This window comes from Silene latifolia, chromosome Y (assembly GCF_048544455.1).
Source record: "Silene latifolia isolate original U9 population chromosome Y, ASM4854445v1, whole genome shotgun sequence".
NCBI lineage: Eukaryota > Viridiplantae > Streptophyta > Magnoliopsida > Caryophyllales > Caryophyllaceae > Silene > Silene latifolia.
The window spans coordinates 30857450-30929538 of NC_133538.1; the positions used below are offsets into that span (position 1 = coordinate 30857450).

General features: G+C 38.9%; 2 protein-coding genes and 1 non-coding gene across 3 annotated transcripts; 2 read left to right on the plus strand and 1 right to left on the minus strand.

Moving 5' to 3' along the window:
- The first annotated feature begins 9685 nt into the window (after positions 1-9685).
- On the plus strand, positions 9686-13441 carry LOC141627789 (uncharacterized). Its single transcript, XM_074441010.1, has 7 exons — positions 9686-9706; positions 11372-11756; positions 11865-12014; positions 12114-12305; positions 12477-12691; positions 12785-13232; positions 13353-13441. Exons 1-7 carry the CDS (start codon positions 9686-9688, stop codon positions 13439-13441), a joined length of 1500 nt encoding a protein of 499 aa, XP_074297111.1.
- Positions 13442-22607: 9166 nt separating this feature from the next.
- LOC141627791 (putative mitochondrial protein AtMg00860) lies at positions 22608-23397 on the plus strand. The gene is made up of 2 exons (XM_074441012.1): positions 22608-22798; positions 22992-23397. The coding sequence occupies exons 1-2, from the start codon at positions 22608-22610 to the stop codon at positions 23395-23397; spliced, it is 597 nt and encodes a 198-aa protein (XP_074297113.1).
- A 3026-nt stretch (positions 23398-26423) lies between these two features.
- On the minus strand, positions 26424-26530 carry LOC141635401 (small nucleolar RNA R71). The gene has a single exon (XR_012540094.1). It is a non-coding gene; the product is annotated as a small nucleolar RNA R71 (small nucleolar RNA).
- Positions 26531-72089: the final 45559 nt, after the last annotated feature.

Here is a 72089-nt window from a genome sequence, read left to right on the forward strand (position 1 = left end):
AGTTAGTTTCCCGAAGCCAAAATTATCATTTTATGTTATTTGTTTGTTTAATTATTTCAAGCATGAATTCAGTAGTTTATTTCATTAATCTTGTTGTTGTTTTCGTAATAGTCATGAGTAGCTAAACTATTCGTACTAGGATGTAGGGAATCTGTAGGTTAGGCGGCATTAAAATTAGCATGACCTGAAATCGCATGCCGGTCGATCGACTGGCCACGCTGGGATAGTCTTCATTTTAATTGATTTAAATTTTATATTTGACGAATCGAGTGCACGCGACTAGTTGAATGCTTAGGAAATGACTGACCCATTAGATCGAAAGATAGGGAAGGTTGTTAGACTACCAATTAAAATAACTAAACTATGCTAAGATCGAAAGATAGGTAAAGTTTAGGTTTTTAGTCACTTTTCAGGACGAGAGTCGGTACTAGTGATATTAGGGACCTGTAGTGAGATCGAAAGATGCTACTTGTTAAGACTGGACCGAGAGGACTTCTTATTTTCCCGTCTCACGTGATTTATTTCAGACCTACCTAGTATGCTGCCGCCGAAACTACAATAAACCGACCATCTTAGCACCCTTTTAATTCTTGATTTTATCCGTTTAATTAGTTTACTGTCTTTTACTGCCTTTAGCTATAGAGTAAATCAAATCAAAATCCCCACTCTTGTTACCTTGGACTTTAAATTAGACAACTAATAATTGCATCGCCTCCCTGTGGTTCGACCCTGTTACCACTAGCTTTTGTGCACACAATGACGGGCATCAGCTTCCCACCCCAATAGGAATGTCCACATTAATTACTTGAGTCTTGGAGGGACGCGTGTGGGTGAGGCACGACGTCTGGCAGGGGACCCGAGTCGATCTTGGGCCCGGTACCACCGACATGTTCGGAGTACCTTGTGTGAGTATGGTGTCGTGGACATGTTCCTGGCACAAGTGGTTGTGAGTATGTTTGGGCGTGTCCCCGTACCGGCGTGACGGTTAGATAATTGTGTGTCGTCATTCATATCATGGTCATATTTTTGACTCAAGCACTTGAGTCATGTCACACTTTCTTTTATCGTTGCTGACGTTTGTGTGTCTGTGTAATTGTCATCTATTTTTGGGTGGCCTGTGTCGATCCATATGATATTCTTTGGTCATATGGGGAGCAAGTTAAGTACAAGTTTGTTTGTTGACGTGATCGGGATTCGAGCCGCGCTACGGACTTTGAAGTCGAGTACATAGTCACTAGGTAGATGGCATAGCCATAGACGAGTTGTATTTCATTTATTAGTTTACGTTTGTAATAACTAAACTTGTTATTTATTTAATAAAGTTTCTTAATTGTAATTCCGATTTCCCTGCCTCGGGAAACCGAGATTGTAACGCTCCAATTATCTTGGCCGGATAGTTAGGGTGTTACAAAGTGGTATCAGAGCAACGATTTTGGAACCTAAACCAATGAATCAAAATGAACGAAGGAGCATCTAACAAAATGAACCCGACATGAGTACAATAGGAGGTCGGTTTTGGGTGAGAAGGATCCCTCATTTCAAAACTAGATCCTATTATTTCGGTTGGTCACTACGTGGGTGGTTATGAGTCGGGAAACCCGAAGTGACATGTTGCATGATTGTATGTGAGATGTGAATTCTACTTAGCATCTTGCATGATATATCTACTGGAATAAAATGTTGCTTGATTACATGTAGTTGTGATTATAATTTAGCTCCTTGCCTTATATATGGGTCTATTCGATGCATGATGATATGTGGCGTGATTACATGTTTGCTATAACAAGTCGATAAGTTTTGCATGATATCATTTTTTATGATGTGGTGCATCTATCTTGTGAAAATTGGATGTGAGTATTCTTATGTATAAAGGGCCTTAATAAATGATTATTACATGTTAGAATGTGATTAAAAATGATTGTTAATAGATTAGTCGTTAGTATAAATATAATGGTGGTGAGTCGGAAATTGCAAGCCAAAGAGAGACACCCAGCTGAGTGCGAGCTAGTACTCGACTGAGTACAGTCACTCGACCGAGTGAACCCTACCACTCGACGGAGTGGACCAATTTCAAGAAACTTGAAAATTTCTGGAAGTGATTCCCTCGACCGAGTGGAGAAGGCACCCGATCGAGTGGACTGTCACTCGACCGAGTGGACTCAGCACTCGACCGAGTTCTAGCTTGTGGGTTGTGAATTCCTCTAAAATTGTGTTATTGCCTTACTTTACCTATTTTATTCGTACATTTAAAATCATTTCCTTAAAAGACGTTATTGTTGGTTGTTCATTGCTCGAATTCAAATTCTTACGCTAATTTTTAGCCCCTTAAATTGGCTAAATCCATCTTACAAGTGACGCTTTGTTTTCTCTTAATTCTTCCAACTTGGTTTTGTGTAAATTCACGTTAACTCCTTCACATTTTTGTCAATTCATTACATGTTTTGGTTTGATTCATGATGTTAACCAGATCTTTTCCACCATTCGTGATGTCAAGTATAAAAATTTCATGTTAAATTTTACCTAAAATGTTCATATAAACTCGAAAATATATGTTATTGAGTTGATAATTCGATTTTATATTTGTTGCTTGGTTGATGGTTTAACAAGGATCAAAATTTGGTTGTTATTACTACCCTTTATCGTATGTTTGAAAGTTTGCCTTGAAAGTTTTGTTCCAAAATTTCCTGAAACCTTAATGTTCGCTCCAAAATTTCGATTTTTCGTGTTTGAAGCTTAGTTTAATTAACTAGTGAGGCACCATATTGGTTAGTAACGGTATGTATCATTTTGAATCGAAATTTCATTTTTAGGGTGTTATTCAAAATCCTTTGAAATTTCATCGAAAAGTGAATAATTTTGATTTGTGCTCTCGAATGTGACTTAATTGTTTGTTGGTACTTAGTCCTTGTTGATGTAGTAATGTGTTGATCCAAATGTTGTTTAACAATGTCGGGTATGTTCTTAGAATTCGAAAATTTTGCTCTAAAGTTTTCTTGATTTAATTGAGTGATATGACTTCAATTTTGTTAATAGTACTATGCATTGATTTAATTTGAGAATCCTATCTCAAAATTTTGGCAAAAAAATAAAAAAAAATAAAAATATAAAGAAAATAAATAAATAAATATATATATAGAGAGAGGAGTTCTAATGAGTCCACCTCTTCCATTGAGTCCCTAAGTCCCTCTAAGGGCCATTGGATGGACTCAATGGATGGAGAGGAAAATGATTAAGGACTATTAAAAAGAAAAGGAAAAAAATGTGGATGTTTGGATTGAAATGGATGGTTGAGATTGAAAATAATAAAAAAAAATTATCACTAATCAATTTTCCATACACTAATTAAATTTTCTTTCTCTCTCTATCCCCTAATTAAACAGTTTTGAGTTTCAGATTTTATTAATATAAATGTAATGTTGTATGAGTTTTATGAGTGTAACTTTGATTTTTTTTGTGATGGAATGGTGACAGATTTTGTGGCGATTTTGTATACAAAAAATTGAATTTATACATTTTCAACATTTTACGAGTGTAAATGTAATATTTTAAGCGTGTAATTTTAAATTTTTTGTGACGGAAATTTTGAATTTATATAATTTTAACATTTTACGAGTGTAACTTTGATGTTTTACGAGTGTAAATGTAATATTTTATGAGTGTAATTTTGATTTTTTTATGACAGAAATTTTGAATTTATATATTTTTAACATTTAACGAGTGTAACTTTGATGCTTTACGAGTGTAAATGTAATAGTTTAAGAGTGTAAATTTGATTTTTTAGGCAATTTTCTATATAAAAATTTGAATTTATATAGTCTTAAAATGTTTCGAGTGTAAATTAGATGCTTTACGAGTGTAAATTAGATGCTTTACGAGTGTAAATGTATTATTTTAAGTGTAAATTTGAAGGTCTACGAGTGTAAATGTGAAGGTTTAATAGTGTTAATTTAATGCATTATAAGTGTAACTTTGATCCTTTAAGTGTAACTTTGGTCCTTAAAGAGTGCAACTTTCGTCCTTTATGAGTGTAACTGTAGTCCGACCACCGACAAACACCACCACCGTCCTACACCACCAACCCACCCTCATAAAAAAGGTAGACCTGTTAAAAAAACATGAAAAATAAAGCAAAAAAACTAAATCTAAAACCAAAAAAATAGAATACAAGTGTAACTCTGAGGAAATACGAGTGTAACTTTGATGAAATACGAGTGTAAATCTTACAAAAATATATATAACAAGACGGATTTAAACAAGCCGAGATTAAAAAAAATATAAACACAAAAAGATATTTGAAAAAAATATAAAACTAGTGTAACTTTAAGGAAATACGGTGTAAATGTGAGAAAATACAAGTGTAAATTTAAAGAAATACGAGTGTAAATATGAGGAAATACAAGTGTAAATTTAAAAAAATATAAGTATAACTTTAAAAAACCAGATGTGAAAACACCACATTTACACTTCATAATACGAGTGTAACTTTGTTGGAGTACAAGTGTAAATTTAAAGAAACATGAGTGTAAATTTAAAGACATACGAGTGTAAATCTGGAAAAAAAAATGAAAAGGACTAAAAAAAGCCCAAAAAGAAAAATGGAAAATGGAAAAGGAACTAAAAAAAACCAGATCTGAAACGTAAATCTAAAAAAAATATATAACAAGACGACTTTTTATAAGACGAGATTTGAAAAATTATAAAACATGACGATATTTGAAAAAAAGACGAGATTTGTGAAAAATTGAAAACAATAAACTCCAATCTGAAAAAAAAAAAAAAAAAAAAAAAACCGAAAATCTGGGACAACAAAGGCAAAATCTGAAAATACAACCTGATTCAGAACTCAATAAAAAAAAAGACGAAAACTATAAAAAAAAAACAAAAAAATGGAAAAAGAGAAAGGCAGGGAGAAAAGCCGCGACCACCAACCACCACCGCCCCTTATTTTCTGTTGATATTGGCGGGTTGTCTGAGTGAGGAAGGGTGTTGTCGGTCGTTGGTTATCGGTGACGTGGTGCGGTGGCGTTGTCGGGTTGCAGATCTGGGGTTGTTGTTGTCGGGGGTGTCGGGGTTTCAGATCGGGTTGGAGGTCGTGGTGGTGGTTTCGGCAATGGTGGTGTCGAGTGGTGGCTTTGGTGTGGCAGCAGTGTGGCGAATCTGGCCTTGGTGCGTGAAGGTGTTGGTGGTGGGTGGTGAGACGAGGTGGTGCATGAGGATGGCGTGGTGCATATGATGTTTTGTTGTGTTGGGGTGGTGGCTGTGGTGGCCGTTCTTTTCAGATCTTTTTTTTTTTTGGCGATGGCGGGATGGTGGTGGTTGGTGGCTGTGGATGTGGATGTGGGGCCACGACGGACAGGAGGCAGAAGGGCATATGATGTTGTTGTGTTGGGGTGATGGCCGTGGTGAGGTGGATCTGTTTTGTGGTTGGCCGTGGTGGTGGGGTCGCGGATCTGGTAATGTTCGGTGGTGAAAGGTGAGAAAGAGAGGGGAGGGGTGGGATGTTGAAGAAGGTGGTGGTGGTGGAGTGTTGTGGTGGTGTGGTCGAGTGGAAGAAGGTGGCGGTGGTGGTGCCGTGGAGTGGTGTTGGTGATGTCGAGTAAAGGGAGGTGGCGGTGGGGCGTGGTGGGTTGTGACAGTGTGGATGAGGTGGTCAGTGAAGGTGGTTATGGTGAGAGTGGTGGTTGTCGGTCATGGTGAGAGAGGGTGAGAATTTTTATTTTTTTTGGGTTTTGAATTATTTCGGTTTTTTAGAGTGATGAGAGTAATGATATTTGTGAGATGAGAGAGAAGTTGATGGGGAAATAATTGATATATAGTGTATTAATTTTTAATTAGAGGGATTAGGGAGGTAGAGAGAGAGAGTGTCTTAAATTAGGATTAATCCATTCTTTTAGCATTAATCCCCTCCTTTTTCCCTTCAATCTCAGCCTTCCACCTCCTTCATCCAAGGGCTCTAAAGAGGACTTATAGACTCAAGGAATTTTGGTGGACTCATTAGATCTCATTTATATATATATATATATATATATATATATATATATATATATATATATATATATATATATATATATATATATACCATAGGGTATACGATTAAATTTTACATGTTCGTGTTTAAACATGGTTTCCTTGTCTCATAATGTTGCCATTTTACTAATAATGTGTTATTTTGCTTATATTGAGTCAACGCCTAGTCCGCCCTGGGGGGGGGGGTTATATAGTCGTGATGAGTGGAGACGTATTGGTATATATGGTTGTGTTGGAGAGGATGTGAAATGGGCAAGAGTCGATGAGCCATGAGGATAACGAGTGCTAATAATGTAGGATGAGTGAGTGTTGCATCTTGAGAATTTTAAATGAAAAACACGTGTTTTATTGGAATTTAGGTAAATTTGATAATTGACGTGGTTATTGACTTTGAGGAAGAGAGGTACATATATGGTGTCGTGAATGGTAGGTCATGTGATGAATGAGAATAGTATCGGTTGAAGCCTTGGATAATGTGTTGGAAATGATTTGGGTTCGGTTATATGGTGGTGTAACTATTAAGGGTAAGAGATTGTTGAACGGAAACTAGTCGTATATGAGTGTGCGTCTCATTGTCTAGAGGTATTGATGTATTTAAGGGATTCAGGTGAAGGGTTGAAGTGTGGAATTATGTATGAACATCAAGTTGGGAATTTGGAAACACTAGAAAGATGAGTTAGCCCATACAAAGTTGTGAGTGAGTGAGTTGATTACATGAGATGACCTTGTGGACAATAGAACAATGACTGATGTGTGCTCTAGGTCGAGCCTTTGTTGATTGATTGAACTTATGCATAGTGAGTGAGTTTGGGTTGTATATTGAGGGATATTGTGGTTGGACATGACTTGGAAATCTTGAGTTGATAAATAAATGAGATTGAATGGTGGAAAGAAAGAAATTGAGGTATCTAAGGGTAGAATAAAGTGATAATTTGGGTTGTTCATAATTGTGAGAATATGTAAATTGAATTCAAGGATTGACGAGAATTGATAGATGATAGCAAAGATATATGAAATAGGAATATAAGAAGATATTAAGTTGAATTTGAGGTGATCAAGGAGAATTGAGGGTGCAATATGTCTAGTAAAGGTCGTAGTGAGAAATATATGGCGAAACTATTTTAAAGTTCGTGTACATGTGTATGTGGTAAGTGATGAACATATTATTATGCCGACGTCGGCCTTTTTCGGGGAGTATAATTTTGTGAGACAAAGAGATGAGGTTGCTCTTTGAAAGTCGGCTTTTGGGAATATTATTTGTGAGATAAAGTCGTGGATTTAGTATTACCAAGCTTGGTTTTCACGGTCATGAGAGTAAGAGTGTGGCACATAATGTTTGAGGATTCAATCATATTGTGGGGGTGGCCACGGTGGCAGCAGCAGGTGGTGGTTGAGGTGGTGGCTGCCGGAGTTAGGGAGGGAGTGTGCGGTTGTAAGCGAGACGGGTTTTGGGCGGGAGTTTGAATCGGGATTCAGATTTAATTATATTAAATCATACATTATATTTAGTTATTTAATTATATAATTTAATTAGATTATATTAGTAATTATTTTATTTAATTGCTATATTTAGGTGACGGTTTTATGGAGCGGTATTATTATTGGATTTAGATTTACTTATGGAACTTACTTAAAGGTAGGTTTATCCTACTCAGTTTCGATAATGTGTCTATTTGGCAAATGAGTTGTTTATCATTAATTGCATTTAATGAGTCGATAATTGGCATGTTATACGGTACCTTGCATTTATTGTGTTTGTCATATATATAGGAGGATATTGCGGTGTTGGTTGGTTACTTGTTTTATGGAGACGGAAGGCGGTTTGGAGACCGTCTTCCGCTTGAGTCGCCTATTGGGGCTTCTCACCTCAATAGGAATGTGCACATTAATGACTTGAGTCTTGGAGGACGCGTGTGGGTGAGGCACGGCGTCTGGCAGGGGACCCGAGTCGCTCTTGGGCCCGGTACCACCGACATGTTCGGAGTACCTTGTGTGAGTATGGTTTCGTGGACATGTTCCTGGCACAAGTGGTTGTGAGTATGTCTTGGCGTGTCACCGTACCGGCATGACGGTTAGATAATTGTGTGTCGTCATTCATATCATGGTCATATTTTTGACTCAAGCACTTGAGTCATGTCACACTTTCTTTTATCGTTGCTGACGTTTGTGTGTCTGTGTAATTGTCACCTATCTTTGGGTGGCCTGTGTCGATCCATATGATATTCTTTGGTCATATGGGGAGCAGGTTAAGTACAAGTTTGTTTGTTGACGTGATCGGGATTCGGGCCGCGCTACGGACTTTGGAGTCGAGTACATGTCACTAGGTAGATGGCATAGACGAGTTATATTTCATTTATTAGTTTACGTTTGTAATAACTAAACATGTTATTTATTTAATAAAGTTTCTTAATTGTAATTCCGATTTCACTGCCTCGGAAAACCGAGATGGTAACGCTCCAATTATCTTGGCCGGATAGTAGGGGTGTTATAGGGTTGGTGTGCGTGTAGGAAGGTTCGAACAAGGGACCAAATGAGGTGGGAAATGGGTCGAAAATGTCATTGAAAATCGAACCCAAAATGAGCTTAAATTGAGCTAGAAATCTTGCTCAAATCACATTAAAAAACCGTCGTATAACTCGAGTTTTCATATCGAACTTTATAAAACGATTTATATTCAAAATGATTTTTCAAATCAAATTAAATAAATTTCAGCAAAACATTTACTCTATTTTCAATAAAATAACTTGGGAAAAATAAATTCAAATTTAAAACGATAAAATGAATTCATTTATGAATTAAACATTAATTTAAATTTCATTTAAATTAATAAAAATCCATCAACGACGCCCATTATACATCGTAAAACGAGCTACAAATAATGACAATGCCAACTGATGAATACATGTCGTCCTATCATCATCGGGGGTTTAAAGGGATTTATATAAATGCCAATATCGACAGATACGGGTATCTACATATTTGCTTGCTTGGATTATTTAAGCGGAAGTTGCTAAAAGGTAGGCTAGCTACTCAACATTTAACAGCGGGGTTTTCTTAAGTATAATTATGTGACTTAATTATTTGTTATTGGCATGATATTAATCTTTTATGACGGAATAAGAGTGGCGTGCGGCTGATGGGTGTGACTTGGGTGTTATTATAGTTTGTTAACTGGTTGTTTGTATCTTATTGGTATCTTACCGTATTGCACTGGCATTGGCTTTTTAATATAATTCATGAAAGAGAAGCTTGGCATTGTGGTTAATAAAATACATGGCAATTATTTATATTAGTGACTGAATTGTGTAAGCTAGGTTATTCTGTGTTGGCAATGATATTGTGAGAGGATTATGAATTGGATAGGTCAGGCACGGCTGCGGTTGTGGACCTGAAACTGATAGGCTAGGCACAGGGATGTGGAAGAGACGTGGACCTTGGTATGGATAGGACAGGAAGGGCGCGGTGTGGTTAAGCTTGGGCTGAGAGCCTCGACAACTGACTACTCGTGATTTATTATTGAGACAGTGACATTCTGACATCGAATACATATATTGCATCGTTTATTTTATATAGCAATCATATGTTGTCGCTTTATTTATTATAGAATAATGAGGTTGACTTATGTGTTTATGTGTTCTTTTAAATTACTGTTTCCGTCATGGAAGCAGATAATAAGCAGGTATAGCTGATGATTGTGGCATGGTTGGGACGTGAGAGCTAGCTGGGACCAGAATCATCACTTTTGTTACGTTTAGTTGTCAGACTATACCATTTAGTTATCACCTTAATTATCGGATTGTAAGTTGAGGATTATTTAGCAAGTCCGTTTTGCTTGCCGTGTGATTTGTAGTCCATTTTGGACAGTTCGCTGCATTGTTTAATCTTTCATTAAAGTACCTTGAATCGTTTGTTCCTCATACTATTACCTTAGGCAACTGAGATGGTGACACCGTCTTTTTATTTGAGATGCCTAGCTTAATGCTCTTTGATAAGTAGGGGTGTTACAAAGTGGTATCAGAGCAACGTTCCTAGGGCAAACCAATGAATTAAATGAACCTACGATGTGTCTAAATAAAATGAACACTGGGTAGAAACTATTAGGAACCCCCTTAGCTCGGGTAAGGGAGACGTCCTTAATTCGGGTTATGGCCATTTTAGTTTTAAACCGGGCACCTCGGTGAGAGTAAAGGAGTGAGGGTAGATAGAGTGGATGCTTTCTTATGTGCTTCACGAGGTTTGGATGTTTAAGTGTGATGAAGTGTGTGTCCAAAGATATGTAGGCCAATGGTGAGGCAAAGTAAGGTCGTATGGCCGAACGGTAAGTACACCGGAACAATGTTTGGTTATGAAGTGAAAGCAATCGGAATTTAAAAATGTCCAATGCCAAGTATCCACGATATATAATAATTAAACGAAACAATCATGTTGCATTGTGCAAGTATCACGTGTGCTAATGGTTATTACAAGTTTTACTGTTATTCACATGTTAGTGTGCAATATGAATTAGTGAACTTCTGTGTATAATTTGATATGAAAGCTCATATGTGGAATTCGTGCCCCTAAGGCAAGTAGAGAAATTAGATCATGATAATATGACTTATAAAAAATTTGTTGGTGAATTAGGGCCGAAAATTTCGCCCGCTTGAGGACTAATGCCGTGAAATATGGCCTCAGTTTGGGTGAAATAAATCTGACTGAGTAATTTGTTGTGGATGTAGGGATTAATTTAAATTATAATTAAGTTATTAAAATGTTTGAAATAGCTCCAATAAGCACATGCTTATTGTTAGGCCCAGATTTACCCTGCCTGATCAGACAAGAATCAGGCGATTGTCCAAGCTAAGCCTGAACATAAGACATTTAATATAAAACGTTCAAACACCTGAACAGGTGCGAGCCAGGAGGGAAAGTCGGGTCAGGCGCCTATTAAGCCAGGCCTGAAAGGATTACTCATCAAGCCACATGTTAAGCACAACCAGAACGCGTCAGGAAACAGCTAAAGTTCAGAAAAGGGGTTCCTATTTACACGGGAGACTTATTGAACAAAACCCACAACAACTATAAAACAGTCAACCCAGCAGAGACAAAGGCGGCCAACTTCAGGAGTCAACCAACCTCTCCCGGGTAAATAGGGCACGAGGCCTATTTACTGGGAAAACCTAAAACAACCTTGGAGGACCGTTACAAGGGGAAGAAGACCACTATAAATAGCATAGAAGAAGAAAGAAGAAAGATCACTTACACACTCGCATTCTACTCTCATATTTTTAATCATAAATTACCTTAGCATTATTATTAAACAAACATATTCTATTCCTAGCTTGACATACACATTCCCCGTTAGGATACTCAAAATCATAGTAATAATCCCTCCAACTTTGGTACTCCAACTCCAACGAAATCTAAAGCAGAAGAGCTTGATTCAGACTCAGGGGATACTCCAAATGAAGAGGCCATCCCAGATCAATCTAACGCAGCCATAATGATGGCCATGCTCCAGGAGATCCAGAAACTCCATAAGAAATTTGAGAAGATCCCTGGAGTATCTCCAACCATTGAAGAAGCCAACCTTGAAAGTTATGCTGACTCTCCCTTCATGGATGAGATAGCCAAGATAGATCAGCCTAAAAATTTTGTGGGACCATCAATGAGAATTTATGATGGAACTACAGATCCTCAAAGCCATGTAGCCTACTACAAACAAAGAATGGTGGCAGCCTCCATACCTAGTGAGTTGCGATAAGTATGCATGTGCAAGGGTTTTGGAACAACCCTGGCCGGACCTGCCCTTCAATGGTACATAAATCTGCCAAATGAAAGCATCATGTCCTTTCCAGATTTGATAAACTCGTTCAACCTTCAATTTGCCAGCAGCAGGGAACTCGAAAAGAGATCCAGTAACCAATACAGAATCAAGCAAAATCCTGGCGAAACAATTAGAGCATTCCTGACCAGATTCAACAAAGAGAAAGTATCAATCCCCATATGTAATGTTGGAACAGTCGTGGAAGCTTTCAGGTAGGGACTACCACTAGACATTGATTTCTATGACGAGCTGACTATGAAACCTTGCCTGACTTTTGAAGACGTTCAGGCAAAAGCCATTGGCTACATCAGGCTAGAAGAAGACAAAAGCTTCAAAGCTGAAACCACTGACAGTGTCTCAAGATATGAAAGATCTAACAGGAAAAGTTCTAATCCCAGAGGAAGTAGTTCCAGGCCATCCCCCTACACTAGGCCTGATAGATCAGAAGTCAACTATGATCATGAGCAAGGAGGTAACTCTTATACTTACCCGCCTATTCAAGAATATAACTTCTCTGTTGATACTGCAGGATTGATCAAAAGGCTTGACAACATGGGAGACATTGTCAAGTGGCCCAAAAAGACGGACAACCCAAACTCAAGAAAGGATACAACAAGATGGTGTGAATTTCACATGGACATAGGACATACCACAGAGGAATGCCTGGGTCTACGCAGACAAGTGGCCTACCTGTTAAAGAAAGGCTACCTGAAAGATTTGATGCCATCAAAGAGCAGGGAAAGCAGCAAATCAGGAAAGGATCGTGAAAGACCACAACGTGACCTGCCCCCAACATCACCCATCTATGAAGTCAAATTCATCAATGGAGGATCTGAAATCTGTAGCCTGACTAGCTCAGTTACAAAGAAAATAACCAGGGAGTCAAAAATGAAATCTCCTTTCAAACCTAGAAATTTACCTCAAATTACTTTTGATGATACTGATATGCAGGGAATCTCAGATGTCCATCATGATGGCCTAGTCATTACTATGCAAATTGGGACTGCACGTGTCCTGAGAATCCTAGTAGATGGTGGCAGCTCAGTCAACCTAATTATACTTGACGTATTAAATGCCATGAAGATTGATGAGAACCAGATCATAAAGAAATCAAATGACCTGGTAGGATTCAGTGGTGAAACTAAGAATACTCTGGGAGAAATCTACCTGCCAACCTACGTTGAAGGAGTCTCATCATATGAAAGATTTGGAGTCTTGGACTGCCTTTCATCCTACAATACAATCCTAGGCAGGCTTTGGATCCATAATGTCAGAGCTATCCCCTCAACCTATCACCAATGCGTCAAAATACCGACAGAATGGGGAATAGCAACCATCAAAGGTGAACAAAAGTTTGCCCAGGAATGTTATATTGAATCCTTAAAACCTTCCAAGACAGGTAAGTCTCTCGCCTAGCAATTTAAGTACCCTGTCAGGAGCACTTATGTGGTAGAAACCCAAATGGAAACAGATCAGGTAATATTAGACCCTGAGTATCCTGACATGCACGTACTGGTAGGATCTGATGTCACTGATAATATCAGCCAGAACAAGTATGTTTTTTTAAGAATAAATCTTCATGTTTTGCCAGATCCCATTTTGATTTGACTGGCATAGATGACAATGTTATTACCCATAAACTTAATATTGACACTTCATTTAAGCCTATACAGCATAAAAGGAGAAAATTTGCCCCTGAACGCAACACTATCATTAACGAAGAGGTGGACAAACTCCTAGACATGGGGATGATCACGGAAGTGATGTACCCTGAATGGCTGGCCAACGTGGTTGTGGTACAAAAGAGGAATGGCAAGTGGAGAGTTTGTGTAGACTACACTGATCTTAACAAAGCTTGCCCAAAAGATCCATTTCCACTCCCTCATATTGATGCAATGGTAGATGCTATAGCTGGGCACGAACTACTAACATTTATGGATGCCTCAAGTAGATTCAACCAGATCAAGATGCACCCAGCTGACCAGGAAAACACTGCATTCATCACAGAATGGGGCATATATTGCTACACAGTAATGCCCTTTGGCCTGAAAAATGCAGAGGCAACCTACCAACGCCTGGTCAAAATGATGTTCAAAGACCAAATCGGTGACATAATGGAGGTCTACATTAATGACATGGTGGTCAAATCAAAGAAGGCAAAAGATCATGTAAAGGACCTGGAAATAGCCTTCAAAATCCTGGAAGAATTCAACATGAAACTGAACCCCTCCAAATGCCACTTTGGAGTGTCTTCATGCAAATTCCTAGGATACATGGTGACAATAAGAGGGATTGAAGCCAGCCCAGAACAGATAAAAGCCATCCTGTAGTTGGAATCTGCCAAATCAGTCAAAGATATCCAGAGACTAACAGGAAGAGTTGCAGCCCTGAACAGATTCATATCTAGATCATGTGAAAGATGCAGATCCTTCTATGACCTCCTCGGAAAGAACAAATCATTCAAATGGATGCCTGAACACGAGACAACCTTCCAAGAATTAAAAACCTACCTGGCTACACCTCCACTACTGGCCAAACCTAACAAAGGAGAACCCCTGACGGTTTACTTATCAGTTACTGAGACTGAAGTAAGTGGAGTCCGGACCAAGGAAGTTGAAGGCCAACAAAACCCTATCTATTATGTAAGTAAAAATCTGCTGGATGCAGAAATAAGGTATGGACTACTTGAAAAATATTTACTTACTTTGATTGTATCCTGCACAAAACTTAGACCTTACTTTGAGAGTCACCCAATAATTGTCAGGACCAATCTGCCTATCAAATCTGTCCTGAGAAAACCTGAACTCTCAGGCATAATGGCAAAATGGTCAGTACAACTAAGTACTTATGACATAACCTTTGAATCCAAGACAACAATTAAATCCCAGGCCTTAGCAGACTTTGTGGCTGAATTTAGTCCCAGCCTAGAACCGGACCTCATAAAAGAGGTCAATCATCTAGACACCCAAAAACTAGGCCATGAATGAACCGTACACGTAGATGGAGCAAAAAATATGAGAGGAACTGGCCTAGAATTAGTACTAAAATCACCACAGGGAGACTTAATAGCCCAGGCTATTAGTTTTGAATTTAAAGCAACAAACAATAAAGCTGAATATGAAGCCCTGCTAGCTGGACTTAAGGTATGTATAGATCATGGTGTGAAAAATCTCAAGGTAAAAACTGATTCACTTTTAATTTCTAATCAAGTCAAAGGAACTTTTGCTGCAAAGGATTCCAAAATGATTCTCTATTTAGACTATGTTAAAAACCTTGGCAAAAAATTTAGTTCAATTGACATTGATCAAATACCAAGAGACATAAACACCCATGCTGATGCCCTAGCCAGCCTGGGATCAAATTTCAGCCCAGCTGTATTTGATAAGACACCTATCGTTCATCTGCTAGAACCAACCATTACAAAGCCTGACCAAATCTATCCTATCAATGAGGACACAAACTCCTGGACCAAACCATACTATGACTAGTTCATAAAGGGGATATTACCCAAAGACAGGCATGAAGCGAGGGCCCTTAGAATTAAAGCTTCCACCTATACTATTATAAATAACATTTTGTTCAAAAAGTCTCAGTCTGGACCTTATCTGCGATGTCTGGAACCTCATGAAGCCGAACAAGTTATTCAGGACATACATGATGGATACTGTATAAATCACAAAGGTGGCAGAAGCCTGGCAAGCAAGGTTCTAAGGACAGGCTACTTCTTGCCAACCCTAAGGGTTGATTGCCTAGCTTACAGTTCCAAGTGTGAAGCCTGCCAACTTCATTCTCCATTCTCCATTCATCCATCAACCATCAGAGCTACTACACTCCATCTCAGCTCCCTGGCCATTTATGAAGTGTGGAATGGATATTGTAGGCAAACTACCCCAAGCTCCTGGACAAAAAGTCTACATGTTAGCCATGACTGACTACTTCTCAAAATGGATAGAGGCTGACTGATACAGACAAGTCAAGGAGAATGATGTCATATCATTCATCAAACGTAATATCATATGTAGATATGGCATCCCCTCAGAAATAGTTTGTGACAATGGTAATCAGTTCGTGGGAAAAAGGACAATGGCTTTCTGTGCACAATGGAATATCAACCTAGTAACCTCTACACCAGGCTATCCAAAAGCCAACGGCCAGGCTGAATCCAGCAACAGGGTGGTAACCAGCTGCCTAAAGAAAAAACTAAAAAGAAGAAAAGACAGAAGGGCTGAAGAACTTCCTTTAGTCCTCTGGGCTGACAGAACTACACCTAAAACATCCACATGCCAGACCCCTTACCCCCTTGTCTATAGCTGTGAAGCAGTAATCCCAACGGAAATCCATGTACCAACTACCAGAAGCAGCCTGAACACCGTAGACGAGAACAAGCCATTACTGCAGGATAGCCTAACCCTGGCAGAAGAATTAAGGGATGCAGCCAGAATCAGAATCGCCTCCTACCAGCAAACAGTAGCCAGAAGCTACAACAGAAATGTAAACATCAGGGTATTCAAGGAAGGAGACCTAGTCCTACGAAAAATATTCCCAAATACAAAGGACAAGAATACTAGCAAACTAGCTCCTGCATGGGAAGGACCTTACCTGATTGATTCAATAGTAGGACAGGGAGCTTACAGGCTACAAACCTTGGACGGAGAAATGATCCCCAGATCCTGGAACATCTCCCACCTAAAACTATTTCATGTATAAACTTATTATTCTATACTTCAAACCAGGTAAGGCCATTTAACTTTATCTCTTACCTGGCAATGTTTTATATGACCCCTGAATGAAATAACAACATGACTTTTCTATGACTCAATACATGCTTTCCTGCTAATTGTCATTTTTCCTGAATGCTTAGTTGCTATGTTCTTATTTACTCCTTATTCAATATAAGTACAAGTTTACCATATTATCATATTAAATCCTGAAACCTTGTTTTACGCCTTTTTCTATAAATTATCTAGATCATTGTAATCACAGGCTTAAACAAATATTCAGGATTGAGGGCTACTCCACCCAACCTGAACAACATCTAATAAATGCTTCACAAACCCTGGAATTTTTGCCACACCAAAAAAACACATAAAAACTGAGCTCTGTATGAAAAGAGAAGTATGATGGTGAAAAACGACCAGACCACTTGTCTTAATGCCCTCCTGACAGGCTAAGGGCCATAAGCCCCCCTGACTGGCAACCACCCCTCTTACCCAGAAAAGCCCTCTAGACAGGCAAAAAGCAATGATTTCCTAAAAAGGGACTGAGGGCCATAAGCCCTCCTGACAGGCATTATCTTAACAAAATGGCTCAAATCGCATTATTGCAGGTACTACTTAATTTAACCAAGGCATACAAAGGAACAGGAAAACATCTTCAAATTTTGTCAAATGAAAAGCAGAAAATTTAAAGTATGCCCGGGAAACATCCCTTCCTGGGTAGGACAAATACCAGCTAGCAACAAAAATTAAAGATAGTTTCTCGAGGGAACATCCCTCCTTGGATGGGCCAAAAAGTATTACCCTAAAGCTAAGTTATCAGCCTTCCTTGGAAGCAGTAGCAGAACTAATGCCCTCATCAGCTTCCTCCTCCACATCATCATCCTCTTCCTCGTCAGCCTCACCACTTTTTTCTTTGGACGGAGGAGAATCAACCTCGTCATCACCATGTAGCTTGCAAAGAATAGGATAGGTGGCATTAAGATCAGCCATATCTTGCTCTGGGTTCCAGTATGTCCTGACTTCATGGCATCTACACGACCCTTCCCAAAGAAATACATGGCAGCATCCTTGTATCTACCCTGCACCACATCCCTTTCAGCAGCCAGCTCCTTATTTACCTTCAACTGGTCCTGCATAGCCCGCTTCTCAGCCTTCAATTCTTCCTGGACTGTAACAAGCTTAGCCTGAATGGATTTCACAGCATTTTGAACAGACCCCAACTTGGACGTTTCCACAACCAGCCTTGCTTTGCCTGCCTCATTCCCCTTCTTCAGGCATTGTACCTCCCAGTCCAGGGTCTCTTGTTTAACATTGGAGGATTCCACCTCACAAGCACCTCTCAACATGTCATTTAGATTCTAAAAGCAAATCATAAATCGGGCAAACTAGAAATACATAACTAAAGAAAAACCAAAGAGAAAAGAGTTATACTTCCGGCAGCATGGTGACCAGGTTAGCAGCATGGTCCCTGGAACGATACATAGCAGCCACTGCCTAGGCAGACAATTCTTCAGCTTGGTACTTGTAGTAGGGATTATCAACTAAGAAAGAGTGAGGCCAGATCTGTTTCTTAGCAAATTGAACATCAGAAAGCCTAGCCCTAACCTCCGTGACCTCACTCACACCACCAACTCCCTCAGAAGACTCATCCGACCTTTTCCTCTTTCCAGCATGACTAGGACATCAACCATAACCCGAGTAGAAGACACCAATTGAGCCTCATGAGCATGCGCCTGGACTTGCAAAGTGCTATCACTCCATGTAGCTTCACTGCTCCGGGATTTTTCTCCCGTGATTTGAGAAACGCCTGCCTTTACTAAAGACAAGCCAAAACTAGCAATCCTTGCAGAAGCCCTGGTAGCTACACGACGAAACCCTATATCAGTAATACTAACTTGTGTTCAGGCAATAAAATTTACAAAGAAAAGACAAAAACTTACTGCCTGAGGAAGAGGCCCCTGAAGCCTTGGCACCTCTAACAGCCTTATAAGTGCTCAATTTAGCCTTCTTGAAGCGAGACATAGACTCCTATCCAAGGCAAGCAGGCCACGCCCTCTCATCATCCGACATGGCCATGAAAGCTGCAATCCGGTCAGCCGACCCCTCAGCATCATAATTATTAGGCCAATCAGCCAGTACAAACACAATACAAGTAAGTCTATCTTTAAAATCTAAATCTACATACTGTTACAACCTGAATTGAATGTAGGGAAAAGAACTTACCTCGTTCCACAGCCGGATAATTAAGATAATCCAGATCAGGGGCAACAAAATCTGCCTTGATGAACATATAGGTTGTGGCATAACCCTTGTCGTCACCTGAATCAAAATTGGTAATCAGATGAGTCATCTTTGCCCTGACTCGAAGATTGAAGCATCCAGTGGTATTACTTTTCAAATGGTAGACATTATTGAAATCTTCAACGGTAATCACAAAGTTATGCTTTGCATAGGGGTTTAACAAAATGTATAATCTTATAAACCATCGGTATAAGTTGGAAAGGGGCAACCTTGATGGCCCTGATGACTTCAATCATAAATGGAGAAAAGGGAAGCCTGCAACCTCCTTTGAAAGCCCATTCAAAAATACAGAACCAGCCAGGACTACACCAATTAGCCCTGACTTTACCATTATCAGGGACCCAGACTTCAGCACCAGAAGGGAAAAGACCCCTACCTTTCATGTAATGCTCAAAAGAGGGCTTCAATTGATTGGCCTCAGGAAAAGAAGCAGACAAAGATTTTACAGGGCAAAAGTGACACCCTTATACGTCATAGACAGAATTTCTGTAGGGGCAGAAATCTCCATAACTTCATCTTCAGGAATAATTTCTGGAACATCTATCGGAGCCTGCTCAGCCTCAGCAACAGCCTTTGATGCAGCAGTCTTTCTCCTTCCACCGGCCATTTTCTGAATGATTGAAATATGAAGATTTTCAAAGAAGGCTTTATTTCACAAAGGAATTAGAGAGAAGAAAAACAAAATTTAGAAAGTTGAAGAATGGAAATATGAAAGCAAGCAAACGGTTCAAGCATTTTTATAGCCGCAAACATCCAACGGATAACACAAGTGGACAAATCCAATCATGACTTTCCTAGGGTTTGATGAACCTACCTCATTTATGAACACTAGCCATTATAGAAGTTGAAATGAACTCAAACTCTTTTTCCGGGAAAATATTCTTATACACTTTGCATGGTCCAAATTTTTTATCTCCTTATCCCTGGCCAGATCCACTGGGAATAAGAAGATAAGGGGCAATTGTTGGGCGCAGATTTACCTGCCTGATCAGACAAGAATCGGGCGATTATCCAAGCTAAGCCTGAAAAGAAGACATTCAATATAAGACGTCCAAACACCAGAACAGGTGCCAACCAGGAGGGAAAGTCAGGTGAGGCGGCTATTAGGCCAGGCCTGAAAGGATATCTCATCAAGCCACATGTTAAGCACAACCAGAACACGTCAGGCAACAGCTAAAGTTCAGGAATGTGGTTCCTATTTACACGGGAGACTTATTCAACAAAACCCACAACAACTATGAAACAGTCAACCCAGCAGAATCAAAGGCAGCCAACTTCAGGAGTCAACCAATCTCTCCCAGATAAATAGGACACGAGGCATATTTACTGGGAAAACCTAAAACAACCTTGAAAGACCGTTACAAGGGGAAGAAGACCACTATAAATAGCATAGAAGAAGAAAGAAGAAAGATCACTTACACACTCGTGTTCTACTCTTATATTTGTAATCATAAACTACCTTAGCATTATTATTAAACAACCATACTCTATTCCTAGCCTGACATACACATTGCCTGTCAAGATACTCAAAATCATAGTAATAATCCCTCCTGGCCTGGTGCCCGTGGTTTTTTCCCTTATTCCCAGGGTTGTTCCACGTATAAATCTTTGTGTCTTACTTTAGTAATTGTTTTTTACTTAATCTATCGTACTAGTCAGGCATAATTATTTTGAGTTAGATTGCCCTGCAATTACATCCCTGGCAAAACATTACCTAGTGGGAAATCCAGCAAAAACACTTATTCTTTTATCTTTTAATTTTTATACAAATTTTACAAAATGCCTCCAAAGAAACAACTCCAACAACTATGACCCAAGAGGAGATTGACAAGCTGATAAAGACAAATGCTAACCTGTCATTTTCATTGAAGGATGCACACAAGGGCAAGGAGACCGTAGTTGATCCGGCAAAGATGAGTGCTATTATCGCTCGTCACAATACGGCCAAATATGATGGATTGGGAGAACCATCGGTACTGGGAGATTGGGGCAGAGAGCTTAGCAATCTATTTAAGCTGATTAACTATCCGAAAGAGCTACGTGTGGACCTAGCTACATATTATCTGAGAGGGAAGGTCGGACTATGGTGGGAAAATAGTGTTGAATATTTGAAGGAAGTCTATAGACTAAGTGATGAGTCGTATATTCCATGTAATAGCTTCAAGGACACGCTTAGGAATATCTTCGTACCTGAGCACGTCTGGAGCAAGATGAGGTCGGAATTTGATACTTTTAGGATGACGGAAGGCATTACTGTAGATGAATACCACAACAAGTTTATGGAACTATCTGAGTATATGTCTGATTTAAATTGAGGAGACGGGATAATGGCGCGGAGATTTGAAAACGGGTTGTCTATAGAGATCAAGCATAAGCTTACAGCTGGAATACCAACTAATGTGAAAGATATTTACCAAAGAGAAGGATACGTAGAGAGGCTAGTGGAGATGTTAATGGAAGATGGGAAGGAAAAGGGTGAGAAGAGGAAGAATGAAGATGTTGAGAATGCCAGAAACAAGAGGTCTAATAATAGTCAATTCAGGTTGTTTCAGCAAGGGGGATACATTGGTAGTGGTAGAGGGAGCTTCGGTTATGGGGTCGGTGGGGGCCGCGGCCAAGGCTTTATTCGGAAGCGGCGATGCTTTGATTGTTGGAAGTTCGGGCACGTGAAAGCCGAGTGCAGATCTGAACAACGGTATGGCTACAATAGCAATAACAACGTAGCTGGTGGTTTATGAACTCCTCAATCCAGCTATAGGAGTAATTCTGGACAATGGAATAATTAGAGAAGTAACTACAGCAGTAACAACAACTTCAACCGATTTGCCAATTAGGGAAGCAATAACTTTGGGAACGGTATGAACCAGAGGCAGAATGCAGGAAATGGCAACCAGGCACGTGGTGTTAGGACCATAAACAGCTCGGCCTCAACTGTCTTTGGTATGGGTCAAAAGACGGCAGAAAAGCTGTTCATGGTCGAGAAGGGAAAGAGGCTGAGAACGACACTCACATTGTTTCGGGTATTTTTCTTGTAAACTTTAAGCCTTCATTCACATTGTTTGATTCTGGGGCAACTCATTCTTCGTAGCAAGTGAGCATGCTAAGTTTTTAGAGCTTAAAGACCCAATTCTTATAAATGATAAAGTACGGATACCTTCGAGAGAGTCCATAAGATATATTATAATGATGTTTAAAGACGTTCAAATTAAGATTGGGGAGGTGGTGTTCATAGTAGATTTAATCGAGTTTCCGGTAGGAGGTTTTGAAATTATTTTGGGAATGGATTGGTTGATTAAACAAAGAGCTTTTATAGATTGATAACAAAGAAAGATCTCATTTAGGGGACCTAAAGGGGTGAGAGTGTCCTAAAGGGGTTTTATGATTAAGCCTAAGGTGAAATTTATAACAGCTACAACATTAATGTCTTACCTGTTGAAGGGATGTCAAATGTATCTATGTCATGTGCAAGACATGAGTGCGGCCGAATCTAAGAGAGAGGAAATTCCAGTTATTTGCGAGTTTTCCGATGTTTTCCCTGAAGAAATTCTTGGGTTACCAATTAAGAGGGAGATGGACTTTGGCATTGAATTGAAACCTCGGACGGGACCAATTTTGAAAGCACCTTATAGAATGGCACCTAAGAAGATGGAGGACCGAAAGAAGCAGTTGGAAGAATTGCTGGAGAAGGCTATGTGAGACCAAGTGTGTCACCTTGGGGAGCACCAGTCTTATTTATTAAGAAGAAAGATGGAAGTATGAGGTTGTCCATTGACTATCGGGAGCTAAATAAGGTGACCATCAAGAAAAGATATCCTTTACCTCATATAGATAACCTGTTTGACCAACTGGGTGGAGCTGGTGTGTTTTCCAAGATAGACTTGAGATCGGGATACCATCAGTTGAGAGTGAAAGAAGGAGATATTCCCAAGACAGCTTTCAAAACTAGGTATGGCCATTATGAATTTGTGGTAATGCCTTTGGGTTACTGATGCACCCGCTGTGTTTATGGATTTAATTATCAGAGTGTTTAGTGCCTACCTAGATCAATTTGTGGTTGTTTTCATTGACGACATCTTGGTGTACTCGAAAACAAGAGAATAGCATACCCAACATTTGAGACTAGTTTTACAAACCTTAAGGGAGAATGACTTGTATGCGAAATTGAGTAAGTGTGAGTTCCGGCTGGAGAAAGTGGCCTTCTTTGGTCACGTCATTTCGAAGGAAGGGGTGTCAATGGACCCGAGTAAACTTGAAGCAGTTTCTAATTGGGTGAGGCCAAAGAACATGGCTGATATTAGAAGTTTCTTAGGGTTAGCAGGGTATTATAGAAGGTTTGTGAATTATTTCTCGAAAATAGCTAAGCCCTTAACAACTTTGATGAGGAAGAGGAACCAGTTTAGATGGAATGAGAGTTGTAAGAAAGCTTTCCAAACTCTTAAGGAGCGCTTAACCACGGCTCCTATCTTAGCCTTACCAGATGGAAGTGACAATTTTGAAGTATACACTGATGCCTCAAAGAATGGGATGGGTTGCGTTTTTAAGTAGAATGGGAAGGTCATAGCTTAGGCCTCTCGTCAGTTGACGCCTTATAAGGAGAATTACCCTATCCATGATCTTGAACTAGGAGCCTTAGTATTTGCACTAAAAATATATGGAGAAACTACTTATACGGTGCGACATTTAAGGTATTTTCAAACCATAAAAGCTTGAAATATATTTACACTCAGAGCTAGTTAAATATGAGGCAAAGGAGGTGGATATAACTGATCATTGATTATAACAAGGGGATTGTGTATCATGAGGGAAAGGCAAATGTGGTGGCAAATGCACTGAGTAGGAAATCCATTCATCACCTATGCAGTGCTTTGTCTCGCATGAGTTTGAGAAAGGAGATTGAGAAGATGGGAGTTCATGTGATAAGAAAAGGGGAGAGCATTGGTGATTTGACAGTAGAGTCTGAATTGTTTTCTAAAATTTTGGAGAAACAATAGTATGATTCGAGGATGGCAAAATGGTGGGCTGAGGGAAATAGCAGAGTTTGTAGCCAAGTGTTTTGATAAACTATACAGAAACCTAAAGAAAACTTTTTGGTGGCCTGAATGATGAGGGAAATAGCAGAGTTTGTAGCCAAGTGTTTTGATATGGCTCATATTTGAGCATATTTAGTCCCGAATTAGCCTCGTTCCTATGCTTTTTAGTGCATAATTGGGTCATTTACTATCTTTAGTCTTTTGTTTTGCATATTCTTTGAGGTTTTGATCTCTTGGTAGGAAAAAAGTGCAAACCTTGCATTTTTATGGCAAAATGGAGCTAAATTGATCGAATTCAATAACCAAGCATCAAAGGGAAGACAATGCTAGAAGGCCTATGTTGATAATTGGGAAATGGTGAAAGGATCCTTGCATCTCCAACAAGATCCTTAAGGATTGTTGAAGAAAGAAAAGAAGAGAAGTGACTGCCCAGCAATCCGAGCGGCGCAGTGCCCAGGACAAGCGTCGCCCTGTTACAGTCCGAGCGTCCCGTGCCCAACACGCTCGTCTTAAGGCCCAATGATCTGAGTGTCCCAACCTACAATCCGCTCGGATTCTGCTCCAGTGCCAACCGTCTCTACTGCCTAGCCGCTCGGGATGAGCGTACTCCATGAAGACTACCAAAACGGATATGCGCATCTCCTTCGAGAGGAGCACTTCCTCAACTTTTCTTAAGGGTCTTAATCGTCATTTAAGCCCTTAGTAACCCTAATTTATGTACCTAATCCTTAGTATAAATACCCCATTGTAATAATTAGATTATCATGTTCTTCTTATGCATTCTTAATCTTATCTTAATCTTGTAATCAACTCTTAATTTAGCATTAATACAAATCTCATTTCTTAATATTTACTTAATTTCTCTATTGTTCATCATTTATTTGGGGTAATTAAAAGATTATTTGGGTTTATTTGGAGGATTGACAACCTTCCATCAATCATCAAGTACTTCTATTATTCTTTGCTTTATTATTTGGAATCATCTTTATAGATATAATTCTCTCTTAATCCCTTTTTAATTATTGTTAATCATCTTCATTTATTCATCATGTTTTGCCTTGCTAGTATGATTGACAACCTTGTTAGCATGTTAAACTTGATAATGAGTGAGTAGTTTCCTTAACTAGGGTTAATGGGTAATTAGGGGAAATCAACATGCATGGGGATTGTTTCATGCTTAATCTAATATGCTTTCATAATTAATTTGCTTGCTTGTTGTAATTCCAACTTATGCACATGTTATGTATGATGAAATGCGAGACTATGAATCCTTGCATTTTTTACCCATCACTTACCTTTTCAATGAGACTTGTAACACATAAACCAACTCGAGTCTCATTAGACCATGCATATAGTTGGATAGGGAGGATTAAGTCGACTTGTAGGTGTTGTACAATCTAATCGATTCGGCTCCAGGACCTAAACCTTCCTAGGGATTGTAAGATATACACTAACTCGATCCCATCACAATAATAATTGCTTGTATCTAGTAGAAAACATGTTTGTATGATCAAATCCCATGAATCCCCTATGAACCCATGACACCCTAGTGCTTTTAATCATTTGTTTACATCTCATTTTCATCATCTTGCTTGTTTTACTTACATTGTTATTTAGCTTAGTTGATCTCCTACCTCAACCCAGATTGTGACACCCTTAGACACGACCATTTACAATCGAAAATCCTACATCAATACCCGTCCCTTGGGATCCGACATTTACTTACCTCTTTACTAAAATTAGAGTAGTTTGTGAAGTTATAAATATTGTTTTGGTCTAGGTACCTCTTAACGACAAGTAACCGAAAACGATAAGTCCGACCAAAAATGGCGCCGTTGCCGGGGACGGTGTTAACTTGATTTGATTTTCTTTTATTGTTTTTAGTTGTGTCTTTCTTTACCTTGGGGAAGTCAAAATCCTCCAGGTTTGTTCTAATTGTTTTCAAGTTGTTTGATATTTTGCATGTCTAGGAGATCACAAGGTAACTTGTTAACCATTGATCTTGAAATTGAAAGAACTTTTACCAACAATAGAAGACTTGTTAGAAATACTTTGAGAGGTATTTGTGAGATAGTGGACATTCAACCAAATAACATTGAGTTCATCAACCCTTTTGCAAGAGAAGGAGAGGATAACCCAACACAAAATCAACCACAAAATCAACCCACAATGCCTTAATTTTCATCACATTCCGTACCAACCGAGGAGAACCTACCAAATGGTACTCCCACACCACAACATTTGACCGGTAATTTCATTGAAAAATCCGCATTTATTCAATTAGTCAAAAGAAGCTAATTTGGGGGGATGCCTAGTGAAGTCCCTCATTCGCACATGGAGACTTTTTATGACTATTGTGATGCGATTTCTCAAACCGGAGTTACTCAAGACCAAATTCGATGGGTCTTATTTCCTTTTTCTTTGATTAGTTCCGCGAAACAATGGTTAAAGAGCCTTGATAAGGCTACTCTTAGTATTGACTCTTGGAAGAAATTTGCACTTGCTTTCTACAAAAAGTTCTATCCTCCGGAAAAGACTAACATATTGAGAGCCCAAATCACCAGGTTCAAACAAAGGGATGATGAATATTTGTATGAATCATGGGAGATATTCAAGGATACTTGCCGATCTTGTCCACATCATGGACTTAGCGAGTGGTTTCTTGTACATCAATTTTGGAATGGTCTTTATGAAGACTCCCGAAAGATTCTCAATATGGGATCAAATGGTATGTTTACCGAAGTTGATGATAATCAAACATGGAACAAGATTGAGGAAATGGCGGTCCATAACTCACAATATAGTAGACCTCGGAAGACTACTAGAGGAGGAAAGCATGAAGTGGACTTTATTACTCAATTGGGTGCTCAACTTAGTGCTTATATTGATACCATTAACTTGAAGTTTGAGAAGGCTATGGCTAAGCTTGAAGAAGCCTCCAAATCACCTAAGAAACATGTTAATGCCATGGTGGCATCTTTATCAATTCCAAGTGGAGTATGTGAGAGTTGTGGAACTTTGGGACATGACCAAAGTGAATGTAGGAGAACAAGTGAATGCTTTCCAAGCATACAAGAGTGGTAGCCCTTATTCCAACTATTACAGTGAAAACACCAAATTCCATCCCAACCTCTCATACAAAAGCCAAAATGTTAAAAACCCTCAAACAACATACACCCTACCTCCAATGAGAAACCAAGCTCAAAGACCCTTTTACAATTAAAACCAAAGTTATCAAAACCAAACTCCATACAATCAAACAAATGACCAAGGTTTTGATGTTCAAAAAGCGGTCCTCCAAATGCAAAAGAACCAACAAGAGTTTTTCACTCAAATGCAAAAGGATAGCCAAGCAAAAGACATCACCATTAACAACATACTAGCTCACAAAAAGATGTTGGAGACCCAAATGTCTCAACTGGCATCTTCAAGTTCACAAAGATAAAAGGGGCAATTACCACCTCAAGGTAATCCCCCAAGACAAGAATCGGTGAGTGCCATCCATTTGAGGAGTGTTACAAGGTATGAAGGGCCGAAGAGGCCCGTTGATGAAGATGTTGTGAATGCTAGTGACAAGGAAAGAGTTGTTGAAAACTCTAGGGAAGAAGAACCCACCATTCAAGAAGCTTCAAAGAAGAATGAACAAAAGGCCAAAGAGAAGGAGCCTATTGTGATTAGACTTCCTTTTCCAAGTCGTCAAGCTAAGCCTAAGTTTGATGACCAACATGGAAAATTCATGGAGATTGTGAAAAACATGGAACTCTCAATTCCATTTACGGAATTAATCAATCATGTTCTGGCCTATGCTAAGTATATGAAAGATATTCTTACAAAGAAGAAATCCATCCGGAAGCTTAAGACTATTGCTTTCACTAAAATGAGTAGTGTCATCCTACAAGAAAGTTCACCTCCAAAACTAAAGGATCCGGGAAGCTTCTCTATTCCATGTACCATTGGCGACCCCACAATCAACAAAGCTCTATGTGACCTTGGGGCAAGCGTGAGTGTCATGCCATATTCGGTAAACAAGAGCCTAGGAATGGGAGAACTCAAGTGCACTAATATCACACTTCAAATGACGGATCGATCTACGAAGACACCTTTAGGGGTATGGGAAGATGTGCCGGTAAGAATTGGCAAGTTCTTCATCCCGGTGGACTTTGTTATTGTTGATATGGAGGAAGACTCCAACATTCCTATCATTTTAGGAATACCTTTCTTACACACCGCGAGAGCGGTGATTGATGTGAAACATGGAGAACTCACCCTTGAGGTGGGAGATGAAACAATCACTTTTAATCTTGACAAGACAATGAGAGCTCCCCGATTGCATGAGCCATGTTTCATGGTTGATCACTATAGCTGAGAAAGTGATAGGAAGAAGTTGGCATCTTAATGCAAAGAACAAGCTATGGGTAAAGAATCACCACCTATATGGGAGAAGAAAATGGGTAACCTCCAAGATGCTCCGTCCAAGGAACAAGAATGTTTCAACAAGAATGAGAGGTTGAATAGCTCACCGCCACTCATGACAAGTAAAGAAGAAGGCCTGATTGGCCATAATGACAAGAATGAAGAAGAGTTGCTCGTGACAACTCGTGATATTATTGGGGAACAAGTAGATGAAGTGTGTGGTCTTTGGGATGAGTTTGAGGGGATATTCAATCCCTAATCAGTAATGCTATGACCCAAGACCACCATGAAGAACAAAAAGTGCAAAGGTCTATTGAAGATCTTTATCATGACAATAAAGAAGCTTTCGACTACTTCTTCAAGGTGTTGAGCAGCATCAGCAACACCTTGAACATGCCTCCTTGACATCTCATTATTGGATGAGAGTTTGGTGGAGTCCACCCTAAACCACCACTTGTAAATATTCTAACTCCCTAACTTGCATTTTACTTATTGTATTGCATTTTTGTCAGTTTTGGATTTACATTTCTATGCCTTGATCAAGATTTTCATCATTTTGAGAGAATGTGAGGGAGGGACTTATGTGATTATTGATGTGTAGTGTATTGACATAGTGTGGGGATAGCAAATTGCCTAGGCTATCCAAGCCTTCATAATGCCCCTACAATGAAGACCACAAGAAATGAAGAGTAAATGACACGGGTTACAAAATGCCCACGGATGGACCTGAATTCGTGTGGCAGAGGGACAATCCGAGCGACCCGACGAGGATCCGCTAGTCCTGGAAAGAATCTGAGCGTCTTGGGCAGGATATGCTCATCCTGAGATAGCTGGAAAAAGAAGTTTTTGCTCTGACTGAGAATCCGAGCGTCCCACTTGGGAATCCGCTCGTCTCAATCAGGACGCTCGTCCTACTGGGAATCCGCTCGTCTTATAACTAAAAAAATTTGGGATTTCTCCCTGACAAGGAATCTGAGCGTCTCCAATCCAGTCCGCTCGTCCTGCTACAAAAAAACGCTCGTCCCAGTGCATCTTTTTCTTGAAGCCAACTGCAGCAGAATCCGCTCGTCCAGACCCCAGTCCGCTCGTCTCCCCCTCTGATTTTCAAATATAACGGGATTAAAAACCCCTCTTTCCCAATTCATTTCCTTATTCACAATATAAACACAACTCCAAACCCTCCAAACCCCCATTCTCTCCATCAACCAACATCAAATTTCTCAACCAAAATCACCCAAATTAACCCCAAACTTGCTAAAAACACAATTAAATCACTCCTTTACCAACAACAAGTGATTAAAACACCAACATCTTCAAAGTTTGAGTCGATTTTTGGGATACAAAGCAACATTCAACTATCCTAAATCGATTTGGGTCTTATTGGAATTTGAAGAAATCAAGCTTATCTTTGGTGTTACTACATAAAGGAGCATGGCAAGAACAAAAGGTGGAAGTAAGGCACCCCCAAAGAAGAACCTTTCAAAAAGACAACAAGATCTTCAAGCTCTTGAAGCATCTAAGGCATTGGTGGTTCAAAATGCAAGGTTGGAAATTCAAGAGTCTATTCCTCCTATGGAAGCTACTACTTCTACTCCGGTTGTTGAACAACTAGATGATTATCCGGAGGTAATTTTCACTTCCGACTCTCATAGGGAGAAATTTTTTTCCTTTGCTAAGAAATCTATTTTACCCACCAAATTCATATGCCAAGAGACTTTGTCAAAATTGGGTGTCCTAGAACAAACCACGACCTTTTTCGAGTCCATGGGATTGAACATTGTTTAACATGCAAGAGTTGACTTACTCATCCCTCACCTTAGAGTTCTTAAGCTCTTTGAAAGTTACCAAGGTGGAAGCTCTAAGGAACATTGAATTATGGCTCGAAAATGTTGATAAGAAATTGTCTTTTGAAGAGTTTGGTAATGTTTTTGGCCTTAGCAATGACCCGACTTACACGAAGAAACCTACCAAGTATGATCCCGCTCCCTTATGGAAGGCTATTACCGGTAGAGAGTTTACATCTTCTCATGATTGTCGTGCTCTTTTTGTCCATCATCCGGGCATAAGGGTATGGCACAAGGTTGTTGGGCATACTTTGATTGCTAGGAAGGGTACTAGCCATTTCACTGAACTTGACTTTATTTATCTCGAGTCGACCTTGAACATTGGAAGAGAGTTCACTAAAAAGTACAACATTCTTCAACTTTTGATTGAGAGGTGGCTCAAAGTCGATCATGGCAAAGAAGGCACGGCCTTTATTGTTAATGGAGGTTTGGTAACTTATTTGGCAAAACACTTCAACCAGAACTTCAATAAGGATAGCACTTATAAACCGGTTAAGGGAGGCCATATCATTGATCTAGCCACCATGGTTCAAAAATTCAAATGGGTCACGAATGATACTCTTGATGACAAATTTGGGTGGTTAACAAAAGATGCTAAATCATTCACATTGCCAAGCAAGATTTGCCGATTGAATGTTCATAGGCCAAATTACCTTCTCCCACTCTCCGAGGAAGCCGAGTTTATTATACAACACCAAGGGGAAGACATTGTCGAGCCCTCCTCCTCCATTATCACCCCACCTTACCCATTCACCTACCATGAATTTCAACCCGAAAATGTTAAGGCAGGGAATGACTAGTTGAATCTCATGATGAAATAAATGCACAAGCAAGCTTATCAGGATAGAGTCAATGCTTATAAAGCACAATATCCGCCTCTCCTACATCTTGCTAGGCAAGGACTTCTTGACCCATCTTATCCTTTTCCTAGTTGGGCGGATAAGGAAACCTTCTTTCCTAGTGCTTCTAGAGGTGGTAGCTTGGGTGAAGAGGAGATGGTTGTTGTTGAGAGTGGTGCACAAGAAGACGAAGAAAATGAAGAGAATGAAGAAGAAGAAGAAGAAGAAGAAGAAGAAGAAGAAGAAGAAGAAGAAGAAGAAGAAGAAGAAGAAGAAGAAGAAGAAGAAGAAGAAGAAGAAGAAGAAGAAGAAGAAGAAGAAGAAGAAGAAGAAGAAGAAGAGGGTAGTGAGGAAGAAGAAGGAATTTCAAGTGCAAGTGATGATAAGTCCTGATCTATGGAGGTTGATGATGATGATTCAAGTGAAGTTGGTGATGATGATGGAGATGATAGTGATGATGCCATGGGCGAAGATTGAGGTTTGTCTATTTCTCTTGCTTTTCATATAATTTGCATCTTGATCATAGTTTGGAGTCCTAGCATCATCTAGAGGACTCACACCTCAGACACATTGAGGTGTTTCTTTTATTGTTCCCACATTCAAAATCCAAAATGACAAATGTAGTTTCATGCATAGCATCTTTATGCAAGAACTCCCCCAATTTTTGACATTAGAAATAGTGTCTATTTTGGTTTGGGGAAGTTTATGCATATGCATTGGGAGCTAATATAAATTATGCTCTCCAACATAATAAAAACCCATGCATCATGTAGCATAGCTTAGTTTGCATTCATTCTTGTTTATATGTCATATAGTTTGCATTTAGCTTAATAATCATGCATTTTCATATAAATTGCATAATGCCCATAATAGTGTAGGGATGGAAAATTCTAACATGACTTTTTAAACAAAAATGATAAAATCGAAAAATTTTGAAAAATACAAAACCATGTCTTTTAATTTCATTAAAACAAAATCCATAAAAATTTGAAAAATTCTAAAATCCAAAATCATGTTCATTTCCTTTGTAGTGTAGTCTTGTATATATTGTGTTTGTTTATCCTTTTTCACTTTGATCGACTACGCCACATCCGAGACATGAGAATATTGAAGACCGCATGGTATGATCTTTCCAATTTCCTTTTTCCTCTTTATGTTAATGACTATGCGGCTTTATTTTGATTGATGCGTTATAAACAATGTGAATTTAGGATTTCATCTAGATTATTTGGCATACTAGTTGGTAGAAGCATATGCATTAGGTTGTATAAATGTTAGTTGCATCATGGCATATAGTTGCATTTAGGAAATATTTTGTGAAACCGTCTATTTGGGAAGTTTGACAAGTGTATATAAGACCCTTGTAGATACTTTTTCTTCTTAAGACTTTGCTTGTTAGAATACTTGTAAAACACCCTAGGATGTGTCATGCTAGTATCCTTTGACCCATGGATTAAGACCTAGTCAAGAGTAGCTTGTGGTGTGATAACTCCTTGTCTACCGTTTATTTCAAAGTGACCCTTGAAACCATGCAACCATTCATCATCCATATTCTACCACATTTAACCATCAAAGGGAATGGGCACAAAACTTGTTTTCAAGAATTGAAATGGAAAGTCAAAAAAAAAAAAATTGCAATTGCATCAAATGAAAAGAGGAGCAAAAATAGACTCCTAAAGCTTCAAATATAAGCACCCTCACTACAAATGGGGTGATTTTGAAAATTTTCAAAAAGAAATGCAAAAAGTTGAAAAATTGTCAAGTATTGAAATGCCAAACATCAAAGAAATGGCAAAGAAATTGTTCTCAAAGTGTTTATGCCACAAGAAATTGGGCACTACTACAGATACAGGCTATAACAACGGTTAAAAACTGTTGTTATATAAAAAAGCGGACGTTTTTAAAGCGTCCGTTGTAAAAGGTTTTAACAACGGTTGGTTTTCTTAAGGAACCAGTTGTTAAAACTATTAACAACGGTTTTAAGTATAAAACCCGTTGTGGAAAGTGTGACTCAATTTTGGTGGGAAAGTTATAACAACGGTTGTAATATACAAACCGTTGTTATAACTAAAGACAACGGGTTGTTTAGGAATAACCGTTGTTGTTTGTTTTTAAAAAATATAAAAAAATTAAATTAAATATTACTAGATGCATGCATAATTACGGCCCGTTATAATTCCGATGCATGCATTATTACTGCCATCCCTGTGCATATAAATGGACAATATGGAATGAGAAGGGTTATAATAAGATTTGAAGCAGCAGAGAGAGATATGATGATGATTATGGTACAACTTCCTAAACATATATTAATTAAAAAACAACACAAACCACACATTACTTAGTATAAATACATGCATTATCTCAACCACTATTCCATTATCTCACTATCTCCAAACCCTAACTGCTAAATTAAAACAAACTCCAAACCCTAATTAATCTTTCAAACAAACTCCAAATTTCATTAACAAAATGAATGATATCATCCTTAAGACTCTTACTATGATCAAGAACAACAACAGTTTCATCCGCCGGTTGCTCCACATTGAGGATAGTTTCAGGAGCTACCTTGTGGATGCTCGGTCCGCACTCAAGGACGCCAAAAAAGAGGGCTTGACAGAGCAACAGTTGTTGCAGCTACATGCTGATATAGCAACTGCTGAACGGAACCTCCAAATAGATAAGGCGGAGAGGACGGATATCATAAAAGAGAATAAGACTCTCAATGAAAATATAAGAATTGCATTTTATTAATGTAATTCTTTTTTTAATTTATGTATTTATATATATATATATATATATATATATATATATATATATATATTAATTAAATAATTAAGTTTATCATGCATTCCTCTCTATCATCTTGCTTCTTCTTTGTTTTATTTTATTTAATTTGTTTTACTAGCTAATTAAGCGAATAATACTTAAGAGAAATAACATAATGATCGATAAAAACACATACATGCAAATGAAATAATTAGAAAAAGAAAATAATGACGATGAAAGACGATGAAACCAACAGTGACGGCGAGATTTACCTGATAATTAGAGAAAGTAAGAGACGATGAAACCAACAATGACGGCGAGATGATAAAGCGACGATGAGAAAGAGAGAAAGAGACGATCAGAAAGTGTGTGTTTAATTGTGTTTGTGTTTGTCTGTGTTTGTGTTTGTGTTTGTATTAATGCTTGTGTTTTGTGGCTGTAACTGATCTGTGTTTGTGTGGTTTATAGTATAGAAAGTATTGACAACGGTTGTCAAACAAAAACCGTTGATAAAACGTTTTAACAACGGTTGTAAAACAAAAACCGTTGTTAAAAAGGTTTTAACAACGGGTTTAAAAAATAACCGTTGTGATTACTTTTCACTAACTTTGCGCCAATTTTGCGCCAAATTATTAATAACGGTTATGCAAGTTTGACCCGTTGTTAAAACTTATTGTGACACCCCTTGATAGGGCATCAAAAGAACTATTAAATCTAAGCGGAAAATACGATATTTTTAAAACCTTTAAAAATTTAAAGTGCGAAATCCACCATAAGTGATCAAACGAAAATGCAAAGAAAGATAATTAAGTTTTGATATGTTCATTTTATATATACTTTTACCCCTCATTTTAGCTCGGTTTCTATTGATTATCATACTTTAATTAGTATATTTTTGAGCTAATTTTGTGTTCTAGGTGTATTGTTGTGTTTGTTACGATTTTGTAGGAATCTAAGCATTTAGAGGCTTTTTCCTATGATTTTGTTCACCAAGTTCACTAAGCTAAAGAAGGCCAAATATTGGACTAAGTATGTGAAGATTACTTGGGTTTTGCATGAAGATTAGTGGATTGAAGTAAGGAATTACAAATGAAGCCAAATGCAAAGTCAAGCCCAAAATAAAGGTCCATATCAAGGTGCAAGCATTGGATGCCAAGAGAGCTTAGGATGCTAGGAATTTAGAGCATTAACCGGGTGATTAATCGCACAATTAATCACCAACATTGGATACCCTTAGCAATTAAGAGGAGAATTAAGACTATTGACCGAGGATCACACGACCCCGATTGGGGCCGCCTAACCCCGATCGGGGTTGCATGACTATTGGTGGTTACGTTTTTCTCCTCCTCTCCTATAAATAGGAGAGGTATTCCTAGGTTTTGGGCATCCCATTTTACGTCTAAGTTTACTACATTAAGCCTCAAGCATTATAAGTTTTCTCTCATTAGTTTTCATTTCAAGTTTAAGTTGTTTAAGCATTCCTTTTTTAATCTTTCAACAATTTGTATTTCAAGAGATTCTCAAGCATTTGTTATTCAATCCTTTGGTTTTAGTTATTTGTTCTTCCATACAAGTCTTCTTTATTAAGGTATTTCTTATTACAAGTTTAAAATTTACATCATTGCTTTAGTTATCACATTGTTATTATAATCAAGTATTTCATATTTACTTAGCTTTATTCTTTTCGTATGTTATATCACCTAATTAGCATAATTCATATAACCATGTTCAACATTACTTACAATTTAGTTTACATTTTACATCTTAGTATGAGCAGCTAAATTCTCTAGTCTAAAGGCTAGGGGAGCCATGCAAAATCAAACATATAATATGATTAAATAAAGTTCATAATAATATTGATCAATTGCTTCCATCACATGTTTGCTTTGTCACGCTTAATCTTTTATTATCGGCCGTAGTCGTAGATTAAAACTTGTTTATTCGTTCTAAAGTCGAGAGGCACGGAATTGAATTAGACTAAGCATGTGTGGTAGGACGACCTAGTCATGGACGAGAGTTTTTCTAGGACCCGGTCTATGGTTGATACTAATACCGTAAGGTGGGTATCTTTAAGCCTAAGTAATTGACAAGATTATTAGTATCAAGTTTATCATGTTCATATGTTTACCTTTGCATGAGTGACCCGAACCCTTTAGACTATCTTTTATCATATTATTTACATTTCAATTTTCATTAATCATCAAACCAAACAAATCAAACCCAAAACGTAATCGACCTTGATAAAAATCCACCCATAGCAATTAACGACGTAATTCCCGTTTCCTTGTGTTCGACCCCTATTACTACATTAACTTGTGTCTAGGGAAATTATTTTTGCATAGGTACGCGATAAGCCTATCAAGTTTTACAATTAAAAACAAAGTGCGTTGGGGAAAAGATATCCCACGAATAAGCGCAAGTCTAAAGATACGTGAGTCTAAGAAAACGATAACTAAGGTCCAAGGGTAAACGTTCTCGCTAGCTCACACGTCTTCCCCACATAGTCTGCATCATGAACCTGTCATTCATGTAAACATGAACGCCACAGTCAGTGGGGAGTAACTCAGGGTTCTCCCAGCCACAATATGTCAAAATACAAGTAAGTAAGAACTTAATTAAACATATTGATCATACATCATACTTGAATAATAATGAACAAGGGGATATAAACGATAATCATAATGAGATAGGCATATTACATTCATGATGAGATAAGCATGGTACATTATATTAAATATGCATTCAAGGGAGTAGAATAACTAAGTCAACCAATTTCATATTAACTCGACTCAACTATTCATGTGAGATAATTAAAATAATATGGAAGACACGAATACGGTCGTTTGGACAAAAACACGCATTTCAAGGAAATATAACATAGATATGAGATTAGTTATCGAATCATATGAAGAAGGTAAATAATGGATCAATTAAATAGAAAATACATGGATGGACACCATAGCCATTACTATGAAAACTTATTAATAACCATAGCACGGGACGTGGCTACCAATCTCGCATTCATACTTATGGCTTGCATCTCACCATAAGAACGGATGGGAACATCGATCCCGGCGATCATATCGCAACTAGGGGCTTGCATCTCACCACTAGTATCCGATAGGACCAAGACTTTCCCAAACAATAATACAAGACGTGAACTCTCGTATATAAGGACACGTCAATGACCATAACAAGCAAGACATTTACGTAGTATGGACCCACAAGACAAACCCCTAGTTTCCAACCTCCTGGTAGGACGACAATCATAATACGGTCCTAGTCTAAACCTGGCCAGAATCTCAGGATGGGCAACACCCTATTCGACATGCGGTGACCTATCCGCATCCAAGACTCGATCCATGACACCTAGCCGTGCCCCAAGGTCGAGTAACCCCAAATCGGAACCATGGTATCTATCCGTAACCCAAGGTCCGAAGAGGCGGAAGGATAAACCAACTCGGAAACAATGGCACCTAACCGTGACCCAAGGTCCGACGGCAAAATAAGGAATGTCAAGTCATCACACAATGTAAACCGTCACACTCGGGTCACAAATACGAGTAACAATGATTGCACAAACATAACGTAAACAATTCATGTGAAGCATGTATAAGTATAAGAGTATAACAAATTTCAGGTTGTCCCATGATAAAGGAGTGTCAATACACTATACACAAGCATTAGAAACAAGTTTAAGATGCATACCCAAGAAGAAACATAAAACCCAATCTATAACAACAAGTTTAGTACTCGACTACAACAAGGGTCAACTTCAAACGGTTATAACTTGAGTTCTAAACATGATAATGAGGTGAAACCAGTTGGAGATGATATCTTATCCTCTTACGGTTCTAACGGTAGGTCATAAGCCTCAAACAAATGAGTAACGAAGAAGTTATGACCATTTTACAAAAATTGGTCCAGGCTGTGGCACAGCCTGCGTAAATCACTGATTTGCACGACCCAACAAATTCATCTTCATCCCCAAATCATTTTTTTATCATGCCATTACCATCCCAATTGCACCATATATTACCCAAGCAACTTTATACAAGTATTAAGGGTGAAATTAAAGCATAAAAGAGGGATTGAAACACAAGATTCGATTCAAATTCAAACAATTCCAAACTAACAAATTCATGACATAATTAAACACAATTATTAAGCATGAATAAGACAGTTTCTTTACTAATTCATCCATGTATACAAAAGACTAGAAACTTCTTCAAACCACCAAGAGAGAATCCACACAAAACTCATTCAACAACAAACAAGTAAAAACATGTAAAGAATCTAACTTTAACACACATGTGAACAAACTATAACATATATAAACACCCAAATTGACATAATGTCGAGTAACCCATCACCGTTATCTTTCTATCCCTTTAATCCACAATAGAATCGTCTACCCTTAAAGAATCCACTTCCGGGTCAACTAATCTTTCTCCTAAACATAAGAAAACACAAATTAAGACTAAGAATCGAAACTAGAAAAAGGTTACCAATAAAATGGGTCGACAACCCCATTAATGGAGGAAAGTGAGTACCTTTCTTACCTAGAAAGATGGAGGGCGATGAGAGGAAGAGATAAACGCGAAAATCACTTGATTCGGATAAGAATTAAGCAAGTTATGGTGTTTTGAAGATTTGTAAGAGAGAGGTGTAAAAATGGTGTTTGTTGTTGAGAATGAATGCTGAAAAATTGAGGGGGAAGATGTAGTTAGGGTTTCCCTCATCATTTTTATGAGGAGGAAGGAGTAGTATGTGAGCCCAATGGTCATACTAGGCCCAACATGCAAGATTGAGTCAATATACACTAGAAATTACGTCTCAAGTCCACTACAACTCAAGACGGGAAATATTATTATTATTATTATCATTTTTATCCGACCAAAATATTTATTTTGTATTACTTAAGTTTTAAAAATATAATATTTATAAAAATCGTGTTTAACAATGAAATTAATTAAATTAAATAATTTAAAATATAAATAAGACAATAGAATGGTTAATTAAATTATAAATGTCAAAATGGAAAATTCGCGGGTGTTACAATCACCCCACCTTTTAAAAAGTTTCGTCCTCGAAACTTGAAAATAGAAATGAAATGTCATATAAAAATAAAACCGGAATTTTTGAAATCGGTAACCAAAACATTAAAAGCTTACTTATCGTAAGAATCAAAATCCCTTCAAAAATTTCAATAAAAATTTTCCGAAAGGACCAAATTCTCATCAAAGGAACGGAAGTGCTCTCGTTGCGCATTCGAGAACATCACATTCCAAATCGAAGATATGGTCAAAAGCAAATCATTTGTATAAATCGAAAATAAAAGTACTTTCAAAAACATTAATGAAGAGTTTTCAAAAACATAAGTCTCATTCATGGAACGGAGTTGCTCTTGTCGTGCACACAAGAACGCTAACTTTCCAAGTCAGACAAATTTAAAACACAAATCATTCGCCGACAAGCGTAGAACAAGTTATTAAACGTCTCTAATAACGAATTCTAACATCCGATCAACGTCAAAATCAAAAGAAAAAGGTAATTCACTCAAATTTTCTTTTGCAAAAGCCAAAATAGAGATAGAGGTTTCACTTTTATACTCGAAAGGGAGTCAAATTTCTGAAAATGTAATATTAAACTTTGACAAAAGGTTATAAATAGATCAAAGTTAATAGAAATTGGATAAAATTTAAAAAATCACAGGTTTAGCAACTAGAAATCACGATAAGGAAGTCTATACTCAAAGAACAAATAGGGAACTGAACCAAATTTCCTTTTCAAATTTTTAAAGTAGGTAAGATTTGTAAGAGTGACATCAACTTTTAACAACGAATCAAAACTGGTAGCTTGAAGGTTTAGAAATAGAACAAAAGAAAAGTAAGTAGACATCATAGATACCGGTATGCAAAAAAGATTCAACTTAACTAATCAAAAGGGCTATGATGAACTTCCTAGGGTAAGAATTGAAGTAAGGTCAACAAGGAGGTTAAAGATAGAGTTTCACAAGTTACGAATGTCAAACCTAAAGGAGGAGCATTATGAAGCGAGAAAGAGAGGTATGAACGGTAACACTTATAGCCAAAGAAGGAAGGGAATTGAGAAAACAAGGAAACGCCAGGTACTCAAACTTCAAACAACAACAAAATCCTAAACAGTTCTAAAAACTTCCTAGCAACAAAACTTACAATCACAACACTTCCAAGGATTTCGTCAAGACACTCATGTTACTTCATCCTATGCAATTCCATGAAACAAGGTACTCCACAATAAGTGTGATCTCACTACTGCAAAACCTCAAACATCTACAAACGACTTCCACAAGATCAAGGTCAAAGTTCCAAAAAAGCTATAGTCATATCCAACTAGTGTCAACCACGGGTTTCTCAAAATGGTAAAATTCCCAGTCAAACATCCGAATACCAAGCTCTAAATTCCCAGAAAGGATTCCTTAAATATTCCACAAGGTTCTCCTATAAGGCAAGGTAGCAACATGTCAACCCAAAGTCTGGAAAATCAATGAGATCTAGAGTCTCTCTATCCTTTTACTTATTACGGATTCCCAAAAGCGGAACTACACTCAACTACAACATCATCCCATCATCTCAAGTACTCAACCTCAAAGTTTATAAAACCATAGCGTTAACCATCATATCTCAATACTAAGTCTCTCTAGACTCAAGAACTCTCAAGAGCCAACTAATACCAAATCACATCACCAATCCATTATAGTCATCTACATCCCAAGGTATATTCTTTCAAATACGATATCATAGAGCTTTACTTACCATCAAGTCATCAAGAAATGGGGTCTTAGTTGTAACAACGTTTTATGACCTCATAATCCTCATCCTAATACCAAAATTGAAACTATGTCCTTTAACTTAACAATTGGCATCAACCATATAATTGTCCTTTCTAGCTACTAAAACAAGCGCTAAGACTTACCAATAAGGTGGCTTAGTCTCACTCTCATATCATACCTCAAGTAGTAATCAAGACCACTAATCTAGACCAGCTAATAATCCCACAATTAGCATTTCTCATATGGTAACATCTACATTAAACCCTCATATCCAAATCAACTACGAAAGCTAATCACAAACTCGACTTACTTAGTCAATCCTACATCCTCAAGTCCACCATTCAGTTTCATCCATTTTTAGGTCAAGCACTAAGCACTAGTATCCTAAGACACGTTTCACTACACTTCCCAAGGCTTTCAAGTCCCAATCATAAACAACAAAGTCAAGTTCTCTAACCTTAGTAACAAATGCAACTCACACTTGACACACATAATCCACCAATCAAATATACTCACTTTATCAAGGATCTAGGTATAAGAATCACCAAGTATGTCTCATCATACTACCTAAGTCTTTCCAACATCACAACCTCTCAAAACTAGGGTTAAGGGTCAGACACAAACAATCTCCTAAAAAGCCAACTTATTCGACCACGATTAACATTCCATAAGGTAAAGATGAAGGCGCACATGAGGGGTCTCATACGAAGAAAAGGTAGAAAGACAACTCCCAAGATATGGGATAAGAGTTGCGAAAAGCATAGAAGCACAAAGATAAGGGAATATGACAAGGTGCTCGAAGAGGGGGAGGTATCTTCAAGACGGTAAAGACATTCTTCAAGGGAAGGGGTCCATAAGCAAGATGTTATGGAAGGAGAAACAAAACGAAGGATAGGTCGGGTGAGTACTAAACTAGTTCCCAAGGTTAAGCAAACGAGAGTTTAGAAAGGGAGGGTGAGCATCACGGGATAAAAGTGAGGAAAGAAAGAATGGAAAACACACCCATGGCGGTGTCGGGGGAAACGGCGGTTCCGACTTGATTCTCGACAAGAATGACTCCATGAGGGGGAGGAGGAGGGGTAGTCTTCTTCTCGGGGAAATCCTTGACGAGATGTCTGGGCTTCTTGCAATGGTAACACTTCAAGGGCATATCATAGCATCCAATCCCGGGGTGATAAGCTTGCCTACACTTGAAGCACTTGCGGTTCTTCTTAAGCCCATTAGTAGATGTAGGGACTTGTCCTTTCGGCTCTTGCACTATTGGCTCTAGTCCTCCATGGTCTTGTACTCTTTGTCCTTGGACTCTCGACACCAACCTCTCCTTCCTAGAAGATGACGAGGATGAGGGTACAGATGGCCTCTTGCCACGACGGTTAGAACGATGATTAACTTGAGCATTGGCATTCCGTTGATTCCGAAGATTTAGAGTAAGGGCTTCCATGATAGTATTCTCCACCTTGGTTGGTCGCACCATCTTCTCAAGACATCAATTAAATCGATCATGTTAGCACCTAACAAATAGCATGCACAAAGAGACAACCAACTTAGGTCCTTAATTCTACCCATCTCTCATTCATTATTCAAGGTCAAGTTCAAGTTTAAATTCGGGGTACACGTGTGTGCGTCGGGAGCAACATATGCTCTGATACCAACTGTGACACCCCTTGATAGGGCATCAAAGAACTATTAAATCTAAGCGGAAAATACGATATTTTTAAAACCTTTAAAAATTTAAAGTGCGAAATCCACCATAAGTGATCAAACGAAAATGCAAAGAAAGATAATTAAGTTTTACAATTAAAAACAAAGTGCGTTGAGGAAAAGATATCCCACGAATAAGCGCAAGTCTGAAGATAGGTGGGTCTAAGAAAACGATAACTAAGGTCCAAGGGTCAACGTTCTCGCTAGCTCACACGTCTTCCCCACATAATCTGCATCACGAACCTGTCATTCATGTAAACATGAACGCCACAGTCAGTGGGGAGTAACTCAGGGTTCTCCCAGCCACAATATGTCAAAATACAAGTAAACAAGAACTTAATTAAATATATTGATCATACATCATACTTGAATAATAATGACCAAGGGGATATAAACGATAATCATAATGAGATAGGCATATTATATTCATGATGAGATAAGCATGGTACATTATATTAAATATGCATTCAAGGGAGTAGAATAACTAAGTCAACCAATTTCATATTAACTCGACTCAACTATTCATGTGAGATAATTAAAATAATATGGAAGACACGAATACGGTCGTTTGGATAAAAATACGCATTTCAAGTAAATATAACATAGATATGAGATTAGTTATCGAATCATATGAAGAAGGTAATAATGTATCAATTAAATAGAAAATACATGGATGGACACCATAGCCAATACTTTGAAAACTTATTAACAACCATAGCACGGGACGTGGCTACCAATGTCGCATTCATACTTATGGCTTGCATCTCACCATAAGAACGAATGGGAACATCGATCCCGGCGATCATGTCACAACTAGGGACTTACATCTCACCACTAGTATCCGATAGGACCAAGACTCTCCCAAACAATCATAAAAGACGTGAACTCTTGTATATAAGGACACGTCAATGACCATAACAAGCAAGACATTTACGTAGTATGGACCCACAAGACAAACCCCTAGACTCCAACCTCCTTGTAGGACGACGATCATAATACGGTCCTAGTCTAAACCTGGCCAGACTGTCGGGATGGGCGACACCCAATTCGACATGCGGTGACCTATCCGCATCAAAGACTCCATCCATGACACCTAGCCGTGCCCCAAGGTCGAGTAACCCCAAATCGGAACCATGGTACCTATCCGTACCCCAAGGTCCGAAGAGGCGGAAGGATAACCCAACTCGGAAATAATGGCACCTAACCATGACCCAAGCTCCGAGGGCAAAATAAGGAATGTCAAGTCGTCACACAATGTAAACCGTCACACTCGGGTCACAAATACGAGTAATAATGATTGCACAAACATAACGTAAACAATTCATGTGAAGCATGTATAAGTATAAGAGTATAATAAATTTCAGGTGCTCCGATGATAAAGGAGTGTCAATACACTATACACAAGCATTAGAAACAAGTTTAAGATGCATACCCAAGAAGAAACATAAAACCCAATCTATAACAACAAGTTTAGTACTCGACTACAACAAGGGTCAACTTCAAACGGTTATAGCTTGAGTTCTAGATATGATAATGAGGTTAAACCAGTTGGAGATGATAGCTTATCCTCTTACGGTTCTAACAGTCGGTCATAAGCCTCAAACAAATGAGTAACGAAGAAGTTATGGCCATTTTACGAAAATTGGTCCAGGCTGTGGCACAGCCTGCCCAAATCACTGATTTGCACGACCCAACAAATACATCTTCATCCCCAAATCATTTTTTTATCATGCCATTACCATCCCAATTGCACCATATATTACCCAAGCAACTTTATACAAGTATTAAGGGTGAAATCAAAGCATAAAGGAGGGATTAAAACACAAGATTCGATTCAAATTCAAACAATTCCAAACTAACAAATTCATGACATAATTAACACAATTTTTAAGCATGAATAAGACAGTTTCTTTACTAATTCATCCATGTATACAAAAGACTAGAAAATTCTTCAAACCACCAAGAGAGATTCCACACAAAACTCTTTCAACAACAAACAAGTTAAAACATGTAAAGAATCTAACTTTAACACACATGTGAACAAACTATAACATATATAAACACCCAAATTGAACTAATGTTGAGTAACCCATCATCGTTACCTTTCTATCCGTTTAATCCACAATAGAATCGTCTACCCTTAAAGAATCCACTTCCGGGTCAACTAATCTTTCTCCTAAACATAATAAAACACAAATTAAGACTAAGAATCGAAACTAGAAAAAGGTTACCAAGTTTAAAATGGATCGACAGCCCCATTAATGGAGGAAAGTGGGTACCTTTCTTACCTAGAAAGATGGAGGGCGATGAGAGGAAGAGATAAACGCGAAAATCACTTGATTCGCATAAGAATTGAGCAAGTTATGGTGTTTTGAAGATTTGTATGAGAGAGGTGTAAAAATGGTGTTTGTTGTTGAGGATGAATGCTGAAAAATTGAGGGGGAAGATGTAGTTAGGGTTTCCCTCATTATTTTTATGAGGAGGAAGGAGTAGTATGTGAGCCCAATGGTCATACTAGGCCCAACATGCAAGATTGAGTCAATATACACTAGAAATTACGTCTCAAGCCCACTACAACTCAAGACGGGAAATATTATTATTATTATCATTATTATTCGACCAAAATATTTATTTTGTATTACTTAAGTTTTAAAAATATAATATTTATAAAAATCGTGTTTAACAATGAAATTAATTAAATTAAATAATTTAAAATATAAATAAGACAATATAATGGTTAATTAAATTATAAATGTCAAAATGGAAAATTCGCGGGTGTTACACTTATAACAACGGTTATATAACTATAACCGTTGTAATTAATTTTAGTAAAATTCGCGCCATACGTTCTACAACGTCTATGGTGATTTTCGTGAATAAGCGTTGTTAAAGGGCGTTGTAGTTGCCTGGATTTGTAGTAGTGGGGGCAAAAAACAACAAAAAGCAAACTCCCAAATGAAACTCAAATACTTTTGATCCCTTTTCCATCGTATCCACTTTTGTGCATGGTAGAGAAGGGACGACCCTTCTTCTTGTCTAGGCAAGAAGGGGAATTCCTCGATCCTCCAGTGTTTTAACACCATAGGGAGTCTACTCTTGACGAAAGCATTTAACGATTGAGGACAAAGGTACCCTAGCTTGACACAACTTGGAGGTGATTTATTGGTATCCTTCTGGGCTTAGTAGTTTGAATAAACCGTATCTATGATGGAATGTGTACCCTTGAATTGCTTCCCCTTTAGATAATTTCCGCCACTTAGATGAGGAAAGTGGCTATTAATTTTTGTAGATGCTTCAATTACTTGTTTGGTGTGCTTAATGTTTGGATGTATCGCCATTTTGGCAAGCCCCACCTTGCCTTACAAGAAGGCATCCTACCTTATGGTTGTCTTGTTGTGAGTTGAAGGGGCGGAGTGAGACCCGCTAATTGTCTCAAATCGGCTATATTAGTAGGTTAGTTTGAATAAGGGTCCTATTTTCTGTCACCTCTTTACTCGGGACGAGCAAAGGTTCGGTTTGGGGATATTTGATGTGACTCATATTTGAGCATATTTAGTCCCCGAATTAGCCTCGTTCCTATGCTTTTTAGTGCATAGTTGGGTCATTTACTATATTTAGTCATTCGTTTTGCATATTCTTTGAGGTTTTGATCCCTTGGTAGGAAAGTAGTGCAAACCTTGCATTTTCATGGCAAAATGGAGCTAAATTGATCGAATTCAATGACCAAGCATCAAAGGGAAGACAATGCTAGAAGGCCTATGTAAATAATTGGGCAATGGTAAAAGCATCCTTGCATCTCCACCAAGATCCTTGAGGATTGTTGAAGAAATAAAAGAATAGAAGTGACTGCCCAGCAATCCGAGCGGCGCAGTGCCCAGGACGAGCATCGCCCTGCTACAGTCCGAGCGTCCCGTGCCCAAGACGCTCGTCTTGAGGCCCAATGATCCTAGCGTCCTGACCTACAATCCACTCAGATTCTACTCCAGTGCCAACCGTCTTTACTGCCTAGCCGCTCGGGACGAGCGTACTCTATGAAGACTACCAAAACGGATATGCGCATCTCCTTCGAGAGGAGAACTTCCTCAACTTTTTCTTAAGGGTCTTAATCGTCATTTAAGCCTTTAGTAACCCTAATTTATGTGCCTAATCCTTAGTATAAATACCCCATTGTACTAATTAGATTATCATGTTCTTCTTATGCATTTTTAATCTCATCTTAATATTGTAATCAACTCTTAATTTAGCATTAATACAAATCACATTTCTTAATCTTTACTTAATTTCTCTATTGTTCATCATTTATTTTGGGTAATTAGAAGATTATTTGGGTTTATTTGGAGGATTGACAACCTTCCATCAATCATCAAGTACTTCTATTATTCTTTGCTTTATTATTTGGAATCATCTTTATAGGTATAATTCTCTCTTAATTCCTTTTTAATTATTATTAATCATCTTCATTTATTCATCATGTTTTGCCTTGCTAGTATGATTGACAACCTTGTTAGCATGTTAAACTTGATAATGAGTGAGTAGTTTCCTTAACTAAGGTTAATGGGTAATTAGGGGAAACCAACGTGGGGATTGATTCATGCTTAATCTAATATGCTTATAATTAATTTGCTTGCTTGTTGTAATTCCAACTTATGCACATTTTATGTTTGATGAAATGCGAGCCTATGAATCGTTGCATTTTTTACCCATCACTTACCTTTTCAATGAGACTTGTAAGACATAAACCAACTCCAGTCTCATTAGACCATGCATATAGTTGGATAGGGAGGATTAAGTCGATTTGTAGGTGTTGTACAATCTAATCGATTCGGCTCCGGGTCCCAAACCTTCCTAGGGATTGTAAGATATACACTAACTCGATTCCATCACAACAATAATTGCTTGCATCTAGTAGAAAACATGTTTGTATGATCAAATCCCATGAATCCCCTATGACCCCATGACACCCTAGTGCTTTTAATCATTTGTTTACATCTCATTTTAATCATCTTGATTGTTTTACTTACGTTGTTATTTAGCGTAGTTGATCTCCTACATCAACCCAAATTGTGACACCCTTAGACACGACCATTTGCAATCGAAAATCCTACATCAATACACGTCCCTTGGGATACGACCTTTACTTACCTCTTTACTAAAAGCAGAGTAGTTTGTGAAGTTATAAATATTGTTTTGGTCTAGGTAACTCTTAACGACAAGTAACCTAAAACGATAAGTCCGACCATGTTTACATTCCAGAGAGTTAAAGGAGAGTATAAGAAGCCTCAAGGGAAGGTGCGGACCTTGGAAGTGCCGGAATGGAAATGGGAAAGTATCTCTATGGATTTTAATTGTAGGGATACCTCGAAGTAAAAAAGGAAATAAGGAGTCGTTTGGTTACATACGGGAACTTACAATGCCTAGGAAGTGTCATATCACATGATTTTAGAATTCATGTGAATTAGAAAATGTTGTTTGGTTACATGTAGGCATTGTAATTCATGTAGGCATTGCCACTTACCTAGGGGGATCTAGGTAAGCAACTTCCTCCATTATGGAGGAATTGGAATTCATGGGAAGTTTCAATTCATGTGAATTGGGGTAACCAAACAACCTACCCATTTTGCAATTCACATGAATTAAACTTCCTGTGTAATTTAGTGGGCAACCAAACGACCCCTAACATGATATGGGTAATAGTGGACCGATTAACTAAGTTTGCTCACTTGATTCCTTTGAAGGATACTTGGAGTAAAGCTGAGATGGCTAACGCTTATAGAAAGAATGTGTTGAAACTACATGAAATTCCTAAAGATACAGTGTCAAATAGGGATTCAAGATTTATATCGAAGTTTTGGCAAGAGTTGCAAGAGTCCTGGGGAACAAAACTGAAGATGAGTACAGCATTTTATCCTGCGATAGACGGTCAGACTGAGCAAACTATACAAACGCTAGAGGACATGCTTAGGGCGTGTATTTGGAATTTGGAGGGTCTTGGGAGGAGAGAATGGACCTGGTTGAATTCTCTTACAATCATAGTTATCATGCCAGTATTGGCATGGCTCCTTTTGAAGCCCTTTATGGGAAGAAGTGCAGAAGCCCAATTTCCTAGGATGATAGTGCAGAAAGGAGGATCGTAAGACCCGACATGGTATAAGAGATTATTGAGCAAGTGCAAGTGATAAGACAGAATTTGAAAGCTGCACAGGATCATCAAAAAAGTTATGCGGATTTGAGAAGATCTGAAATTGAGTTCTATGTTGGTGATAACGTGATGCTGAAAGTGTCACCGATGAAGGGAGTCATGAGTTATGGGAAGCATGGAAAATTGAGTCAGAAGTATGTGGGACCATATGAGATTCTGGATAGAGTTGGAGAAGTGGCATACCGTCTAGCGCTACTGTAACACCCCCATACTCCAAGTGCCTTACCAGGACCACTCAGGTATAAAGATGCTACCATCTCGGTTACCCGAGGCATGATAATCATAAGACAATGAAGAAACATACTTTATTAAACAAGTTAAGTGATTACATAACAAAACCAACTGTAAGCAAAATACAACTGCTCTCAAACTATAAACCAACAGAAAGGAACTGTCCTAACAAACACAGCGGAAGACTAAAGACTCTGATATGTGATGACTTCATCCCCAGCTAGATCCCACGCGTATCCAAGATATACATGCCAAGCAACTGCTCACCACCCCCGAATGGATCACCACAGTTTTTAAAACATTTAAACGGGGTCAGTACTAATCACACAATTTATATACATATCAACAATCCGATAAATGACACTCACACACCGTCACACATACAATCACACCAATCCCAACAATCTCAATCACCGACTATCCACTTTGGACCCATTACGCGTGGGGGACCGCATCCGTACCCACCAAATCCCCGCTCTTCATACCGAGCGATAAACCCATGTTCATTAATGTGCACATCCCCTTCCGTGGCGGGTTCTACGAAGGGCGAAACCAGGGCGTGAAGCTACTCCAGCAAGTGACTCCACTCTGCCGAGAACGCATCTTGAGAACCATAGGCAACCAGTCACAATCACAATATCAACAACCGTCTGAATCTATCAACAATGTACAATCACAATCACAGCCGTCACAATACAATTACTATAACAAACAATCAATCTCAACACATCAACAATCATCCCATTATGGGACTAATACTGAGTAGGAAATCCTACCTGGTAAGCACACAATCAGACGGTCTCTACTGCTGAGTCAAAAAGCTTCCTCTATGAACCCTCCTCCTATCATCCCGCCTACTCCACCACAACCGGTGACGGCATCACAACACCGCCACCAACAGCCACACCGTAGTGCGAAAATACCCGCATCACAGCACTATGTACCGTGCCCGGATCACCACCCGAGGCACCACAACCACACCGATAGACATCACAACTGCATACAATTTCCATAAATACTGACTCAGCATAATTTCTCAGACAAGAAAAACTTACTCAAATCGACTTTATTAAATCACCACGCAACATATTATATGGATAAACAGATAAGCATCTCATGAACATCATTTCTACCATTTCACGGAATACACATGTGTTATCAATACACATAAAATTATAACTAGCCATGTCAAATCAATCAAATTATTACCTTTTTGGATATCATTCAATTAAATTACCGTGTCCAACATATATATTACCGAACATTCATAAAACAACTTTATAATTATCACACCATACCACTTCTTGTGAGGTCAGAACCTCACACTAACATTTACACATAACATAGACTCGTAATCACAACCAACTAGTCAATCCTGACCACGTAAGTTACCACTCGATAAAGGTTACCTGTCGCCCGAGTTTAACTCATATGCCCCTCATGACATATTCCCCCATTCGCACAACCATCACTTCCTGCCAAATATAACCATACCTTTACTATTCAACTATTAGCATCCGCCTCATCTAACCACATCTTATACCCTCTCCCAATCATACACAACAATCAGGTCCCTACCAAATCAACCTCTTTAGAATTGCTACCTTTCTAATATACCATCACTCTTAACCACTAGTGACAACACCACAATGCCACCACCAACTCGTATATCAACCTCTTACACTCATATCAACATAACATGGGTTTTCTCCTATTTTTGGTTAACATTCCAAATAACGAACATCAAACCCATCCACAAAATTATCTCAACATTATTCCCAATACCATCTTATTTGTATTGTCATCCAACTCTCCACCAAATATCTCGTATCGTGCCAATACTCCTCCAACTTCTTACTCCCTTAATTCCTCGAAACTCATTATCAATCATGTTGTCCTGAAACTCCTATATAACCTTTAGCTAACATCCTCGTGATACTATCACACATTTCGATGATTCCTTACCTTTATATCACATAACTCCGGTGAACATTTTCCTCAGCTTACTTTTATCTTTCTTTCCTCTTTACACTCAATAATACCAATTAATAGTCCAACTCCTTTTTCCTTCTAGCTAACTCTTTAGAAATCCAGTTACCCCTTCGTTGCTCCAAAACTCAAATTCCATTATTTTCTACCGACATCATCTCACTCTTTCTTACCATGGATCTTCTCTTATTACGCTATCACTAACACTTGCCACTAATCTATCCATAGAATCAACGTTTAATGTTCAAACAATTGCATCTCCCTTTTTACATCTCTAGAAATCAGAATTCATTTAATACCGTTAATTACCCAAGGAAATCACACAGTAGTTCATCTTTTAATAAACCAAACCTCCCAAACTCACTCACTGTCTACAAATACACCTCGTGACATGTCTCCACAAAGTTCACTATATATTACTCTTCTCAACCCCTTTAAACGAACTTTCACTACATATATCCATAACCCACACGACTCCTAACCATTTCCCTCCATAATTCTTTACACATCTCAAGTTGCCACTATCCACATCCTTACTTTCAATCTTTTATTCTCACGTTCATTATACTCACATCATCCCTTGCCCATATTCACTTACTTTTACATTACTCAACACACAATCATATCACTCATCCCGTCTCGCAAAACGTGCGCCATGCCTCAATAAACTATACCAATCTTCCTTTTCTTTTTCCACCGTCTATCATAATCACATATAACTCATGTCCTCCCCACCGAACTCATACTCATCATAAGTGCCACTCTTTACATCATAAGATTGGGTAACTTACGCTTCGGACCAACACATACGTAAAACAATGCATAAAGAAGTAATACAACACCTTTGAATTAAACATAATATGCAACGAATGTCAAAAGATAAACATATGACCCGAAACACGCATATGACCTGCACAGACCCCACTCGATCGAGTACCAGAACCTACTCGATCGAGTTGAGGCTACTCGATCGAGTGCCCAATCATGCTCGATCGAGTGCCCCGACTCCAGAACCCAAACAGACCTTCGATCTTCGACTTACTCGACCGAGTAGCCCGGCTACTCGATCGAGTGACCCAATACTCGATCGAGTGCCCGAGGTACTCGATCGAGTGCCCAAAACACGATTCTGGTCAAAATAACGACAAATACCCACTCGATCGAATCAAACCCACTCGATCGAGTCATGCACTTCGTGAATACTACCCGCATGTTATCTCACATACCCCAACGTACTATGCATTCATTATTATTTCAACATTATGATTACAACTACGCATTCAAATCTGCGCGACTCCTCATACAATCAACAAAATAATCTACTTCGTGTTATCAAGTGCCACGTTATAAACAACCATCATGCTTTTCATCCAATTCGTTATACAAAACACATATCGTTGAACCTCTATTCTTCATGTTACTACTTACCAAAAGCCAAACATTACCATCTATCATGCTCATATAACATTCAACTTTCAATCATGTATTACCCGCATGTTTTAAACTTTCATAACTTTTTATAACACAACAACATTACAAATCCACTTCATCACATAAACACTTCCATCATCAAGAAATTCATATCCTTACGAAATTGCCACTTCATCTTTTCCAATCAATTCATCTAGTTCAATCATATACTTCATCTAACAAGCGCATATGATACGATAGTAGACAATTATACGAACTTAATATATAGCTTTACGCAAACAAAACTACGAAAACAAATCTTATCACACCCCCTAACCACATGTTATTAGGATTGCCTAACTATAAACCATTCGTCCTGCAACATCATTATTCATCACGCATCATCATATACGAACTACTTTCTTTTTCTACCATATCATTCATCATTCTCATATACTTTTCCAACGATTCCAACCAACATGTAAACCAACTATCGTGAAACATGCTTTCAACAAACCATATACAAAATCACATCGTCACCATCTTTGTCTACACATTCCCCATTCTCCACAATCATACATCCACTGGTTCATACCACACATTACTATATAGATACACAATACACAAGGTAAACACATAGCGATCCCGACTCGTATCCCAAGGTGACCGGTTCAAAATTGTAAGGCGAGTTCGCGACTTTAGGACGTCTCCCAAGTCTTTGCATTAGCTCCTACAACCTTTACCCCGGTTCATTTTAATTGACTCCCTATGTTTATTAGGTTCATTAGTTACTGAGTTTCGGGATCGTCGCTCTGATACCATTTGTAACACCCCCATACTCCAAGTGCCTTACCAGGACCAATCAGGTATAAAGATGCTACCATCTCGGTTACCTGAGGCATGATAATCATAAGACAATGAAGAAACATACTTTATTAAACAAGTTAAGTGATTACATAACAAAACCAACTGTAAGCAAAATACAACTGCTCTCAAACTATAAACCAACAGAAAGGAACTGTCCTAACAAACACAAATGGAAGACTAAAGACAATGATATGTGATGACTCCATCCCCACTAGATCCCACGCGTATCCAAGATATACCCTTGCAAGCAATCTGCTCACCACCCCGAATGGATCACCACGTTTTTAATACATTTAAACGGGTCGGTACTAATCACACAATTTATATACATATCAACAATCCGATAAACAGACAGCTCACACCGTCACACATACAATCACACCAATCCCAACAATCTCAATCACCGATCTGTCCACTTGGACCCACCACCATGGGGGACCGCAGCCGTACCCACCAAATCCCCGCTCTTCATACCGAGCGATAAACCCATGTTCATTAATGTGCACATCCCCTTCCGTGGCGGGTTCCACGAAGGGCGAAACCAGGGCGTGAAGCCACTCCCGCAAGTGACTCCACTCAACCGAGAACGCATCTCGAGAACCATAGGCAACCAGTCACAATCACAATATCAACAACCGTCTGAATCTATCAACAATGCACAATCACAATCACAATCGTCACAATACAATTACTATAACAAACAATCAATCTCAACACATCAACAATCATCCCATTATGGGACTAATGCGAGTAGGAAATCCTACCGTAAGCACACAATCGACGGCCTCTCTTCTTTGAGTCAAAAAGCTTCCTCTATGAACCCTCCTCCTATCATACAACATATAGAGGCTACCAAATCACATACTACACATAAACCCCCAAATCTCTAAATTAGGGTTTAACCAAATCAAAGGAAAGACAATAAAAAGGGTACATAGATCTTACCCTCGACGCAAGGAACTCAACGGTATAACCAACGACGCGAACTGACCTTCCAAACTCCGGGAATTGCTAATTATGCGATTAGAATGAAGAACTTGCTTGCTTTCTCTCTTAAACAGTAATTTAGGTTTTGCAAAAGTGATTTAGAACAATGACGACAAAGCTTATATACCTTAATCGCATAATTAACAAAACCCGAGAAAACTCCCTCAGAAAAACCCGCTACTCGATCGAGTAGCTAAGGTACTCGATCGAGTGCCCCCTTACTCGATTGAGTACCCACGTTACTCGATCGAGTACCCAACAGTCGAAACTATTTTAAAACGCAACTCACCCTTACTCGACAGAGTAAGGCCTACTCGATAGAGTACCCAAAGACTTATAAATACGGAGTATTACAGTCTTCCCTCCATAAAAAGAACTTCATCCCCGAAGTTCAACCCATACATAAAAACAACCATACTGACTCGACCAAGACACAACAACTTAGCTAAGGACTCAAGAACTCGACCGAACATAGAACATGAACTCTTGACACCCACTCCACCAACTATGTTTACTTCCACAACATGACTCACTATATCGTATCTACCACATATATATCTCTCACGACACCAACTCCATGCATAACCAACTACCATCCTCTAATGCTGCTAGCTCCATAATATCATCAACTATCAAATCCAATACCAAGACACTCATAGACATCAAACGGAATGTTACATTCTACCACCCTTAAAAAGGAACTTCGTCCTCGAAGTTTACTCACACTCGTAACCTCATCATCCAACTGTCCACACTAGTGAAATATTCTCACACTCCTAAACATCACGCTACTACAAGCACGGTCATGACCTTTAATAAAATCACCCACAACACGAATCGATCTTATATTCTACATCAAGACTCAACTTCCGAATATATTATCATATGTACAATCATCAAAATCTGTTTTATCGCATCCTACTCCTCTTAAGACAAATGTTACGTCCTCGTAACTCACTAATACCCAAACCATATCTATATCTCATTACCCTCTGTACCACCACATGTCAAAGATAACCGTCTATAAACCAAACACTCACCATTCTTATATCCAAGGCTCCCATACATAAACATTTTTTATTCCTCAACTCATTCGGCATAGCACCTAACCTATACCATAAACTCGTAGCAAATCACCATACCAAGTCTTCATTATTACTGCCAAACAACATACCTCTCTATGTAAGGCACTTATCTCCCAGAAGCATAACTCACGATCCGTACTCGTTACGTACACGCACACTAGATCCTCAACTTCTTTCTTTCATTACCGTAAAACTCATACACAACTTAACATGACACTAATTTCCCAAACACCCTACACTCACTGTCTCAACAAAAGATTATGAACTACCTGCCGCTTTCAGATCATTACAACACATGTTCCACGAATCATTTTCCATTACCATGTCTACCGATGTCTCATCTGAAAACAAGATCAAAATTACTGTAACAACCTCTCACAACCGTGTCCCATCAACAGAATATCACAATAACATGACAACAACGAAAACATATACAACTCTATTTCATATCATATTCTACCTCATTCCCAACTTAACCTGGTAAAGAAAACATCAATCAACAGACAATCGTCTATCTCGCACAAACTGAAACTCGCAGGGAGCAACATCAAACAAAACAACAATCTATGTATAACTGGTATGTACTTTCGAAACTCGAATCATAATCATCCCGCCTACTCCACCACAACCGGTGACGGCATCACAACACCGCCACCAACAGCCACACCGTAGTGCGAAAATACCCGCATCACAGCACTATGTACCGTGCCCGGATCACCACCCGAGGCACCACAACCACACCGATAGACATCACAACTGCATACAATTTCCATAAATACGACTCAAAGATAATTTCTCAGACAAGAAAAACTTACTCAAATCGACTTTATTAAATCACCACGCAACATATTATATGGATAAACAGATAAGCATCTCATGAACATCATTTCTACCATTTCACGGAATACACATGTGTTATTAATACACATAAAATTATAACTAGCCATGTCAAATCAATCAAATTATTACCTTCTTGGATATCATTCAATTAAATTACCGTGTCCAACATATATATTACCGAACATTCATAAAACAACTTTATAATTATCACACCATACCACTTCTTGTGAGGTCAGAACCTCACACTAACATTTACACATAACATAGACTCGTAATCACAACCAACTAGTCAATCCTGACCACGTAAGTTACCACTCGATAAAGGTTACCTGTCGCCCGAGTTTAACTCATATGCCCCTCATAACATATTCCCCATTCGCACAACCATCACTTCCTGCCAAATATAACCATACCTTTACTATTCAACTATTAGCATCCGCCTCATCTAACCACATCTTATACCCTCTCACAATCATACACAACAATCGGGTCCCTACCAAATCAACCTCTTTAGAATTGCTACCTTTCTAATATACCATCACTCTTAACCACTAGTGACAACACCACAATGCCACCACTTGCTCAGTATATCAACCTCTTACACTCATATCAACATAACATGGTTTTTCTCCTATTTTTGGTTAACATTCCAAATAACGAACATCAAACCCATCCACAAAATTATCTCAACATTATTCCCAATACCATCTTATTTGTATTGTCATCCAACTCTCCACCAAATATCTCGTATCGTGCCAATACTCCTCCAACTTCTTACTCCCTTAATTCCTCGAAACTCATTATCAATCATGTTGTCCTGAAACTCCTATATAACCTTTAGCTAACATCCTCGTGATACTATCACACATTTCGATGATTCCTTACCTTTATATCACATAACTCCGGTGAACATTTTCATCAGCTTACTTTTATCCTTCTTTCCTCTTTACACTCAATAATACCAATTAATAGTCCAACTCCTTTTTCCTTCTAGCTAACTCTTTAGAAATCCAGTTACCCCTTCGTTGCTCCAAAACTCAAATTCCATTATTTTCTACCGACATCATCTCACTCTTTCTTACCATGGATCTTCTCTTATTACGCTATCACTAACACTTGCCACTAATCTATCCATAGAATCAACGTTTAATGTTCAAACAATTGCATCTCCCTTTTTACATCTCTAGAAATCAGAATTCATTTAATACCGTTAATTACCCAAGGAAATCACACAGTAGTTCATCTTTTAATAAACCAAACCTCCCAAACTCACTCACTGTCTACAAATACACCTCGTGACATGTCTCCACAAAGTTCACTATATATTACTCTTCTCAACCCCTTTAAACGAACTTTCACTACATATATCCATAACCCACACGACTCCTAACCATTTCCCTCCATAATTCTTTACACATCTCAAGTTGCCACTATCCACATCCTTACTTTCAATCTTTTATTCTCACGTTCATTATACTCACATCATCCCTTGCCCATATTCACTTACTTTTACATTACTCAACACACAATCATATCACTCATCCCGTCTCGCAAAACGTGCGCCATGCCTCAATAAACTATACCAATCTTCCTTTTCTTTTTCCACCGTCTATCATAATCACATATAACTCATGTCCTCCCCACTGAAATCATACTCATCATAAGTGCCACTCTTTACATCATAAGATTGGGTAACTTACGCTTCAGGACCAACACATACGTAAAACAATGCATAAAGAAGTAATACAACACCTTTGAATTAAACATAATATGCAACGAATGTCAAAAGATAAACATATGACCCAAAACACGCATATGACCTGCACAGACCCCACTCGATCGAGTACCAGAACCTACTCGATCGAGTTGAGGCTACTCGATCGAGTGCCCAATCATGCTCGATCGAGTGCCCCACTCGAACCCAAACAGACCTTCGATCTCTGACTTACTCGACCGAGTAGCCCGGCTACTCGATCGAGTGACCCCATACTCGATCGAGTGCCCGAGGTACTCGATCGAGTTCCCAAAAACACGATTCTGGTCAAAATAACGACAAATACCCACTCGATCGAATCAAACCCACTCGATCGAGTCATGCAGACTCGTGAATACTACCCGCATGTTATCTCACATACCCCAACGTACTATGCATTCATTATTATTTCAACATTATGATTACAACTACGCATTCAAATCTGCGCGACTCCTCATACAATCAACAAAATAATCTACTTCGTGTTATCAAGTGCCACGTTATAAACAACCATCATGCTTTTCATCCAATTCGTTATACAAAACACATATCATTGAACCTCTATTCTTCATGTTACTACTTACCAAAAGCCAAACATTACCATCTATCATGCTCATATAACATTCAACTTTCAATCATGTATTACCCGCATGTTTTAAACTTTCATAACTTTTTATAACATAACAACATTACAAATCCACTTCATCACATAAACACTTCCATCATCAAGAAATTCATATCCTTACGAAATTGCCACTTCATCTTTTCCAATCAATTCATCTAGTTCAATCATATACTTCATCTAACAAGCGTATATGATACGATAGTAGACAATTATATGAACTTAATATATAGCTTTACGCAAACAAAACTACGAAAACAAATCTTATCACACCCCCTAACCACATGTTATTAGGATTGCCTAACTATAAACCATTCGTCCTGCAACATCATTATTCATCACGCATCATCATATACGAACTACTTTCTTTTTCTACCATATCATTCATCATTCTCATATACTTTTCCAACGATTCCAACCAACATGTAAACCAACTATCGTGAAACATGCTTTCAACAAACCATATACAAAATCACATCGTCGTCATCTTTGTCTACACATTCCCCATTCTCCACAATCATACATCCACTGGTTCATACCACACATTACTATATAGATACACAATACACAAGGTAAACACATAGTGATCCCGACTCGTATCCCAAGGTGACCGGTTCAAAATTGTAGGGCGAGTTCGCGACTTTAGGACGTCTCCCAAGTCTTTGCATTAGCTCCTACAACCTTTACCCCGGGTTCATTTTAATTGACTCCCTATGTTCATTAGGTTCATTGGTTACAGGTTTCAGGATCGTCGCTCTGATACCATTTGTAACACCCCCATACTCCAAGTGCCTTACCAGGACCACTCAGGTATAAAGATGCTACCATCTCGGTTACCCGAGGCATGATAATCATAAGACAATGAAGAAACATACTTTATTAAACAAGTTAAGTGATTACATAACAAAACCAACTGTAAGCAAAATACAACTGCTCTCAAACTATAAACCAACAGAAAGGAACTGTCCTAACAAACACAGCGGAAGACTAAAGACAATGATATGTGATGACTCCATCCCCAGCTAGATCCCACGCGTATCCAAGATATACCTGCCAAGCAACTGCTCACCACCCCCGAATGGATCACCACAGTTTTTAAAACATTTAAACGGGGTCAGTACTAATCACACAATTTATATACATATCAAAAATCCGATAAACAGACAGCTCACACCGTCACACATACAATCACACCAATCCCAACAATCTCAATCACCGATCGTCCACCGGACCACCCGCCAGTGGGGGGACCGTAGCCGTACCCACCAAATCCCCGCTCTTCATACCGAGCGATAAACCCATGTTCATTAATGTGCACATCCCCTTCCGTGGCGGGTTCCACGAAGGGCGAAACTAGGGCGTGAAGCCACTCCCGCAAGTGACTCCACTCAGCCGAGAACGCATCTCGAGAACCATAGGCAACCAGTCACAATCACAATATCAACAACCGTCTGAATCTATCAACAATGCACAATCACAATCACAGCCGTCACAATACAATTACTATAACAAACAATCAATCTCAACACATCAACAATCATCCCATTATGGGACTAATCTTGAGTAGAAATCCTACCTGGTAAGCACACAATCGACGGCCTCTCTGCCGAGTCAAAAAGCTTCCTCTATGAACCCTCCTCCTATCATACAACATATAGAGGCTACCAAATCACATACTACACATAAACCCCCAAATCTCTAAATTAGGGTTTAACCAAATCAAAGGAAAGACAATAAAAAGGGTACATAGATCTTACCCTCGACGCAAGGAACTCAACGGTATAACCAACGACGCGAACTGACCTTCCAAACTCCGGGGATTTCTAATTATGCGATTAGAATGAAGAACTTGCTTGCTTTCTCTCTTAAACAGTAATTTAGGTTTTGCAAAAGTGATTTAGAACAATGACGACAAAGCTTATATACCTTAATCGCATAATTAACAAAACCCGAGAAAACTCCCCGTAAAACCGGCTACTCGATCGAGTAGCTAAGGTACTGGATCGAGTGCCCCCTTACTCGATCGAGTACCCACGTTACTCGATCGAGTACCCAACAGGTCAGAAACTATTTTAAAACGCAACTCACCCTTACTCGACAGAGTAAGGCCTACTCGATAGAGTACCCAAAGACTTATAAATACGGAGTATTACAGCTACCACCAGCTTTAACACGAGTCCATAATGTATTTCACGAGTCATAGCCTAGGAGGTATGTTAGTGATCCGTCACATGTGCTGGAAATTGAAAACATTGAGTTTGATGAGCAGTTGACGTATGAAGAAGTCCCAAAGGAGATACTTGACACTAAGATTTGGAAAACCATAAATGGTGAAGTGGCTTTAGTGAAATTGTTGTGGTCTAACCATTAAGTGGATGAAGCTACTTGGGAGACAGAAGTGGCAATGCGCGAGAAGTATCCTCATATTTTTCATTAGGTATGTATGTGGTTACAAGGTCGTAACCTTCTTTTTAGGTGGTTGGAATGTAAAACACCGTCTTAGCTGAACAGTTTATGTGATGAATTAGAGTAATTGATTTACCTTGGTGAGACATTTGAGCTGTCAATGGTGTTGATTTTGATAAACTTCGGGACGAAGTTTCTTTTAAGGAGGGAAGACTGTAATACCCGGTATTTTTATAAGACATTTTAAAGTATTTTATAATTATTGAGAATTTCATATTCTGCAAGTTTTATTATCGTAATAAGAACAAGAGGAAAAATAAAATAAAATAAAATAAAAAAGAAAAGAGTTGGGCCGTGTAGTATGGTCGGGTAACACAGGTGGACAATTGGTAGTTGGGTTGGTTTTACATATTTTATTAATTGTATATTATATGAAAACTACCGAGAAACTTGCTTCTTACTAGTATATATACCTACCCCATGTACCACCTAAACCCTTATTTCACAAATTCAACTCCTCTTATAAGAGAGGAGAAAGAGTGATTTGAAGCGAGATTTGTGAGACAACTCTTGAGGCGGATTTGTAAGACGATTTCACTTCGCATTAATATTATTGTGGTAAGTTATTCCAAGCCCTAAAATAATTAATTATTTACATATCGTGTTTGACACGTCTTGACCACCGAGACCTTGCTTGACCGTGACCACCATTGACCTGACCAAGGTGGTTTGACCGAGGTGTTTGTAGTGTTAGCTTGAAACCATGTGTGTATGTGTGTTGTGAGGTTGGTTTTACCGTGAGTTAGGTCAGATCTTTGGACAGTGGTTAAGGGGCGGTTTTCTGGGCTAGTGCTTGACACGGTGGAGTCCAGGGGGCGGTGCTGTTGGTGGTGATGATGAGGTAGAGATTAGGGCACGAGTGTTTGTGTTGGTGTTAGGGCAAAGGGTCACGGGTTGATTAGGGCTAGGGTTTGGACCGTGAGCATGGTGGTCCTGGTGATTGTGGTGTATAGTGTGATGGGTGGCTGTTGGCCATGAAAAGGGAGGACCCTGGTGGCGGAAGTACTGGCGGTGGTAAGCCGTGGCATGGGTTGTTGGTGTCGGTTAAGTAAATAATTGTAATACCGTCTTAAACATAAATTAATTAGTAATTATTTCGTATTATTATTTGTATTAGGTGACGGTTTATTTGAGGAAGCTTTTTGATTTGCTTGCTTGGGTTATTTAAGCGGAAGTTGCTAAAAGGTAGGCTAGCTACTCAACAATTAACTGCGGGGTTTTTTTATGTGCAATTATGTCGCTTAATTATTTGTTATTGGCATGATATTAATCTTTTATGACGAAAATTAAAAATGGATTTGTGTAATTGATTGTTGGCCGAATAAGAGTGGCGTGCGATTCATGGTCGTGGCTTGGGTGTTATTATAGTCTATTCACTGGTTGTTTGTATCTTATTGTTATATTACCGTATTGTATTTGCATTGGCTTTTTATATAATTTAGGAAAGAGAAGCTTGGTATTGTGGTTAATAAAATACTTGGAAATTATTTATAGTAGTGACTGAATTGTATAAGCTTGGTTATTCTGTGTTGGCAACAATATTGTGAGATAGTTGTGAATTGGATAAGTCAGGCACAGCTGCGGTTGTGGACCTGAAATGGATAGACCAGGCAAGGGGATGTTGAAGAGTCGTGAACCTTAGTATGGATAGGACAGGCAGGGCATGGTGTTCGGAATTGGCCTTGGACCTGGCGTAGCTAGTCCACATGGTGTGGTTGAGCTTGGGCCGAGATCCTCGCCATCAGACTACTTGTGATTTATTATTGAGAGAGTTGACATTGTGATATCGAATACATATATTGCATCGTTTATTTTATATAGCAATCACATGTTGTCTTTTTATTTTTTATAGAATCATGAGGTTGACTTATGTGTTTATGTGTTCTTTTAAATTACTGTTTCCGTCATGGAAGCGGATAATAAGCTGGTATAGCTTATGATTGTGGCATGTTTGGGACGTGAGAGCTAGCTGGGACCAAGGTCATCGCTCTTTTTATGTTTAGTAGTCAGACTATACCATTTAGTTATCACCTTTATTATCGGATTGCAAGTTGAAGATTATTTAGCAAGACCGTTTTTTTGGCCGTGTTTGGCCGTGTGATTCGTAGTCCATTTTGGACAGTTCGCTGGACTGTTGAATCTTTTATTAAAGTACCTTGAATCGTTTGTTCCTCATACTATTACCTCAGGCAACTGAGATGGTGACACCATCTTTTATCTGAGATGCCTAGCTTAAGGCTCTTGGATAAATGGGGGTGTTACAACTACATACTCACTTGGTCTAGTATAGGTTACACTTGGTCCACTGCACAACCATTCCTCACTCGCGAGTAGCCTCTCGTCAACCCTAAGGGTCCTCTCACTCATCCCAAGGTTCCTTTATAAGTTTTAAAGGATTCGGGTATTACAATCTTTGCTCCATAAAATGAACTTCGTCCCCGAAGTTAGCCTCAATCTATCCTTTCACAACCACTCCTCGAGTCTTACTACCGACTCTCACCCACTTCCTCTACTTCCTCGTAATGTCCCTATAGGTTCTTACCGTCGTCCACACTCTCATTATGCCAAAATCAATCTCGTCTCTCTCACCACACTCACCTTGCATACTCAACACACACTTTTGTCATATATCATGTTTGATATCTTTCCTTATATTCCCAACTGTTACATCCACTCCCCCTAAAAATGAACTTCGTCACAAAGTTCAATGGTCAATCCTCATGAAATACTCTCATAAGACTCATCATTGAATTCACAAATACCCAAGTTTCAGGTTTACCAACCTCTTCTTTATTATATAAATCTATAGTCAAATCTCATATGATCATAATACTAACGGTATAAATGTTATTCTACGGGTCTCCCAACGGTCAAAGCGCACAGTCAACCTGAGGTTTAACGTTCTAATCGCATAAGCAAATCCCAAATCGCGTAATTACTTTCATATATCACTCATGACTATACATAACAGTACTCATGACTATACACGAAATAAAATTCGTATCATTATCACAATAATATATGATTTTATAAAAAAAAAATTAATCACAAAATGACCAAACATTACTCATAATATTACTCGATTCTCCCAATACTTATCATTCTCGTACTCATCATGCCACACATGTACCGCATCAAATCCATCATATGATAACACATGTTTCTCCATATCTACTTCCATCCATGATAAACACTTCCATTTATAAAGAGAATTACAAGACTTCTATCATTCAACATGACCATGTGACACACATAAATTGGTAAAACATCACGTAATATAGACGTCATCGTTATGTTACACCATAATAAAATCCTGGCAAGTAATATGCATCATAGAAGCCTATAATATTACCTTTGTTATCAAATTAATTATGCCACATTAATACTTGTCAATTACGCACATTTTAAAATAGTAAAAACACCAAGCCATATTGTTAAACGTAACCAATTCACAAGGAAACCAATCATATGATATTACCATGCCCACTCAACTACAAGAAGACCGGTACAACCACTAAAGAAAGACATCCACCCAATACTCGGTCGAATATTGGCAAAATGAGGCCTAAAACAGGTCACTCGGTCGAGTGAAAAGGGTCACTATGTCGAGTGAAATGGGAATTCGGCCGAGTGTCGGCCGGGTAGAATATGGTCGTCCCTAAGATTGTTCCATGCATACCTATTCTACCATAAAAATGTAAATAATCTCCAGTGGTGACTAATCCACCACACATAACTAAACTAAACTCTTGGCCTTATGGCCAAGATTACAACATAATTAAAACAAATGTCCAAGTTCTACAACTGATACGAAGGTTACGCATAATCTGACTCATAATATACAAAAACTAGCGGGAAGACTTCCTCTTGTTGCCAAACAACCGCGACCAGCGGCTTAAGTTTTCGTCACTGCTATACCCTTCCGTCGTTGCCACGGTTTGATCTCCGCCCTTTTCACTCTCCTCTTACTCCTCTTCTTCCTCTTCCCCGCTCTCACCGTAATTACCATTATCATCATCATTGTCCTCTTACTTCACATTCCCCATTGCCGCTCCAGAAGTGCCCGCTCCAGTCCCTTCTCCTTGAAAGGCGTTGCCAAAGACACTCCCACTAAAGTAATGAGGTCCTTCCTAAGGATTAAGCAAGTGTCCATCACCACAGGGAATCTAGTACCTCAATCCGATGGGTCAACACCATACATTGGGAAGACACCCGAATGATCTCCTAAATCAGTCTAATAACTAGAGTTATGGGGTGGATTCACTCCTTGTAGAATCGCCGCTTCGTGGTCACTCCTCAACACAAAGTCATTGTTCATGCGGTAGGTGAGATCCGCCATATAGTAGTTATGGTCATAGGTAGGTGGGGGTTTGGCATATCCACCCGGATAGGGTGGAGGTGGCATGGGCATAGAGGAATAAGGTGCTTGCATAGATGGAACATGACGTGGCGGAGAAGTAGGAGCTTGTTGGTCATTCAAGTCGTTAGGTGGGAAAGTTAGGTTGTGAGGGATGGTGTAAATCCGCCTCTCCGAGATACTCAACTTCGGGTAAGTTCCCTCCCGCTGGAAGCCTCCTCTACCATGGACCGTCAACCTTCCACCCAAAACCCTCCCCACTCACATCCTCGAGCCAATGGATTTTTTTCATGTAAGTAATATCAAAATACGCCACCTCTTTGGTCAATGGTCTATCCACACTCCCGGGTTCATAATCCAACAACCGCTTTGCCAAATGGGTAACTAGGACACCACAATCTAGGGAGCACTTCACCGATATGGTCATCTTTTCAAGGGCTAAGCATACCATAGATCTGGCGCTAAAGTATGAAGGTTCCTCTTGGTTAGGGTTTAAGTACGAGCTTAAGAGCAAAACTTCCGTCGATTTTAGCTTGCTAACATCCTTCCTTCTATAGAGTATGTGTAACACCCCGGCACAAACCTTGGGTCGGGAGTGGTCACTCACGGCAGCTCGTCAGGCTGTCTACGTGGCCTACAGATCAACACGGTTCATTTCTAATGCATTTTGTCCTCAGTCATGCACATCTCCGGAACCTTTCTAGGAGGTCACCTATCCCCAGACTACTCTTAGCCAAGCACGCTTAATTATAGAGTTCTTTTGCATGAATAACCAGCCAAGAAAGTGCACTAGTCATATTTTAACCCAATCAAAGGACCCCTACATAGGGGTACCCCACCCGAATAACGTCTTTGGTTCAGTGGAGTATTATACACCCCTTGTTGAAGAACGCAACGTCATCATTGCGCCTGGCAGCAATTGACCGTAGCCAAGCCCAGAATCCTCCCCAACTAGGTGGGTGACCCGGGTATTCCTGACCACAAGTTCACCACATGGTCGCAGGTTTCCTATGATACCACTTGTAACACCCTGGCCCAAACCCTGGGTCGGGAGAGGCCACTCACGATAGCTCGCCAGGCTGTCTACATGGCCCACAGATCAATACAACTCCTTTCCAGGGAATTTTCTCCTTACTCATACGCATCTCGATAAACTTGCCAGGAGGTCACCTATCCTTAGACTAGTATCAGCCAAGCACGCTTAACTGTAGAGTTCTTTTACATGGATAACCAGAAAAAAAAATTGCACTTCGTTGATATGAGTAGTACTTTCAATCCATTTAAGCACTAATCAGATTTTAAGCTTATCAATGGACCTCTTCAAAGGGGTACCCCACCCGATTAACGTCTTCAGTTCTATGGAGTATTATAGTATACGAGTCATAAGCCATAAGGAAATCCTCAAAACCGAATGTTCGACACCATTACTTTTCATAGCACTCACCAAGGTATGAGCATTACCCGTATACAACTCCAAGTAATTTGTGGCTTTCATATCTTTCGTCACCTTATCATGACTAAGACAATCTCTCCTAGACATTCCTAACCGATATGCAAAGTCTTCGCTCGATAAGTTAAAGGTGGTACTCTTGAGCCTAAATCTCACTGTGGTCCTCCTTATTATAGGTAAAAGAGCTCAAAAATTTTAGGGTACAGCTTCGGTAACTAATCTCCTCTAGTACATATAACCCTCAAACCTAAGGATATCTAAAATGTAATGTACCCCCTCTTTTATACCTAAATCTCTCAAGGCATTCACCGACACACACCTAGTCGGGCCCATAGGTCTCTCCGCCAACGCAAGAAAAGTGTTATTTTGAGCCTCACTCTCAAACTCAATGCCCGGAAACCCTGGGGTTTCAATCATGGGTGGGACTACTGGCTCTTAACGAAGTTGCCTTCCATGTTTGCTTCGTGTGTTCCTTGACATGCTACAAAATCGATTCACACAGCAAGATCCCGGATAGAGAAGATAAGAACTTAAGACAAACTTTAAAACAAATTTGAAACTCCCCATACTTCTAGTTTGCTAACAACATTTTAAATAGAAAATTTGACAAGGTCTCCTTTGAATTTTAATCAAAGCAAAAGTTTACTAAAGACACAAATTTTCCAAAAAAAATGAGGATTAGTGAAATTATGCAACATCAAAATTCCCAAGTCAAAATGACATACTACAATTCTAGTAATTATCAAGACTCTTAACATCATTAAATCAAGAACGAAGTGCTAAAATCAAAATTTTTCCGGTATAAATGTCATGTGGCTCAAAAATTTAGGCGATTTTAAGACGAAATTTCTAACTTAGTACAATAAAATGCATTACCAAACAAGATTGAAGTGCCAAGAAACAATTTAAGCCATATTTTAAGTACAAAATCAAAATGTAGTCATGTATGCTACGGATTTTAAAAATTTTGGGTAACATTTTGCGACGAAATTTTCGATTTAAGACAATATATAGCATTACTAACAAAGATGGAAGTCTTACAAAACAATTAAACCAAGTTTTACACATGAAAAGTCAAAATTTGGGCATGAACATCATAGATTATAAAATTCTAGGGTACATTTTTACGACAAAATTTCAATCGAAGATAAGATCTAGCATTAACAACAATGGTTAAGCCCTTGTTAAAGAATTAAACCAAGTAAAACACATAAAAATCAAATTTGTGTCTCAAGAACCCTAATTTTCGACATATACCAATTCGGGCAAAATTTCATATTTGACAACAATAATGGTGTAGAAAGTTGATTACTACTATGAATTAAACAAAAACATGCAAATAAATGGTAAAACTTAAATAAATTAATGTAGCTCTAAATAAAATCAAATTGGGGAAAACAAGAGGAAAGAGAAAATCACTTACTTTGATTAATTAGTAAAGATTAAGTAAGAAAAATGGAGTAGAAATCTTGAATCCAAGTGACAAAGTACAACAATGGAGTTTTTGAAATATTTTTAGAGAGATTTTGATGTTTGAAGATATGAAGAATAAAGAAGAATGAAGAAGAATGAAAGAGATAAGAATAGAGCAAGTTACACATTTCCGAAAATTTTGCAGCCCGGAATTTGCACTCGGTCGAGTGTCCATCTTCACACGGTTGAGTGCCCCTTTTTCAAGAAATTTTCCAGATTCTGGAAAATGGTCCACTCGGTGAGTGTCATTGACCACTCGGTCAAGTGTCTAGTACTCGGCCTAGTGTTGGCTCGCACGCAGTTGGGTGCTTTACTATGGTTTGAAGTTTCCGACTTAGAAACAAAGAGTATCGTCCCTGGAACAAAAGAGAAATGTTCGGAAGTGCACCGGTTATCATTGACTCGTTCCATGTTTGATTACGCGTCATCACTCTTACCATTCTGATATACTATTTCTACACTAATGACTATTATACTAACAACCGTCACTAATCGAACTTCTAATGATGACACTAGTAATTCCAAGCACATGTACGGTACTATGATGCTAAGTAACGGAACTAATGTCCCTCACACAATAACACCCAATATTCATTCCTAAAGCACGTCACATAGATCAATCCTTTGTCCCAACTTTCACATGTTAACATACACTATATCATAGATGACCACACAATGCAAGAAACTTATCAAATCGCTATAACACACATGTATTCACATCATGTGTCACATGGCGTTCACCCATACTTATAACCACCCTTGTAGTGACCGACCAAGACAATGGGAACTAGATTTGATATGAGGGCGCCTACTCATCCAAAGCCGACCTCCTATTGTACTCATGTCGGGTTCATTTTATTAGACACTCCTAGGTTCATTTGGGTTCATTGGCTTAGGTTCCAAAATCATCGCTCTAATACCACTTTGTAACACCCTCTTCTTACCCAGCCATGGTAATTGGGAGATGTCACCATCTCGGCTTCCCGAGAGAGTGAAATCGGAACTACAATTAAGTAACTTTTATATAAATAACATGTTTAGTGAATTACATAATGAATAAATGAATTCAAGTGTAACTTATACATTATACAACTCCACTATGTCAAGGTCTTCTATCAACTAATTATGTAACTCGACTCCATATGTCTGTAGCTCGCTCCGTCACCCGCTAGATGCCAAAACCAAACTTGTACTTAAACTACTCCCCATATGACCGGAAATATCATATTGTTCATCACGGGCCACCCCAATTAAAACAGGTGACAATTACACACAACCAACACACGTCAGTTTCAATAATAAAAATACTCGAGAAACGACACAAGTATATGTGAAGTGCATCAGACACAACTCTCCATCCACCATGACTCCACAACCACCACACCGGTACCAGGAATACGTCCACGGTACAAACAACCCGGTGACGGCACCGTAGCACCGCCCACCAAGAGCCGGACCGCAGTCCGTAAAATGAGTACTTGGAACTCGTCCGTAGTACCGAGCCCGGGCGCTAACCGGTCCCTTGCCAAGAGTCGTGACATCACGCAAGCCCATCCGTACTCAAGTCATAAACGTGCACGTCCCTCTTGGAGTGAGAAGCTCCAAGAGGCGACCCAAGCGTAAGACGGTCTCTCGACCAGTCTTACGTCTCCTCAACAACCAAATATTACCACCACAACTCCCCTCCAACATATACCACAATCACAATGAATGCAATATGCAATACAACATGCCAATAAACGACTCATCATGAGACACACTCCCAAATATGTCATGGACATCAACTCCTCAAATGTTCCGACTCTTTAAGTCGCCATAAATCAATATCGTGCGATAATGCATTTCTGATAACAACATGAGACTCACATCAACCCCAATTTCATAATGTGATGCAATATGAATTATATCATGAAAACAAGGACAACGGACACACAAATAAGAATTCATATTACCAAAGCTGAGTAGGAAAATCCTACCTTTTAGCATACTCCATAAGCAATTCGAGACAAGCAAGATTCCGTTTCATAAAACTGTCTTATCCTACATACATCACATAATAACCATCACAATATATCCTATACTATTATATAATATAAAATCCCTTATTATTACCCTTTAATTACCCATTTTACTCATACTTGTTATCAATTAATCAACCCACCAAGAACCTCCGAAAGTTAGGGTTAAGATAAAAGAAAGAGAAAAGTTAGATCTTAACTTACAAGGTGAAAGATAGAATCACAAGGGTGTAGATCTTCAAACCTAAGATTAACATCTATGGAAAAGGTTTTAGGAGAATTTTAGAGAGAAGAGAGAGGATTTGAGTTTTAGAGAGAAAGAGCGAAATGATTTAGGGTTAAGTGGAAAAGGGATCCCGACATAGGTTATACCGCTTTCTAAAACAGTGCACTCGGTCGAGTGCTAAGACCACTCGGCCGAGTGCTACTTACTTGGTCGAGTACTACCTGTACTCGGCCGAGTGACACCTACTCGGTCCACTATACCATTTACTCGGTCCATTGCATACTCACTTGGTCTAGTATAGGTTACACTTGGTCCACTGCACAGTCATTCCTCACTCATGAGTAGCCTCTCGTCAAGCCTAAAGGTCCCTCTCACTCATCCCAAGGTTCCTTTATAACTCTTCCCGAAATCGCCTCGGAGCAAGGGTACACGTACTGTACAATCAAAAGCCCAACTCGACTCCAAGACCAACTATTAACGACATGATAATGCATATATACTACAAAATGTATACAAGGTTATGTAGTAGTGTGTACCTTCACTTGTAATACTACGGTTTTATGAGTCTCTGGGTACTCTGTCGAGTAAGCATGTTTTGATTTACAAAATAGTGTTCTGCCTGTAGGGTACTCGATCGAGTAGCCTTGGTACTCGATCGAGTAAGTGGCACTCGATCGAGTATGTTAGTTACTCGATCGAGTAAGTCGGTTAACGAGCTATATCTCGACGGGTTTTGTTAATAATGCGAATTAGCATTTATATTACATCGTCATCTTTCATAAACACTTTTTATAAACCTAATTCACTCAAAAGAGATTGCAAACTACGTTGTTCTTCCTATTCACACTAGTGGCAAATCCTGGAGCTAGAGAGGTCGGATTTCATCGTTCTTTGTATCATTGTGATCCTTGCGTCAAGGGTAAGTCCTACATACCATTTTTATAGCATTTGGTTAAGGTTGTTTAAACCCTAATTTTGGGATTGGGGGTTTTCTATGTTTATGTTTATGTGGTAGTGATTGTATGATTATATGTATAGGAGGAGGGTTCGTAGAGAAAAGGTTTTGAGACAGCTGCTAGATCGTCTGCTATTTGTGTTGAATTCCAGGTAGGGTTTCCCTACTCAGTATTAGTTACATGATTGTGTGGTGATTATTATTATTATTAAGTAATTATCGTACTAGAATTGGTTTTTGGTAATTGTTGGTGTTGTCACGGTTGTTGTTTATTGTCGTTGACTGTTGTTGTATCTGTCTGTGTTCTTTAGGGTGCGTCCCTGGCTGAGTGGAGTCACTTGCGGGAGTGGCTTCACGCCCTTGATTCGCCTCCTATGGAACCCGCCACAGGAGGGATGTGCACATTAATGAACATGGGTTTATCGCTCGATGGAGATGAGCGGGGCTTAGGTGGGAACGGCTGCGGTCCCCCACTGGCGGCAACGAGTATTTGTTGCGATGGGTAATCTGGCAGGGCTACACACTTTAGTGTGTAGTCAGTTATGAGGTGATTGGAGATGGAGACAGGGATTGTGTGTGAGCTGTTTGTATGATTGTTTCAGTGTGACTTTGATTGTGTAATTTGTACTAACCCCGTTTAATGTTTTAAAAACTGTGGTGATCCATTTGGGGGTGGTGAGCAGTTATTAAGCAGGTATAATATGATACGAATGGGATAGCTGGGGTGAGTTATCACGTGGCAGTTAGAAGTCTTCCGCTGTGTCAGACGATGTTTTACAATTTTGTCAGTTTTATCAGCAGACCGTCTGAGAACCTTGTATTTCAGTTTAACAGTTTTGGTTTTGATCATGTAATCACTTTAAACTATATTGTTATTTAAATTATGTTTCTTCATTGTC

Excerpts from the sequence above, each read along its gene's own strand:
- LOC141627791 (XM_074441012.1), top strand. The coding sequence starts at position 22,608 with ATGAGGTTGTCCATTGACTATCGGGAGCTAAATAAGGTGACCATCAAG. Across the intron at positions 22,799-22,991 it reads AAGACAGCTTTCAAAACTAG|GGAGAATGACTTGTATGCGA; the intron begins GTATGGCCATTA and ends ACAAACCTTAAG.
- LOC141627789 (XM_074441010.1), top strand. The coding sequence starts at position 9,686 with ATGGAAGCAGATAATAAGCAG. Across the intron at positions 12,692-12,784 it reads TCTGTAGCCTGACTAGCTCA|GGAATCTCAGATGTCCATCA; the intron begins GTTACAAAGAAA and ends ACTGATATGCAG. Across the intron at positions 13,233-13,352 it reads CTTAAAACCTTCCAAGACAG|GATCTGATGTCACTGATAAT; the intron begins GTAAGTCTCTCG and ends ACGTACTGGTAG.